The 71,411-nt window shown below is 46.9% G+C and overlaps 1 protein-coding gene and 2 long non-coding RNA genes across 3 annotated transcripts; all 3 read left to right on the top strand.

Annotated features, from left to right (window-relative positions):
• The first annotated feature begins 14,827 nt into the window (after positions 1-14,827).
• On the top strand, positions 14,828-28,525 carry LOC118571324 (acyl-CoA desaturase 1). Its single transcript, XM_036170242.1, has 6 exons — positions 14,828-15,263; positions 15,801-16,083; positions 19,291-19,421; positions 20,562-20,767; positions 22,107-22,339; positions 24,901-28,525. Exons 1-6 carry the CDS (start codon positions 15,240-15,242, stop codon positions 25,098-25,100), a joined length of 1,077 nt encoding a protein of 358 aa, XP_036026135.1. The 5' UTR covers positions 14,828-15,239; the 3' UTR covers positions 25,101-28,525.
• An 8,065-nt stretch (positions 28,526-36,590) lies between these two features.
• On the top strand, positions 36,591-59,022 carry LOC118592744. The gene is made up of 3 exons (XR_004946149.1): positions 36,591-36,730; positions 38,570-38,842; positions 58,746-59,022. It is a non-coding gene; the product is annotated as an uncharacterized LOC118592744 (long non-coding RNA).
• An 849-nt stretch (positions 59,023-59,871) lies between these two features.
• Positions 59,872-61,239, top strand: LOC118586376. Its single transcript, XR_004945298.1, has 3 exons — positions 59,872-59,900; positions 60,448-60,722; positions 61,132-61,239. It is a non-coding gene; the product is annotated as an uncharacterized LOC118586376 (long non-coding RNA).
• The last annotated feature ends 10,172 nt before the right edge of the window (positions 61,240-71,411 follow it).

The raw sequence follows: 71,411 nt of genomic DNA, 5'->3' as shown, positions 1-71,411 counted from the left end.
TCCTGTAGCTGAGATCTGTGGATGTGCCTGGTCTTGTGTTTATGAAGTTGCTTCAACCTGAATCACAATTTAAGAATGATTTGCAGGGCTCAGAAGTTAAGAGCACTGGCTGCTCTTCCAGAGGTCCTGAGTTCAATTCCCAGCAACCACATGGTGGCTCACAACCATCTGTAATGAGATCTGGTGCCCTCTTCTGGCCTGCAAGCATACACGTCAGCAGGATACTGTATGGATAATAAACAAACAAACAAACAAATAAATAAATAGAATTATTTGCTCTACAGCTGTCTCACCCTAAATAAATGTCTATTTAAATTACTAAATGTCATAAGGGGAGGCAAATAGTGGTGGATGGTGGGAGTGAGGAGCCTCAGACTCAGGCTGCCTCTTGACCAGCTAAGCAAGATAAAGCTCAGATATAGTTCATGCCAGCCTCAAGCCCACAGCCGTCCCCCTGCCTGCGTTTCCAGTATTATAGGTATGCAACACATCCCTGACTAAGAGACCCATTTTCTGCCCTACGGAGAAAGTTGTGAAAACATGGGTTTTCCTGAGATTCAGAAATAGTTTTCTGCCAATAAGCAGAGAAGAACAGACCAAGTTCTAAGACCAATGTGAGGGATCCTTACAGCTGTGCCGAAAGGCTGGCTTGAGGCAGCCAGGAATCCTTGTGGTTACAGGAGTGAGCTGTGGTTACGTGAGTGGAGCTGAGCCTGGATGCTGGCATCAGATCTTTCCCCCAGGTCTGCATCCAACCTCATTTCCATTCCCAAACTGGGTTATCTCCTTAGAACCTGGAAAAGAGACAGACATTCATGAAAGAGCAAACAAGCAGGCGGAACCACGTGCTGATCCAGTTTCTGACTGAGAACTGAGAAGCGGTGATGTTTTATCTCTTCATCTCTTTGACCTTCCAATCCCGATCTAGGACTCTGTCAGCATTGTTGGCAACGGCTTCTTTTGAGGTGATAAATTGCAACAACAACAACAGCAACAACAGCAGCAACAAAAAGGTTAAGTAAAGTATGATCTAGTTTCAAAACGAGTGATTATGGAGAATTGTTAACATGTTTTGGAATGATATTCGGTCAGCACCTACTGTATTGTTACATAGACCTACAGTGTAGCACAGTCCAAATTTTATGGGTATTTTATTCTAACAGAGACACATAGAATAAAATGAATTTTAAAATAGCAGTGGCCATTTCTAGGCAATATAAGTCCAGGTTTTTCAGCTTGGTCAATTTTTTTTTCTTGCAACGTTTGGTATTTTCATGTTTGGAAAACCATTAGCTGTGACAGGGAACTGTCTTTCTGAGACTTGATGTTCATTTGATCCTAGTCTCAGAGACCCCTCTGCAGCTCAGCAGGCCACCATGGAGCTGCTTTCTCACCATGGAAGTCCTCCATGCAGTGGGAATGTTGTGTTAATGGCTTCCTCCTTGCAGGTTCCAGCTGGAGAGGGAGGACTATGGAGAGACGTGTGTTAAGTGTGACAAGGGACATGGAGAAAGGGATGGCAGCTCACGGGGGTTCAGAGGAAAAGGACTGTTAATCCCACAGGCCGAGAAGAAGACCAGTACCATAGTTTAAAACCAAATCTGAAGCAAGCTTTAATTAGATACTGGCCAGGTTGATGGACTCTCTGGCCAGGTCCATAATCAGTTTCCCAGAAAATGGCCACTTGTCATACCTTGCAGAGGCTTAAGAGGCCATCGTATTTCCCATCAGGTCTAATCAGGGGCAAGTATATATCCTTACATTTTTCCTGCCTACACACACCTCTCCCACCCCTCAGCCCTTGCCTCTTACATCCAATCAGGGATGAGCATACACCCTGATGTATTTCCTGCCCACATACCTCCTGCCCACATGTGACCTAACGCATCTGGTGCAGGTAAAGATGGGTCAAACAAACATGTTTGGGGGAGTGAAAACATAAACAGCCTCCAGCATTTAACTCTGGTTCTCACGGGACCAGGAAGTGGAAGGTCATGAGGGGAATCTGGAGGGAATGGCTTGAGATAAGCTTTTTAGGTGAAAGAAAGGAAGGAAAGAAGGAAAGAAGGAAGGGAGGGAAAGAGAGCGAGCAAGCAAGCATGACAGCTACTCTGTACTAAGCACCCAGAGGCCAAGTACCTTATAGCATATTGTCTTATTTTAACTCTCATATTATCATGTGTGTGTGTGTGTGCTGTATACAGGGTGTGTATGTATAGATGCAAATGACCATGAAAGACAGAAGTTGGCATAGGCTGTCTTCATACATAGCTTTATACTTGCTTTTCCAGACCGAGTCTCGCTGAACCTGGAGTCCACCTTTTCAGCTGAACTGCTGGGCATTCCTGCCTTGGCTTACCTCAAAGCCAAATAATCCCTTTCCTTCACCAGTTGCTTTTGGTCATGGTCTTTGCCACAGTAAAAGGAGACTAGAACAACCAGTGAGTCCCAGGATCCTCATGTCTCTACTCCCACCCTGCCCCCGTGGTTGGCAAATCATACCTGGCTTCACAGGGATGCTGGGGAGCCAAACTCATGCTAGCCCAGCAAGTGCCTTACACACTGAGCCATCTCTCAAGCTCAACTCTCACACTCACAATGTCTAAGGGGGTCTATTTTCATTATCAGACAAAGAAACTGGGGTTCAGAGCGATGACTTCCCGTGGAATGAAGCTTCAGAACCAGGATTGGGATACAAAGAAAAAAATCCAGTGGATTCACACAGGAAGACCATAATGGTGCTTTGCCCGGCACGACCACCAGGTGGCAGCAGGACCCTGGCCCCATCTGTCCTCATATCTCTCCTCCAAAGGGGTCCTAACTGGCCCATCTCGCTCCCCAGCTCCTCCTGCTACCTCCCTCTTTCCTCTGGGTAGCTGAAGGCTCATGTCTGGCTCTGTCAACAAATCCTAACCCCCAGGGACTGGTCGTTCTAGGGGTCTGGTTGCCCTGTGTGTGGAGCTGGGTCCTCTGAGAAGCATGTAGGGCTTTCTATGAAGAAGAGGTGGGGCTGAGTTCACAGGGCCAGCAGTTCTAATGCTCACACCTGTCCCTGAGTGAGGGATATGCGGGGGTGGGGTGGGGGGTGGGGGGCTAGTGAGTTACTACGGTACGGCCTATAAAAGAGGGGGTTGGTAGAACCTTCAGGGAGTCAAAATAGGCCATCAGAGGAGCCCTGTGTCTCCTGGGACTGGGCTTGCCCCATCCTTGATTGACTTCTCTGTTTCTGGGCCAAGAGCTATCAAGGAGAGTGTGGCCTCGGGTAAACATTCTTGGTCAGTGGCTCTCCCTGTAATTGGAGGTCTGTGATAGAGGTCTTCTCCTTGTAGCCTCCAGGCTCCCCGGCAGCCTCAGCTCTTGGGAGTGTCCACCAAGTGCTATGCCCTGCTCCCACCTCTGAGGGGACAATCCAGTCCTTATCTCCCACTTCCTGAGCTGACCTCAGCACTTCTGGTCAGCTCCTTCCCAGCAGTCAGAGGATAGGCTCCTCCCACCCCTCTCGGAACCGGACTCTGTTGCTGGACATCCAGGCTCCCTCACTCGCCCTGCAGCTAGCTGTCTTTCGACTCCTTGGTTACAGTCCTTAACTGTGAACACCTCTTAGCTTCCGCCCCTCCACTCAGGTCCAGGCACCGGCCTCCTCGGCAAGAGCCTGGTTTACCTGCCTGGCGTCCCATGCCCTTTGTGGACCCTGGCTTCTCAGATCACTCAACCTTGTATCAGAGTCAACAATGAGATCACTGCCCTGAGCAAGACCAAGTAGATGACAGACAGCTTTGCCAGGTGCCCCAGAGGGTGAGCTGATTATCCAGCATCAGGAAGAATAGGCTGGTGCCTGCCTGTTAGGAGAATGTGAGGGGAAGAGAATGATGACCCCCTGGATTGTCTCTCTGGCTTCTGTGGGAGCTCTTCAGGGTGGAAGCACTGTGGTGAGGCTGAGCCTCCCCCGCCCCATGCCCCCAGTAAGGATGCCTCCCCAACTGCTGGTTCTTGGTGAGGGATGAAAGCAGGACCTCCGGGCTGTTGGGTTAATAGCCTAACCTGCAGCATCTTTCTCTCTAGCCTCAGGACTATGGTCAGCCACCCCCGCCCCTCCCAGGGAGCCTGTCTATGAATCTCTAAGCCACTAAAAGCCACTCCCCAGGTGCTTATCATTCTTACTTTCTCAAGAAAGTTTACAGATCTTAGGCTGCCAGTCTCCAGGACATCAGAGAGCTTTAGAGGGTGTCACATCCCCCACCGGATGATGGGAACACATTAAGTCAATGCCATCCTTTGCTCCCCACATCCTTGAAGTTACACATTCCGACACAGGAATTCCCTCCTCATCTCCTAATGCCCAGGGACTGGGGACAGCCTGGCTGCTCAGAGCTATAGGCTCCTCATCAACCACATGATATGAGGCCTCTCCTCTCCCTCCCCTGCGACCTATGAAAAGGGACACATGCTGTGCCACACAAGCCTGAACATAGCCCTTTGATATACGCTCTGTCTACCTGTGGCCTTGGGGCCTAAACTCACACTGGAGCCTCCACCTTGCTGCAGTCTGTCTGTCTGTGGCGTCAGGAACTACTAATGAATCTCTTACCCCAAAGGACAGTTTGCCTCAGTGTCTCCCTTGAACTCCAAACTCAAAACCTCTCACTGCTTTAACAGAAACCAGAGACTGCAAGAGCCTGTCTGGAGCAAACAACATTGCAAATCCAGAGTCCCCCTGGGAAGAGAGCAGGAAGTAACCCAGGGCTTTGAAAGGGGATCCAGCCAGACCCTGGCGGGGGAAACAGCCTGGCAGGCCTGGAAATCCATCAGATTACATTCACTTGTGCCTTGGATTCCAAAGACAAAGCTGAGGGTGCGGGTGACTTTTCCCTTTCCTTATCTTGGGCAAGGAGAGAGAAGAAGGCAGACAGGGTTGGAAAGAAGAGTGGGAGACACCTATGGTTAGCCTTAGGGGGGCTTTCAAACTGTCCTTTATTTAGGGATCTGGACAAGGGTGTCTGCCTGGGGTGCATCCATGGGACCAAGAGAAGCAGGGCCTGGTGATTATTTTCAACTGTACGTAGCAAGTCTGTTCTATGGTTGGAAAGAACCAGGTATTGAGCAAAATGTGCCAAGTCCCTGCATACATTATCAGACTTAGGTTCTTTCTGCCCCAGCATCCCTAACCCCTGTGAATTCTCTGAGGCTTAGAAACATGTAGGTAATTGTTACCAGATTCCCAGAGCCTAGCACAGTCCACAGCTTTAAGATGCTGCTCCATCACTCCACCTCAAGCCTGTTTTCTTGCCCTGTCCAATTTTAGGGGTTCCTCTGTTGAGAAGGCCTCTCTTCCCCTTCCCTAAACTCTTATCCTACTTGAGAGGCTGTTTACACCCTGTATCATCAGGTAGTGGCCTGTGAAGCATTTGTGTGTGTGTGTGTGTGTGTGTGTGTGTGTGTGTGTGTGTGTGTGTGTTTTGTCCCATATCTCTTAGAAATCTGTGTGCTCCCCCAAGGTGGCAGGGAGCTTGGCTCGGTTCCTCTACACAGAGCAGAGCATTGGATTTCTGCTGGGCACAGAGGAGGCTCAGTCGATGCTCAGGCTCCGGATAGTTGGATAGTTACCTTGGCACAGAGAATGGGATAGGAGAATCACGGACTCCTGGCTGGGAAATGCTCAGCAGACGCTGAGGTTAGGTCATGGCCAGCTGCCCTCTTGGACCTCATAGCCCTGCTGTGGCCTGTTCTATGCTGTGTCAGTGCCAACCAGGAGTGACATCAGTAGGTTACTGCAGGATGAGGCAAGGTGGACCCATGGGCTGGCTACCCATACCCATGCTCCTGCAGCAGCTGAGGCTACATGAAAACTGGAAAGGCACCTGAAGGCATATGGGGAGGGAAAGGGGGTAGAGGTGGTAAGAACCGCCTGGTGGGAGGAGGGCAGCAAAGGTCAACATCTCCTTCACTCTGGACTACAAGAAACCAATGGGGACACCTCTCTCTATCCACAAAGACAGAGGGGCACAAACCCCCCTCTTGTGTCTCAGCTTTGTCCCCAAAACTAAGACAGGGCAAGGGCATTTCTTCCCATGGATTGATTTGTCGCTGGAGGCCCAGATCCTGTGTCCACCTGTTCTCTGTGTGTCTGTCCACATGGAAGGCTCACACACAGCTCAGACTGGCTCTGCAGTCAGGGAGGATCTCAGGCAGGTCTGCACAGGAGGGAGGGAGGGAGGGACCTGGGGCCTGGTCAGAGAGGGTGAGGCCACCCCAGAAAACGATACCAGTGGCCCTCTTCTGAGACCTTTGTTCCCAGGTCTCAGCAGCACAGGCTGTCAGCCCTTGATCACACACTCTGCTCCTGAGACATTAGTTGTCCCTGTCACACTCACTGTGGTCTACAGAGCTAGGCCAGAGCCCAGAGATAGGTAGTGACAGCCTAGCAGCCCCCAAACCTATGCTGCAAACATGTCTATGTACAGCACACACACACACACACACACACACACACACACACACACGCTCCAGTTCTGTGCTGAACAGAGGAGAAGCAGAAAGAAGGATGGAAGTGAGGGGGTTTTAGGGACAGCTTCCTTATGCCCTGTAAAAAAACAAATGACTAGCAACCCGGGCTTAGACAAGTTCACAGGCCTCCTCATCACTAGGGTCACAAGGGCCTGTACTCTCTAGCCCAGGGCCTGTGCCGGGGTTCTTTTGTTGTTGCTGTTGTTTTATTTTTATGGCACGTGCATCTGTGTTTTGCCTGCATGTATGTCTGTGGGAGGGTGTCAGGGGTCGAGGGTGCGGTGTGCAGTGTCACATTCAGTCCCTCCCCTGTGCTGGACTCGTCACTTGGTCCTCTCCTGTCTAACTCCAGTGGCTCTTTGGGATTTCACACTGCCATACTCCATAAAGTCTTCCTGCTTCTCCCAGGCTGCTCTGACCTGTGTCGTTACCTGGGAGTCTGTGACACCCACGCTGAGCTCCATCTACTGCAGACACAGAGGTTTCCAACAGATGGGACCTGCTGAAGGTCCCCCAACCTGGGGCATATCCTGAATGGGTGCTCCAGGCATAGGGCCCCCATGGCTTGTTTTATCCCATCTCCTACAGAAGCCCCCTGTCCGTTGCCTGGGCAGAGGGAGATGAAGCCCTCTTACATCTCTCTCAGATGTCTGTTTCTTGGGATTTAGCTTGGACCACTGAACAGGGAAAAGCCCACAGCTCCAGAGGTCTCTGTTCCTTTTTCTGCCCACCCCACCCCCAAATGCCCGGGACTGACCCTGTCAGGAGCAATGCTGGCTTCCATCCCTGCCTCCCCACTGTGCCCTCCACCACAAGAAAGCCTGAGAGGCCCAGGGTGATGAGGGCAGTTTCTACAGCTCTGACCTATTGTCCCAATGCCACGAGGCCATGCTCGGTGTGGATGGGGAGATCCGTGGGGCTGGTTGCATAACAAGTCTCAATGTGCTTGTTTGTTGAACACAGGGACACTTAACCTCAGCATCTGCAGTGGCTAAAGTGACAGGGACTGAAAGGAAGTATTTTAAAGACGCAGTTGCTGCGTGGCATAACTCTATCCATCAAAGGCACACAGCTTCAATGGCATCGAATGTACTCACTAAGTTAATCACAACAGTCAATTTTAAAATGTTTTCATTACCCACCCCGCAAACATGCCCTGCATTTCTTAGTCACCAACCTCCCCACTCCACTACCCTCCAATCACTATTCTGCGTTCTGTCGCTGTACTTTTTTTTTTTTTTTTAGTTCTGAGCCAGTACTTACAATCCAAGTACCGGAGAAGCTGAGGCATGAGGATTGCCATGAGATCAAATTCAGTCCGGGCTACAATAATGAGTTGCAGGCAAGTGTGAGACTCTCTGAAACAAACAAACAAAAGAGTAGAGGGCTGAGTCTGTAGCTCAATTGATAGAGTGCTTGCCCAACATGCACCAAGTCCTCAGTTTGTTTCTTAGCAAGGCACAAACCAGGAATGATGGCCCACACCTGTTATTCCAGCCAGCACTTGGGAGATGGATGAGAGAGAACCGGAAGTTTGAAGTCTTCCTTGGCTATAGAAGGAGTTCAGAGCCAGCCAGGGGTGCATGAGACCCTGTTTCAAAAGTAAAAAGTAGACTTAAAATAATAACAATAACAGGGCCAGTGAGATGACTCAGCAGGTGGCATTTACTGTCAAGCCTGATCTGAGATCTGAGTTCAATCCCTGGGACCTACAAGGTTTGAGAAGAGAACTGACTCCCATGGGTGGGCCTCGAGCCTCCAAGTGTGCCCCAGGACACACATACAAGTAAATAAATGTATGAGCAAATGAGCAAGTAAATGCAATTAAAAATTACACCCACAATAATAAAGATAGAGGTTTAGCTACTTGGGACATTTTACATGAACAGATCATGCAATGTGCAGTGTCTGGCAAATGGCTGTTTCCACATGACATTCTATTTCTGTTTTGATTTATGCTATAGCATGTACTTTTTTCTTTTCCAATAATATTCTATTGTGGGTGTTGGATCAAGGAGGCCACCTGGTAGAGGGGACTGACCACGCCTTACATCTCTAGTACTTTCCCTAAAGTGTTTAAGTCCTAACTCATGCTGCCCTGAGGTAGGCTTGAACAATAGAGTTAGCTTTTTACAGGGTCTCACTCCGTAGTTCGGAGACCAGGCTGGCATTGAACTCTGCCCCCTGAGTGCTGGGATTAAAGGCATGCACCACCATGCCTGGACTAGGATTAGCTTCTTTCATCAAGAACTTGGGGCTGGAAAGATGGCCCCGTGGTTAAGAGCACTTGTATTTGCAAAGGACCTAGGTTTGGTTCTTAGCACCCACAGGGAGGCATACAATAACTTGTAACTCAAGTCTAGGGGACCTGATGCTCTTCTCTGGCTTCTGAGGGCACTGCACACACATCTTGTGCAGATATACATGTAGTCAAAACACCCAATACACATAAAATAACAATAAATACATCCTTAAAAAACAAAACAAAAACAAGTATAGCCTTATACCCTATTTGGTACCTTCAGTAATCTGCTAAGCTCAGAGCTCTCTACCCTCTGAGCTCAAAGATCTCCGGGGAAGTCTATAAATGTATGAGGAATTTTCTTTGTTCTGTGGGCACTGAATCTCTACCATATCCCAGCTCCAACTGCTGTGAGTGACCTGACTACTTGAAAACCATCTCCATACATCTCCCTGGAAATATTTTTTTTTTAATTTTATGTATATGGATATTTTGCTTGCATATACTCTGTGTATCATGTGTATCCTGGTGCCTGAGGAGGCCAGAGAGAGCATTGGATCCCCTGGAACTGGAGTTACAAATGTTTGTGAGTTGCCATGTGGGTTCTGGGAATCCAACCCGGGGTCCTGGGTGCCAGTGCTCTTCACTACTGAGCCATCTCTGCAGCCCATGAAAAGAATCTTCAATGTCAGCTGTGCATAGCAGCCTTTCAGTCCAGCATTCAGACACTTGGGGAGCAGAGGCAGGCAGAACTGAGTTGGAGGATAGTCTGGCATACTAGTGAGTTCCAGGCCAGCCAGAGATATATAGCAAGACCCTATCTCAAAACAAAACCTTCAATCTTTAAAACAGTGTGGAGAGAGCAGCGTGGTCCTTTCCTTACACCTGAGTGGAGAGAGGTTTTTCCTTGTTTCCAGTTTTGACTGCTATGAACATTTATGTACCCATATTCCTCTTGTGTGTATACATAGCAGTGAATGTGTTTTGACAGAGCAGAGTGAGGAAAAGCTGGGAAATTAAAAGACAACTCTTAGACATTAGCAGAAGTCGTTGTGGTTCCACCTGGGGCTAACATCAAGTGCAGACATTGCTATGTGTGTAGCCTGGTAAAGGCAGAAGCCGTGTGGAGCAGGGATGAGAACTGAGGCTGGAGCGTGGCATTCAGTAAACTCACAGTGCTTTGAATCTAGAATTCAGGGGCCTGGATGGAAATGTAACAATGCCAACTCTAACTTTCTCAATGCAGTATCAAATAGCTCAAGCAAGCTTTCCCAATGAATAGTCTCCATCTTCCAGCTGGCAAGAAGGCTCCATCTTCCAGCTGAGGAAATCAAAGTTCACAGAAGAAATTGCCCAAAGTTAGGCTGGAATCTGGTAAATTTCAAAACAGCTTCTTATTTTTCCTTCTTTTCTATAACATGGTTCAACTTTGTTGAGATTAGCTAAAAATATATGTTCCTATCCTGCTCATGAATTCTGTCACGATGTGAACACACTTCAGGGTCACCAGAGGCTTTTGTTTTGTTTGAGATAGGGTCTTCTGTTTGCTGGGCTGGCCTCAAACTCTTCACCTAGCTGAAGTCAACCTTGAAATTCTAATCCTCCTGCCTCTGTTTCCCAAGTGCTGGAATGGTAGGTGTGAACTACCATACCTGGCTGAGATAGATAGTGGGTTTGTTTGTTTTGTTTTTGTTTTTTGTTTTTTATTTCTGTTTTTGTTTTTGTTTTGTGAGACAGGGTTTCTCTGTGTAGCTTTGCACCTTTTCCTGGAACTCACAGAGATCTACCTGCCTCTGCCTCCCCAGTGCTGGGATTAAAGGTTGCCCCGGCCAGCGAGGTCTTCAATGGGGACCTAAAGTGGGGGGAGGCAGCGAATGAGAGGGACAAGAGACACAAAGAACGAGAGCAAGACAGGACGTCTGATCAAGCTCCAAAATTTTATTTTTCTCTCAAGACATATATAGGTAGGCAAAGGGGGTTGTGAGCAGGAAGGGACTTAATTATGGGATGTTCAGCCAGCAGGGAATGTTGCTCTGAAGGTTATCTATCTACTCTTGTCTAACTGCCTAATTGCTTAACTGCAGCTCATTCACCTGATTTCTGAGAAGAGGTTCTGGTATCTGTGGGAAGAGGTTCTGGTGCTATGGAGACTTAAGCAAGGCCTAGATCTAAGAATAGAGGAGAGAAGCCCAAATATGGCAGCATGTATGTCAAGGGTCGCTTAGGCACTGCCCTGTGTGTGTGTGTGTGCTGTCTGCTTTATGTAGTGGTGGGTACTGAGTAACTGAGTACTAAGTGTAGCGCTCTGTGCACGTTAAGCAAATGCTCTGTCAACTGAGGCCCTTCTTTAGTCCTGAGATGAGTATTTTAAAGCTGCTGGTGGCAGAAATAAACTAATTTACAAACACAACATTATTTGTAATGAAAAACAAGCCCTAAATCAATATAAATGACAAATGTAAACTATTTATGATATAGCTAGAGCACATATATTGCATAACTCTGAAATGTTTATTGCATATGTGTGTGTGACAATTCAGTGGACTGGGATGTAGCTCAGTGGTAGAGCACTTGCCTAGGATAGGGAAGGAGACCCTAGATTTGATTCTCTAGTACCATGAAGAAAAATTACTTATGAAACATCTCTCTGGCGGGCTGGCAAGAAGGCTCGGTGGTAATGGCATTTTCTGCTAAACCTAATGACCTGAGTTTGATTCCCAAGCCCCATACGGTGGAAGGAGAGAATCAGCTCCCAGGAGTTGTCTTCTGACCTCCACAGGTGAGCTTGCACACACATGCATGCACAAACTCAACTCAATTAAAACTAACAGCAAATCTTCAAACAAGTGTGGTGGTGCATGCCCTTAATCCAAACATTTGGGAGGCCTGTTATGCCTAGAGCCTCTGAAGGGAGGTGATCTCTGCTCTGAAGGGAACTCATTTCCCAGTTAGAGAAATAGAATGAAATAGTCTCATGTGATGAACTGAAGACAGATCTTTTCCAGCAATGAGGGCCATCCAGGTTTTTTTATGTCAAGAAAGGAGGATGGACTGGTGAGTGAAACAGGAACGCCATTCAGCTCTAGATTATGTACTAGTCCAGTTCACTTCAATAGCAGTGACAATTTTCCAGGGTGTGCATGAGGGATGGATGTCCAACACCATCCTCTTCAAAATTCCCCTCTGGGTCAATCAACTCACCATGTGCTTTGTGGGGCAGGAGCACCCAGAGCAATGGCAGAGACCCAGGAGATGCTTTCCCAGACCTGCCCTGAGTATGTCTGGTCTTGTCTGAATAAATGCACCCAGACCACTTGAGAAGGACCCAGTGAGTGGCCCCCTTTCTATGAATTTTTGTTATTGCCTGCTTGTTTACTGAAGATGGCTAAGTAGGGCCTGATTTTTTTCCCTTGTTCTTTTTCAATTTCTTGGAATTTCAAAACCGCCATGGTACCTACAGGAAAGTTCTAATGCCTGGCTCTTTCAGGCTTATTTTGTACTCCCACTCATCTATATGGAAAAAAAGTATATATATACATATGAATTACATATACATATGTGAAATTATATATATGAAATATATTGTTTGTTTGTTTGTTTATTTGGAGAGAGAGACAGGGTTTCTCTGTACACCCCTGGCTGCCCTGAACTCAGAGATCAGTGCTAGGATTAAAGGCATACACCAGCAACAACCAACAGCTGATTTATTTTATTTTACTTATTTAGAGAAAGGGCCTGACTATGTAACTCTGGCTGGCCTGGAACTCAGAGATCTATCCGCTTCTGCCTCCTGAGTGCTGGGGTTAAAGGAATATGCCATGAACTGCAAGTGTAAGAAGCTGGAGAGTTGATGGCTCACCAGTTAAAAGCCTCTATTGCTCTGGCAGAGGGTCAGAGTTCAGTTCCCAGCACACACGTCGGGCAGCTCACAACCACCTGTAACTCCAGCTTCAGTGGATCCCAGTCCTCTGGGCACACATGTAACCCACACAGAGACAAATATAATTAAACATAAAAATAAACCTAGGCCGGGCGTGGTGGTGTACCATTTAATCCCAGCACTTAGGTGGCAGAGCAGGAGGATCTCTGTGAGTTTGAGGCCAGCCTGGTCTACAGAGGGAGTTCCAGGACAGGCTCCAAAGCTACACAGAGAAACCCTGTCTAAAAAAAAAAAAAAAAAAAAAAAACCAAAAAAATAAAGAAGTAAACCTTTAAAATATATACTATAAATAAATCCTATCTATCTGTACATCCTAACTTATCACTGGCCTGTAATTCCTGATACCTCTCTTATGTTTTCCCACAGTGTCTTTCCTGTCATGCGGTCTTATTTTGTGCTCAATTGGAAGCTCCTGAGATTTGTAGCGGGTGTTAGCAGTTACAGGCATATTATCATTAGCCCAAGGGATAAGTCAGTCCCCACTGTCTTTATCAACATGAGATCAGCTCTCCCTCACCTATCTTTTTCCAAGCTCCCAAAACTTCCTCTCCAGCCTGGTAGCCCGTTTTTGGAGAGAGATATCAGGCTCCTATACTGCACGTTGTCTTGGTGGGCCTGCCCCCGCCTTTTCTGGCAATGAATATCATGGCAGTTTAGTTCAGGTAATATCCCCAGACCTAGGTGATGGGGGTGGGGACAATTCCCAGGGGAGCCTGACTGCTGTTGTCAGGCAGGTCTATGTGATGCTGCCTGGCCTACTACTCACTATATAAACGAGGCTTGGTGGTGTATGTCTATAAACCCAGCACTCAGAAGGCAGAGGCAGTGAATCTCTGAATTTGAGGCCAGTCTAGACTACAAACAGAATTCCAAGGCAGTGAGCTGCGTAGAGAAGCCATGTCTGTAAAAGTGGGGGAAATAGGTTGCCTAGAACTCAGAGATTTGCCTGCCTATGCCCTTGAGTGCTGGGACTAAAAGCGTGCAACCCCTCGACAGGTGGAGCCTGACTTTTAAGGTAGTTTGTAGAGGCAGCCGCTCATTCTCCTCCACTCAATTCGGGGTTCCACAAACTTGCTAAGCGTGGCCACCGGTAACTTCATCTCTGTCTCACTTCCTCTTTTAAAAGACCAAGGAGCTGGGTGTGGTGGTGGCACGCCTTTAATCCCGGCATTCAAAGGCAGACACAAGGCAGATCTCTGTGAGCTGGAGGCCAGCTTGTTCTACATAGTGAGCTCTGGACAGTCAGAGCTACAGAGATCCTGACTAAAAAGAAACCAATCATCATCATCACCAAGGAGTATCCGCTGCTGAGGGTCACAGTGTGAGTTCAACAAAATGAGTCCTGTGGTTAGTTAGGGAATCGCTGAATACCCGTTTGCTGTTCTTACTGCACATACAAGCCCTTTGACTTGTTTCAGAGTGAATATATCTGTGTGAATACACCTAGTTAGTCCATTTCCCTGGAAGATCCCCAAATTCCAACCTGAGGATCAAAGAATCTCTCAAACGTCCCGCTCCGGTAGGTGGGAATAGGATTGGGCTCCGGCTCCCGGCAGAGGCGGTCCCCTGAAGAGCGCGACCAATGAGTGAGCGCAGTGCTGTGTCGCTACGTGTGAGCTCCCAGCACCCAAGACCGCAGCTGTCTGAAGTTAGCATCCCGGGCGGGGTAAACCATTGTTTCCCGGGGTCAGAGCCCTGGGCGCTAGACATCCAGAGGAGGATCGCACTCTCCCGCCCTAGTCGTCTCCCGGGTGGAAGCCAGTTTCCTCTTTGCATGACTGTGGAAGTGGGGGTGGACGTGGAGTTGGGCGGACTTGTAAGTGGCGGTAGCCACCAGGAGTTCCTCACTTCTCCCACGGCAATTTCCCCAGTGACCCATTCGCTAGGCGCCGGGAGACGGTCCTAGGCATGTACACAACCCCTACAGAGGACTAAACTATCCTCCTCTTAAAGAAAAGTCACCCGTCAGCCCACCGCAAAGAGGATAAGGAGAAAAAGAGGGGAGGGGAGAGCGAGGAGCTAGTGGCAGAGGGAACAGCAGATTGCGCCGAGCCAATGGAAAAGGCTGGACGAGGTGGCACCAAATTCTCTTTGGCCAATGACGAGACAGTCTTCGCAGGAGGCGCATTAGCATTTGCCCCGAGGCAGGGGGTTGGAGCTGAGCGGTGTAGATGCCTTTAGCATCTCCGCGCCTTGGAGGTTTACTCCGGAATCTACTTGGCTTTCTTTCCCCCTCCTTAGTCCCTCCCTCCCTCACCTTCTCGCTTGGCTTCCTTGGCTAGCTAGCTCTGCGCACTTTGGCCTTTGCTGGCAGCGGATAAAAGGGGTCTGAGGAAATACTAAACACGGTCATCCCAACGCCTGCTCTACCCTTTAAATTCCCAGCCCGGGAGATCTACGCACAGCCTGGTCGGGCTGAACACCCATCCCGCGGGACAGGAGCGGAGGTTTCCGAGGGCAGTTCCACCAATCGCCGGCACCAGCGGGCTCCGGAACCGAAGTCCACGCTCGGTCTCAGCGCTGGGAAAGTGAGGCCAGCAGCCGACAGCCACGATGCCTGCCCACATGCTCCAAGAGGTGAGCTCGCAGAAGCGGCCCCCGCCCCGCGCGTCGGCCACGCGGACTAGGCGTCTAGGTGACTGGGTCGGCGGAGGAGAGAGAGTTGAGAGTTCTCCGGACTACTTGGCTTTCTTGAATTCTTAGTGCGCCCAGTCGTTTGAGAGGTGTGGATTGTAGTTTGGGCAGTTGAGTCTCAACTTTTCGTATCTTAAGCTTTAAAGCAAAGAAAAGCCAGTCTTGCCGATACTTGTATATTTACACGGGGTTGGTTCCTATTGTGTGTTACTAGGGGTGCGAATGTTCCGCTCCTGTTTCCTACTGGTCCTTCACCTTGAGGTTTTGTCCCCCCCACCCCCCACCCACACTCCCCGCAACAAATCTGTACAGTTTCTGGAAACTTTGCTCTATCTCAGAGTACATCTCGCCCTCATGCAACCTGAGCTCTGCAGCAGGGTCTGTGCCTTTCTGTGCCTTTCGCTGCTCTAGTGTGAGGAAAGTGGTAGCATCCCCTGCAGTCCTCCACAGATCTGCCCCTGACTGCACTCTTCCTGGCAGATCTCCAGCTCCTATACCACCACCACCACCATCACAGCGCCTCCCTCCGGAAGCCTGCAGAATGGACGAGAGAAGCAGAAGACGATGCCTCTGTACCTGGAAGAAGACATCCGTCCTGAAATGAAAGAAGACATACATGACCCCAGCTACCAGGATGAGGAGGGGCCCCCACCCAAGCTGGAGTACGTCTGGAGAAACATCATCCTCATGGCCCTGCTGCACTTGGGGGCCCTGTATGGGATCACACTGGTTCCCTCCTGCAAGGTCTACACCTGGATCTTCGGTGAGCAGCTCCCCTTGTCTTGGGCCAGTACCTTAGGTTTTTCTTTGCTCTTTAATGAGGTAGCCTCTGACCCAAGGAAGTGGCCCCTCTGTCCAGATTTTTCCGGCCTTTTCTCTGGGTTCCTGGGAGCAGAGCCTTGTGGGACTGGGCGTCCCTTAACATGAATTCTGGGGTCCCTGTGCAGGGGGCTTGGAGGGGTCCACCTGAGGCAGAGAAGCAACTTTCTCTAAACAAGCTTTTCTGTGTGAGTCACTTGCTTGGCTGCTTATCCTAGCTCCATCTGACTCAGGAGAAACGCCCCTACCTGGGAGGCATGGGATTCAGGGCTAGACCCTGGGGCCTTGTGAGCCACTGGTCTGCCAGAGCAGGGAACAGAGCCTCTGTGCTGGAGAGGCCCTTGAAAAGAAAAAAAGACTAAAGGAGGTAATTTACACAACTATTCTGACCTCAACCCCTGACCAGACCGAGCTGGTTTGCCCTAGAGGACAGAGCTGTAGGTTTCTATGACCCCCAAGTGTACAGGTGTGTGGCTCAGCTGCTCCAGGTCATTCTCCTGGGAGCAGCACGTGCCAATCAACAAGATACTGAAAGAATGGAGTAAGGTCCACATTCACTCCCTCATCTAGCCTGCTCCTGCCCTGTCCGCTGAGACCATAAGTGCCAAGGACCCAAAACACCAGTCCTCCAGCCCTGTTGACCCCTCCATGGCAGAGAATAGACCCTCCATCAGCCCCAGGCCTCAATTAGCCCCTCAGGAATTCCCTGGGTGTAAGCTGATGGCAAGGCCACCTCTAGGATACATACCTGTGTACTTTACATGTGTTTTCATTTATGAAACCTGAATCAGGAAGGGGACCGGGGCTGACTGCTCAGGGACAGTGAGGCAAGGGTCCTTCTCTGGAAGACACGGGAGGTTTCTCTGGAGTAGGTCAGGTGTGGGTACTTTGTGGCAGCTCACTCAGAGGGTAAGGGTATGAAAGGGATGGCTAGCCAGGTTTTGGCTCCCGCTGCCCTGGAATCCTTAGGTCCTTTGAACACTTAGATCTGGTCTTGGGTGCTTTGTCTTACATCTTCTCCAGATGGCCTACATCTGAGAGGATCCGCTTTCTCGGAACCACAGTTTTTCCAAGTACCAAGTAGGGCAGCAATGCCTTGCCAGGATTGGGAAGGTCACGTCCTGTGTGTTAGCTGTACCGCTTCCCAGTCTTTCTCTTGAGGCAGGGGTTTCTAGAGCCTCTCTATCCTCTTCACAAACTCTGCAAGAAGACACAGTTCTGAAGAGACCTCTGCTAACACTCACTCAGGAGTGAAGAGTCTGCTTCTCCCCCTCACCTCCATTTTTGGGAGTGGGGGTCAGAGCATCGCTGTAGCCCAGGCTGGCCTTGGGCCTTGAACTCACAGAGATCCACCAGCCTCTGCCTCCCAAGTGCTGGGGTTAAACGTGTGCGCCACCACTTCCAGCTCTAGCCCGACACTCCCCGCCAATACAGAGGCCCTGGCTGTCCTGGAACCTGCTCTGTAGACCAGGCTGGCCTCAAACTCAGAGATCTGCCTGTCTCTGCCTCCCTAGTTGCTAAAGGCGTGAGCCACCACTGCCCCGGCTTCATCCCTCTTAAGACAACTTTCTTTCTCTTTTCTTTCTTTCTTTCTTTCTTTCTTTCTTTCTTTCTTTCTTTTTTGTTTTTTGTTTGTTTGTTTTTTGTTTTTTGAGACAAGGTTTTTTCTGTAGTTTTAGTGCCTGTCTTGGATCTCGCTCTGTAGCCCAGGCTGGCCTTGAACTCACAGAGATCCACCTGCCTCTGCCTCCTGAGTGCTGGGATTACAGGCATGCGCCACCACTGCCTAGAGCACTAAGACAACTCTTAAACTGTTCATGTATCACTGGGTGGACACAGTAGTCCCATGGGGGAGGGGTTCTAAGTGCCTTAAGCCATTTCCCTGGACGCATTGAGAAGTTTGGGTAGAATGTTTCAGAGTGCCTGGGTTCTTGTCCCAGTTCCCTTCTTTAGATGGGATATGTGGTCTAGGCTGGGCCTGGGCCATCTATCGCACGAAACCAACATGGATGCTTCCTTGAGGGCTTCTGTGTTGCCACACACCTTTTCTCTCCTCCCATTGATTGCCAGTGGTTCTCCGGGGCTCTCTGCTACAGTGTGGTCAGATCTGTACACAAGACAGTCAAATTGCCACATGACCATGAGTAGCAAGCATCTGGTGCTCCAATCCCAGCTCTGAGAGAATGTGGCTAGAGCTTTACTTTGGACGGACTCTAAGGCTTGCGAGTATTTTGTAAGAGGAAAATGGGAGTGGGCAGGAAGCTGCTTAGGAAATTGCTATCTCTGCTGCAGAAGGACGTGGGACAGTTTGTACAGTGTGTAGTCTCTCTTCACTGCAGCTAAGGTCGGTGGCCTCTGAGGACCCAATGTTGCTGCTGCTCCCTAGGATGATATCTACCAAGGACTCTGCCCCAGCATGCTAGCACTGGCCAGGGAAGAGCTGGGCACATGTAGTATCTCTTTCCCCATTGGAGATCAAATTTAGCACCTTCTAAGCCTGCAGGCCTAGAAGATGATGAAACAGAAAAATGTTCTGATGTCAGGCTCCTGTTTTACTAACTGGGTGACCCCGCTTATACCTAACCTCTCTTGGGATCTTATTTCTTCAATTATAAAGTATGGGGGCTTTGTGGGAGTCTGTTTTGTTTGTTTTTGAGACAGAGTTTCTCTGTGTAGCCTTGGGTGTTCTGGAATCTGTAGACAAGGCTGGCCTTGAACTTGGATCTACTGGAGTGCTGGGTTTCAAGGTGTGCACCACCACACCACACCCAGATAAGGACAGTATTCATGACACCCACTCTGTTCAAAGTGTGTAGTGACTATGAAAATCTTGCCACTGGCAAAGCTTAGGATACTGCAAACATGGCTTTTCGGGGCTGTCTTATGAGGCTACATTCCTTCTCATTCTAATGTGACTGTATCAGCTATGTCACTTGATTCCCCTACAACTTGAGGATTCGGTAACTGTGCTCATGGTCCTGAGCTCTGCTGGAAGAGTTTTGCAGCCCCACCCATTTAAGGGGCAAAAGCTACCAGCATCAGAGACCAGGGGATTCTTGGGGTCCAGTGGAAAACATCCTTATCCAAAACCCAGAGACAGACACTGGCATCAGGGAAGCCTCCTTGACTTCTTCCACTGTCTTGTCTTCAGGGGTTATGTACTATGTCATCAGTGCCTTGGGCATCACAGCAGGGGCTCATCGCCTGTGGAGCCACCGAACTTACAAGGCTCGGCTGCCCCTGAGGGTCTTCCTCATCATTGCCAACACCATGGCTTTCCAGGTGAGAAGCTGTGCTGTTACTGAGTCTCCACCCCAAGGGTGATCTGGGTGGGCAATGGGGGATCAGCATCTAGAGAAGAGTTATTAGGACCCACCACTGGTTGCCATTTCCAGGGCTCACAGGTCCGGTGCTTCAGTTCTTGGGAAGGTAAGTGAGAGGCAAATAGGAAAGGCAGTCCAGGTTGGGTCTCTTTCGATCTCAGGGCCACTGTGCTATTACACACAGTGCATTTGTTGTGGGCTGTCTGCCTAAGGGCCACTGCATAGGCCGTGTGCCAGGCACTGCTAAGCACTTGGCATTAGTTCAGCCATGAGACCCTCACAGGCATATTGGTGGATATTATTATTACCACACTGGTTTTGGGGTTTTTTTGTTTTTTGAGATAGGATCTCACTGTGTAGCAATGGCTGGCCTTTGCCTTCCCTGTACTGGGATTAAAGGTGTGTGCTAACACTCCCGGCCAATTATTACACTTTAACAGCTGAGGAACTGAGTCTGGAAGGTTGAACTGACCAACCTAGTTCTAGCTGAGACTGCTGGGTTAGCTAGACCAGGTACTGAAGTTGGTTTATAGCAGATGAGGAGGTTCCAGGAGAAACAGTGAGCACTGGGTGACTTACAGTATGGGGCTTACAGGAGAAAAACAGGGAATTACGTGAGATGTTTCCCACGTGTCTGAGGCAAAACTTAGAGGTCCTAGGGAGATGTGCTCGCGCTCATTAGTCACATGCTGGCTTCTCACTAGGTTAGGGGACTGTCACTTGTGAAAGCATCAGGGTGGTGTTCCCTGCATCTTTTCCCCAGAGGGACTCCCTGGGATCCAAGGCCACCTGCCTCCTGATCTCTGCCCCCACATCCCCACATTGCTTTCTTCAAGAACTACAGTGTTCTTTGTGAGCATTGTGACTGGCTTTCCTTCTCCCCCACGCACAACCTTCAGTGTGCTCTGGGGCTTTGCCAAATAAGCTTCAGGGACAAGCATACAAAAGAACAGCCCCCCAAGGCTTCCTTTGGAGCTAGAGCCTTACGGGCTTTGTGAGTTGGACTGAGAGTCCTGGGCCCTTGAAGATATCTGAGCACTGGATTCCCCCAGGGGGGCATCTCTTCTCAGTACTGGGGTCCTCTTTCCCGTCCCTCCAGAATGATGTGTATGAATGGGCCCGAGATCACCGCGCCCACCACAAGTTCTCAGAAACACACGCTGACCCTCACAATTCTCGACGTGGCTTTTTCTTCTCTCACGTGGGCTGGCTGCTCGTGCGCAAACACCCGGCTGTCAAAGAGAAGGGTGGAAAACTGGACATGTCTGACCTCAAAGCTGAGAAGCTGGTCATGTTCCAGAGGAGGTGAGTGTGTGGGGCGGGGGGAGGTAGGGATGGAGCTGGAAGGACCTGGAACTTGGGGACCCCACCTTTTCTCTTAGGGTTTATAAAATAATAACTGGGTGAATGACTGGAAGTTTAAAATCATTTCATCTCCAACTCAGCATCCAACAGACTCAGCCATAATTTGTTTCTCTGTTTCTGCCCAACCCATCTTAATAAACCAAGAACTATAACATCAGTCTTAGTGTGGTACACACATCTGAGTGTTTACCTTCAAGGAATATTCAGCCTATTTGGAGTTGAAGGAATGAGCCTCAATTATCAGCACATAAGGCAGAACGATACTGTGTTTACCATGGCTAAGTACAGCTTGGTGGATATACAGTGGAGGGCCCCTTAGCATCAGCATCCGGCCAAAGATAGAGGCTCTGTCAGTGTGGTGGGAAGGGACAGTGTAATAGAATGCTACAGCATGCTCCTGAAGGAGTCCTCTGTGAAATGTAGCATCTGACCGCAACGGGACAAAGACAGGTGCAGAATGAATATTAATTCAGCCGGTTTGGGGGATCCACCAAAGCATTCTCTGGCAGCATGGGGCACAGTCAGGTGGGCTTTGGAGAAGCCACTTTCAAGATGGGTAAAATAATCCTGGATTCAGGGAGGTGATGGGCAGGGTCACAGGTTAGACAGCAGGGAGGTCTTGAGCTAGGGAAGTGGTGACCAGAATGGAAAGAAACTAGGCTGAGGTAATGTCAGTGGCGCAGGAGTGATAGACACAGCTGCTGAGGGCAGACTGTCTGCTTGGATGTCGGTGGCATGCTTTTTGGGGAATGAAGACTGGGACAGGGCTTCCAGAGGGACAGAGACCGGCAGATGATCGAGGATGCTGTGACCTGGAGGGAAAGCAGAGCAAAGACCTACAGGGTGATAGCAGGGAATGAATGCATGACACTTGCTGTAAGCTGCCAAAGACCACCACAGGCCAGAAAAAGGACCTCAGAGGCTGATGACAGCAGCCTGGACAACGGAACTGGCTGGTGAGATCGTGATTGACTCTGATCAGTTTGGTCAGCGTGACCTTATGCTCCTATGAAAAAGTAATGGATTTGTAGTCAGGAAAAGATATGATAGGAGACATACTGTACCCAGTAAGATGATCCTACAATATTGGCATATCCCTGGATCCTTAATCTAAACAAAAAGATAACCCTGTGCTCAAGACTTTATGCCTCCTCCTCTTGCTGTTAATCTGTCCCATCCTCAGGCATAAAAATGACACAACCCTGCCTAATTGGAAAGGACGCTTTGTGTAGGTGTGAGAGTCCTCTCTCCATACACTCAGTGTGTGATCTCCACATAGGTACTACAAGCCTGGCCTCCTGCTGATGTGCTTCATCCTGCCCACGCTGGTGCCCTGGTATTACTGGGGTGAAACTTTCGTGAACAGCTTGTTTGTCAGCACCTTCCTGCGATACACTTTGGTGCTCAATGCCACCTGGCTGGTGAACAGTGCCGCCCACCTCTATGGATATCGGCCCTACGACAAGAACATTGAATCTCGAGAGAATATCCTGGTTTCCCTGGGTGCCGTGGGTAAGTCACTAATCCTCAGCATGACCATATCTAGGGGCCTGCTGCTTGGGGTATTTGTCTAGGAGCCAGGGGAACCAGAATGACTTGTTTTATGAGTACTGTGTAGTTCGGTTTTTCCACTATAAAACTGGAGGTTGAGGAGGAGCATATCGGGAAACCCTATGAGAGTTGAGCAAGCAACAACTCTTATGTAAAAATAACTCTGCTTTTATTTAGAGGTTGTAAAACAATTTCTAAGTACTGCCTAAATGAGCCTCTGAGTTTCCCTCTTCTAGTCCCCGGGGAAGGTCTGTGGCTCTTTGTAGCCCAGGATGTGCATAAAGACGCCACAGTCACTGGGATAGCCCATTGCCTAGTGGTTCATGTGTGACCTTGCTGTGTACAGTGTAGGAGGATTGTGACGTAGTTCAGTGATCTTCAGGTTGTCACACTTGTATTTCTCTTGCCACTGCGGACCCTGCATTGTCATGTGGTGATGTCAACTGCATGACAGATAGTTTCTCCTCTTCCCACCACCGGCTCTCCCCCTTGTTCTCTTTCCCCTGGCTGTCCGTACTGAGGACTTCCCTTCAGTGTCCCTGGTGGAGCGGGGGTTTTAGGAGAAGTTCCGTGTGCATGAGCTGATGGATGTTGACTGTCCTGAATGCATTCCTCCTGACCCCAGTCCCGACTGCAGATCAGAGAGAGCAGTTCTGTCTCCCCTGCCCTGCTTTCCCAGGGACTAAAGCCAGAAGCTAGTTTTCCCCCGTGAGGACCCATACCCTCCTCATCCGTGGGCAGAGTTACTGCTCATCTGTTGACCACTTTGCTCACAGATCTGTGCCTATCACTCCCTAGTGCCTTTCACTTGATTTAAAGCTTTTATCCCTGCTTCTTTTTGGATTCTATGTATCTCCATCCTCCTTAGGCACCTGTTAGAATTCTGTATGCTGCTCCCAACTTTGAAATAAACCCTAGTCTATCCAAATCTGATGTTTCCATAGAAAAGAAGCATCTGCACTGAGTCAGTCAGGTCTGTCCTGTGCTCTGACAGCAATCCTTCCTTGTGACCATCAGCTCCAAATGGCTGCCAACATCTCCCTTTGTCCAGCTGCTATTCACTGCTCCAAACCCAGTCTCATCTTACAGCGGCTCTCCACCAGCTCCTTCTTGTCACTCTCATCTCTCCTTGAATTACTTCCCTCAGGTCACATGCGGGTGTTCTCTGCTCAGGCCCCGGAGCATTTCTGGGCTATCTCTTGGTGCTTTGGTTGCTACCTGTTCATCTCTATTCTCCCCCTGGTCACTACGGGATTTCATGTTAAATCTCAAGACAAGGATGCCTGGGAAGTATGCACTCGGAACTTCCTGTGAAAATATGTAAAAACTAGCAATCTTTAAATTGGGGATTTAGCTCAGTGGTAGAGCACTTGGCTAGCAAGCGCAAGGCCCTGGGTTCGATCCTCAGCTCAAAAAAATATTTTTTTCTTGAGAGAGAAAGAAAGGAAGGAAGGAAGGAAGAAAAGAAAGAAAGAAAGAAAGAAAGAAAGAAAAGAAACTGTATTTTTATTTTATGTGTGTGGGTGGTTTGCCTGTGTGTGTGGCTATGCACCACCTGCATGCAGTGCCTGATGTGGCCAGAAGAGGATGTTTGGATCTTCTGGGTTCTGTATTTTTGGAATCCATTGAGAAGGAAGAGTTCTGACAAAAACAGATAAACACATCAGCCTCTGCAGAAGCCCTCCTGAGTCCAGATTTTTTTTTCCTTCTAACAAAATGTTATTCTCAGGAATGGTCAGAATCTTTTATCAAAGTGTTTATTTTCTCAGCACCTCCTTGACTCAGACAGCAGCCCACTATGAGCCAGCAGTCTGGGGGTGAAGGGATGGTTGGAGGGCTAGGCTTTCAATTTTTTTCCTTTTGGCAGCAGCTGCCCCTCCTGTTAGGATACACTGTTCTTACAGAGATCAACACTGTGTGGGGAAGGTGTGCTATGTGCTTAGCTTTGGAGGAATGTGTCTGAGAGCAGGGCCCTTTGCCTCCTCTTTTTCCCTCCTAAACACGCACTTATGTACAGACCCTGTAAGTTCTTGGGCCTGGATCTCTTCCTTGGTGCTCTGATACTTCACATTGTAAAATCTGTTCCCACAGACCCAACTTCTCTCTTGACTTCTTTTTGGTTTTTCGAGACAGGGTTTCTCTGTGTAGCTTTGTGCCTGTCCTGGAACTTGCTTTGTAGACCAGGCTGGCCTCGAACTCACAGAGATCCGCCTGCCTCTGCCTCCCGAGTGCTGGGATTAAAGGCCTGCGCCACCACTGCCTGGCTCTCTTGACTTCTTATGTTATGATAGAAACTTGCTCTGACAAAGGCTGTGATAGGCATGTGTGAGCAGAGCCTGTCAGCTGCTTTCCTGAGATGTCTCTGAGGGTACCTGTTCACTTTAGAATACAAGACTATGGGTTCGTCTGTTCACTCAACAGCAGGATTCTTCAAGGTTCGAAGTGAACAACAGGTAAGAGTTCTGTAAAGAGGAAGCAGCAATCACCGAGTCCTCTAACTGCTCTCCACGCTTCTGTTCCAGGCGAGGGCTTCCACAACTACCACCACGCCTTCCCCTACGACTACTCTGCCAGTGAGTACCGCTGGCACATCAACTTCACCACATTCTTCATCGACTGCATGGCTGCCCTGGGCCTGGCTTATGACCGGAAGAAAGTGTCCAAGGCCGCTGTCTTGGCCAGGATCAAAAGAACTGGAGATGGGAGCCACAAGAGTAGCTGAATTTGGGGCTCCTGAGTTCCTGTTCCAAGAGTGATATGGGCAGAGATATAATATTCTGTTGATTAACTACAGGATAATGCTACCAGAATGCTAATGATGCATTTAACCTATTCCAGTACAGTATTCTTTTAAGATGAGAAAGCTTTGATCACATTTTGAGGTAATACACATTTTAATTAGCTAGGATTAACCATGCCACAATATATATACTTCTAAACATATACACAATAAATGCATATATAACTTTACGCATCCATTTAAATAATAACAATAAATTTGAACTTTCTATACAAAGAGTATTAAAAGCCATCAGACATGCTGATTTGATGCTGAGGTGATGAGCAGCGTGTTCATTCCCTGTTTGTTTGCATTGCATTTTGCTAGGTTTCTTCTCTCTCTCTACCTCCCAGGCAAATAGCTGGCCAACCACTGGTCTTGTGCACCTTCCAAAGCCTAGACAACCTGGTATCTGAAATTCTGCTCTCCTTCCTCCTAGATCTTTATTTCCTTGTTCTGAGCTTCGAGATTGCTGCCTCACTAGAAACATAACAAAAACCTTCCTGGAAGTTCCCTACCTGCTAATGAACTCCATTACAGCCTTTGCTAGATAAGATGGGAAATTTTTCTTGATTTCATACATAGCAAGTAGATCATCTGGAGACAAGAGTTAGCATACATGGTATGGTTCATAAGTAAGGCTGGGAGAGAGATGGGAAAAGGTAACCATATCTAGTGGCCTACTTAGCAGAGACACTAGGCTCCTCTCTACAGCATATCAGACTATACTCTGAACTGCAGAGCTTAGTGAGACTGGAATAATGAAATCGGGGTCTGAGTGAAGGGAAGTGATGCTCGGTCTGTGCTCAGAGGGGGAGGGCTACCTCTTAGCAACATAAAGATTTCTTCATAGAAAAAGTCTTCACGTGAAGTGTGTCTAAAACTGATAACTAAATAGCTGACAGTGTTGAGGCTATGGTAGAAAACTATGTAGATACAAACAAAATCTTCGCTTGGAACATAAATATTTCACTTGGAAAAACTGAAGGACAAGAGGAGTTGGCTTGGTTGCTGGTTTCTTTCATGGCTGGACAGGCAGTGGAGAGGCTGAGGGTCGTCATCTGTAGGTAGCTGCTAAGAGGTAGATTTCTAAATGAAGCCCTTGGGGAACACTGCCAGGGATGTGGAAGTGGTAGTTCCATCCAGTACTCTCATTTTATCCTCGGTTTGAGTAGAGATGAGTTTCTCGTGGTGTTGAACCTTCCCTGCGTTCTTTGCTTTGTGGCCATGCAGCCTGGGAGGCTATTACCAGTTCTCTGTTCTTTGGCATTTTCTTCTTTCCCTGGGCAGGCAGCAAGTTTCCTGAGTGTATTCAGAACACTCAGGACTTGCTGCCCAGGCACATTCCTCTCCACAGCCGCAAGCAAGCAGAGACAGGTGCCACTTTTCTGTGGCCTCCAGATCCTCTCTACCTCTACCCCTATGTGCCTCTGCCACAGTGATTTCAGAAAAGCTTGGTAGGCCCTCTGGCTTGTGAGTTAACTGCTCAGCCAAACGCTCATGTTGTCTCAGTGGGGCAACTGCTGCACGAGATGGTTGGTTGTTGGTGTCTCTGTGTGAGTCAGAGGAGACGAACACACTTGCTTCTCCCTGCAGGTTGGCTCCGGCTGATCAGTGTAGGCAGGTACAATGCTTGTGAAAGGGTAAGGTTCCCCATTTGTATCCCTGTAAAAACACCAGAAGCATGGGCAACCACCCAGGACCTCACTTCAGGAAGAGGTCCTGCTTCCTGAAGCCAAGGTGTGATGCAAAACCTCAACTGAAATGTGGTAACAAAGGTGCCATGAGCTAACAAACATCCCCTACCACACAGCCCATGGCAGACAATGGTACAGAAAAGTCTAGAAGAAAACCTCAGTATTTTGGATCCATCAACCTCTCCTATCCTGTAGCCTGACCCAGAAGCCTGGTTTGCTGTTAGGACTGTCTGTGTATAGTACCAAATGCTTTGTTCACTTGGGATCAGATCAGAGCCTTTCTTGTTAATTGAACACATGCTTTGAGCTGTCTGAAGTAGAAACTTGTGTAGAAAATTGCTGTAGATCTGCTCACCTAACCCTCTGGAAATGCCTTTGGGTGGTTTGGTTTGGTTTGGTTTGGTTTGGTTTGGTTTTTTTGCCAGGTCATCAGATCCCTAATTTATAATAACATGAACAACAACAGAAATCAGGCTTCTTTCTCTTCTAATCTTATTCCATGGATCTGATTCAGGTCATGTCACAACACAAGGCTACATAGGGACCTCAGGCTGAGGTCCCAGTGCCTGTGGATGTTTAGGTAGGATGTAATAGAATGTTTAGGAAAGGGACTGGATTTTTCAGATCCTCTCAAAGGTGGATTTCTAACAGTTCCCACATAATATGCTAACAGCTTTGGCTGCCTTACCTTTCCTAATCTTTAGTGCATGTGAGCCTCACCTCTCCCTTAACCCTGAGACCCTGAAGGAGAGTGGTGTAAACATAAGGCTGGCTGGAAGACCATCACTGAGCTATTGAAGAAATCTTGTATGGGCTTCATTTTGGAAAACTTGTGCTGGAGCTGTTTTTAGTAGAGGCCCAAATTTGATATGAAATGAAAGTAATCTGAGTGTATTTGGTTGCATTGGCATCCTCATTACTACTGTTAAACACGTGATAAGGGCCGTGGCACTCAGGGAAGTTTTCTCCTTGGGTTGCTAGTTTATGGATGTATTGTCTGAGAGTGTAGCTCAGGTGAGTGGGTGTGAAAGGTTAGCAAAGTAAAGCAGCCTCCTGCTGGTAGTTTAAGCCAAGGCCTCTCTTAGCCACCGACTTCCTACTTTATAACAAACCCATCCCAGAGATAAGGTTTTTAATGTCTTCCAACCCTCCTCTGCTAAGTACCTGATGGTCTCACTTCCCAGATATCGTGATGTGTCCAGCACATCCACTCTGGAGGACACGCTGAAACTCACTCAGCAATTCCTTCTGATGAAAGGGGCTACCAATACTCACCTACCTCAAAGGGCAGTTTTGAGGTGACTAGAGCTTTATTATTAAGTATTTGGGGGTCCTTGGCAGAGATTCTCATACAGACTTCTAAAGAAGTATACCATGAGCTCACACATCCATGTGTTCTAGATACTATCTTTAGTTTACGTTGCTCTCCCCAGGGATTGACAGAACTCACAGGGGAAGTGGGATATGACCAGTCAGAGAAAGAATGCCTACTCACTGCCACAAAAATGGTGCAGGAAACCCTTCCCTGAATCAGATTTCCTCCTTTTTATGGCAGATAATTATTTGTGACCCAAGCATAATTTTAGATGATTTCCATTCATATAAACTCTTGAGTCTAATTGTACTAATTAGGATTGTATTTGTTTCTAATAAAAGTGGATCTGGCTATAATGTCTGGGAGATTTTTGGCTGTGATAGTCATAATACCCATTTCCTTCACACACAATGCTAGGGATGGGACCCAGGGATCTCTACATGTTGGACAAGCATTCTACAAATGAGGCGCATCCACAGCCTCTGTCTTGAACTTGTGTATTTGAAACCGAGTCTCACTATGTGACCTTAGCTGGCCTTGGAAGTCCCAGAAATCTGCCTGCCTTTGCTGGAATTACAGAAAAGATTGAAATTAGGAGAAAAAAAATATAAGAGATTACAAGAGTTGAGTCATACCCCAGTAACCTGCCTGCCCTTTCTAAGGGTAACTTGAGGTTAAACTCTGGCAGTAGGAAACCAAGAGTCTACTGGCAAAGAGTCAAACAGCATCAGCTGACACCCAGCCTGGGCACATGCCAGGTCTCTGTGTCACATGGCCACGTGGATAAATACAGCCCTGGGAAGTCATGCTTGTTCCTCTTCCTGAAATGTCCTGCCTCCAGGGAACAGAAAGATGAGAATGTTGAGTGTCAACTGGAGGGAAGCAAACAGCCCAGAGAGGTTTGCAAGTCCCCACAGGAGACAGGGCCTCATGACAAGATGGATGGTAAGGGTCTTTGCCTCTGTGGAGCCCTGGCAGTCCTGGAACTCGCTTTGTAGACCTGCTGGCTTCGAACTCATAGAGACCCACCTGCCTCCCTGGGTGCTGGGATTAAAGGTGTGCCACCACTGCCCAACTGCTTTGCTATTTCTTAAATTGCCCCCCCCCCCAAGCTGAGGACCGAACCCAGGGCCTTGCGCTTGCTAGACAAGCGCTCTACCACTGAGCTAAATCCCCAAACCCTGCTTTGCTATTTCTTAAACTTTCAGCTTTTACTACTTGAAAATTCCCCTGTGGGAAAAAGGGGGCTGGAGTTTTAGAATGTCTATGAACGCCATATTCCAGCAAGAGTCTCCACCAACACCAAGGCTTTTGAGAAGCTGATTCTGCCAGTTCATTTATCTGTCTGAAGTTCTTACCTAGAACAAGAAGCATGATCCTCTAGAGACATTGGAGAGTGTGAGTCTCATGCACTACAGTAGTTCAGAATATCCTCAAACTCCATGTCTACCTGAAACTGGCCTTGAACTCTTGATCTTGCCTCTACCTCCTGAATGCTGCTGAGATTAAAATTATTATGCTTTGAGCCAGTCATGGTGGCACATGCCTTTAATCCCAGCACTGAGGAGGCAGAAGCAGGTGGATATCTTAAACTCAAGGCAAGCCTGGACTACAAAGCAGGTTCCAGGACAGCCAGAACTGCTATAAAGAGAAACCCTGTCTTGAAAAAACTGGGGGAAAAATTGCTATCATACCTGGGCTTTCTCAGATTAATTTTCTGAGTATCTAGAATCAAAGGTTTGTATACATTGAGCTTTGCCAGACCTTAATAATTTAAGTTGATGGTGATGACATTTTCTTTATTAATATAATTGCACATATATAGACAACATTAATATATATATGTATTTAAATCACACCAAAATAGCTTTTCTTTTTTTTTTTTCTAGACTGGGTTTTTTGTTTTATTTTGTTTTAGATTTATTTCTTTAATGTATATGAGTACTTTAGCTGCATACAGAGACTACATGCCAGAAGAGGGCATCAGATCCTATTATAGATGACAGATAATTATGAGGTACCATGTGGTTGCTGGGAATTGAACCCAGGTCCTCTGGAAGAGCAGGCAGTGCTCTTAACCTCTGAGCCATCTCTTGAGTCCCCAGAATAGCTTTTCAATTGCTCTAGAATAGCAGTTATCCCCCTGTGGGGGTGAAGGACCCTTTCACAGGGGTGCCTAAGACCATCAGAAAACAGATATTTACATTGATTCATACCAGGAGCAAAACTGCAGTTCTGAAGTAGCAACAAGAATAATTCTGAGTGGGGTCACCACAGCGTACGGAACGGTACTGCAGGGTCTTGTCAGCAGGGAGGTTGAGAAGCAGTGCTTTAGATCGGTTTCCTTGAACGGGCATTAAATCAACAATGTGCTCTCCCCATGTCCGTCTCTCTTTCCCTCCTGCTCACACCCCGCTGCCTTCCCTGTTAAACACTCCTGTATGCCTCCCTAGGAAGCATCATGCGTCTTCCATGACTGGGTTCTTACTCTTGTTTGTACAAGTTCCAAAGAGAAAGAGGGAAGGGTGAAATCTTCCAACTGCAGGAGCCTAAGGAGAGAGTGATGACTCTCCTCTGAGGGTATAAGCCCAGTGGGAGTCTCCAGAGGGAAAACAGTGAATACTGCTTTTGAGATATCCTATGGAAAGGGACAGGGAGCCCACAGGTCCTGTTCAGACAGCAAGATTTAACCAAAAAGTGGTTGAAAATAATGGAGAAACTAAAAAGTGAATTCCATTGAAGCCAATAGTCATCCCCTCAAGAATCAGGATAGTCCCGAAAAATGTCTGCCAGAGCAGGAAAAGAAGTACCCAAACCAGGTAGAACAAACTATCACATGTAGCTATGACATGTGTATATATAGAACTCTACACACTACATATACATCTATATAGAGAACTCTACACACTACATACACATCTACATATAGAACTCTACACACTACATACACATCTATATATAGAACTCTACACACTACATACATATCTATATATAGAACTCTACACACTACATACACATCTATATATAGAACTCTACACACTACATATCTAATAAGAACACTACACACTACATACACATCTTTGGGGAGGAGAAAAGAGGGTCAGTCTTACCTTGACGGTCTCTTGGCAGTTCTCAACATTATCCCGACTGACAATGATGGCAAGTGTCAGTCATCCCAGTTTTCATGAGGTAGAGATTAAAAAAATCTGAAGTTCAAGTGTGTTTGATTGAGAGCAACCTGGAGTGCAGGTATGTTTGAGGGCAACCTGGAATTCGTGAGACTCTGCCTCAAAGGAAGAAAACCAAAAGAAAGAAACAAACTAATGTCCTTTTATGCTTCAGAATACTGTGTTTTTCCACTTTGCTTCAAAAAGAACCAAAAAGCCAGGGCTGAAATGTAGCTCTTGGTAAAATGCCTAGCATGCTGGGTACCCTGGTTTTGATCTGCAACACCACATAAATCAGGTGTGGTTGTTTATATCTGTAATCCTAGCACTCTGGAGGTGGAGGCAGGAGGACTGGCATTTCAAGATAATCCTTACCTACATAAAGAGTTCAAGGCCAGCCTGGGATACATGAGACTATCAAAACTTCAATTGTTTCAAGTATCTCTATATCTATTCTGGACATTTCATGTAAATGGAAGCATGTCTTATCATTTGGGTTCAAAATAATGTCAAGATCCACATATGTCATATATCTGAATTTCCTTGGGGTGTGTGTGTGTGTGTGTGTGTGTGTGTGTGTGTGTGTGTGTGAGAGAGAGAGAGAGGGGGGGCGGAGAGGGAGAGAGAGAGAGAGAGAGAGAGAGAGAGAGAGAAGAAGGGGGAGGGAGAGGGAGAGAGGGAGAGAGAGAGAGAGAGAAGGAGGGGGAGAGGGAGAGAGAGAGAGAGGGAGAAGGAGGGGGGAGAGGGAGAGAGAGAGAGAGAGAGAGAGAGAGAGAAGGAGGGGGGAGAGGGAGAGAGAGAGAAGGAGGGGGAGGGGGAGAGGGAGAGAGAGAGAGAGAGAGAGAGAGAGAGAGAGAGAGAGAATGGTTTGAGATAGGGTCTTACTGTATAGCCCTGGCCTGGGACTCACAGATCCACCTGACTCTGCTATTTGAGTGCTGGAATCAAAGGCATGTGCCATCACACTTAGCTGCGTGGTTTTTTTTGTTTTTGTTTTATAAATGAATGCCATTCTATTTTACAACTACATTATATCTACTAACTTATTGACGGAAATGGGTGTTTTCCTACTTTTCGACTATTTTATAACACAACTATGAGCATTCACATACAGATTTTTGTGTGAACATGTGTCCTGTTTCTCTTGGGTACATTACTAGAAGCCGAATTGTTGGATCATACAGTATTTCTGCTTTTGCACTTTGCTACACTCTTTTCCAAAGCAGTGGGGCCATCTCACTTTCCCAGCTCCATGCACAGGTTCCAAACACTGCACGTTCTCCTTTTTTTTTTTGTTTTTTTGTTTGTTTGTTTGGTTTGGTTTTTTTCGTGATAGGGTTTCTCTGTGTAGCTTTGTGCCTTTCCTGGAACTCACCTGGTAGCCCAGGCTGGCCTCGAACTCACAGAGATCCACCTGGCTCTGCCTCCCAAGTGCTGGGATTAAAGGCGTGCGCCACCACCAGCCCGGCTATACGTTCTCCTTTTTTTTTTTTTTTTTTTTTTTATTTATTTGTTTATTATGTATACAGTGTTCTTCTGTCTGCATGTATGCATCATTACAGCTGGTTGTGAGCCACCATGTGGTTGCTGGGAATTGAACTCGGAACCTCTGGATGAGCTGCCAGTGCTCTTAACCTCTGAGCCATCTCTCCAGCCCCATGTTCTTCTTCTTAACTTTCACTGTTGTTAATAGCGTGGCTGCCAGAAGCTGAGGGGAGGGGGGCCTGAGTTTTGTGGCATGAAGACATGTGAAGGTTATATTGTAGTATTGTTTGTGCAACACTAAATATACTAAAATAGGTGTAGCTTACAACATCAAGAGTGAATCCTGTACACTTTACATTCATTTTGTAGTTTATGTAAAGGGTGATATTGGTATAGTAGTTGTATTACAATTCAAATTATATGAGAAAAAAATCTATTGTCTTATCTATCAGTTGTACTTGAAACTCAAATGAATTAAAGAAGCACTGATTATGTCAGGAGCTACATTCATAAAGTCTCACCAGCATGGCTGCCTAAATGTGAGCTGGGCAAGGGCAACACACATGCTAACATGGATGGGGAAGCCCGTGAGGCCTCAGCCCCAAATCAAGAACTAAATAGACAACAAAGAAATGCTGCTTGCAGGAGAAACAGTGGTCGTCCCCAGGGAAGAGCACCCCATTACCAAATGGTCGTCCCCAGGGAAGAGCACCCCATTACCAAATGGTCGTCCCCAGGGAAGAGCACCCCATTACCAAATGGTCAGCCCTGAAAACAGACATACAAGTAACATTGCACTGAGCAGGATGTGTTTTAGGAATATATATGTGTGTGTGTGTGTATATATATAGATGTGTGTGTGTATATATATATACATATATATGTATATATATATATGTATGTATGTATAGGAATTAATTAAAGAGGGCAAAGGTCACCAATTTGAAAGAGAACAAGGAGGGGTATATGGGAAAGTTTGGAAGGAGGAAAGGGAAGGGAGAAATGATGTAATGATATTACAATCTCAAAAAGAAAAGAAAAAAAGCACTGTTAAACTAGTTGATTAAGGGCAATAGTCGGTATTCCATTTAATTACACACTCCATACAGCCTCCAGATTCAAACTTCAAATGACAAAAGGTAGCTGCTACATAAACTGTAGTCTTGCCACACCAGAGTACACTAGTTGTAGAATCCAAATAGTATGTGCTAGCCTAGTTAAAAAGGGCTTGGGTCACTGTACAAGCACAAATCTAACTTTCTGAAGAACGAGGAAGCCAAGTTCTAAGTCTAGAAAAAGCTAAATCTGATCCACGCCAGAGCTCCCCTGGAGAGAAGAATGTGAATATTAGTGCAGTGGTCTGCCCACAGACCCAGTCTCCCTACCTCCTGGCTATTTGGGGTATGGAAGAGAGGATAGTGCAGGCACGCATGGATTTCTCTTATGCCTAAGAGCCTGTTGGTGAGACCCAGTTATTAAACTGAGCCCGGTGATGCGGCCCTCCAGCCCGGTGATGCGGCCCTCTGCCCCGGCTGGCAGCGGTGGGAAGCTAAAATCATGTCCAGCCACCCACCCAGCAAACACTTTTGTTTTTCTGGAATGAACGCAATTCGTCTCCTTAACATTCAACCACATGGCAACTTGAACCCCTTTTCTCCACAGGAACTTTTCTAACCATGCTCTCCTCTCCAGTCTAGTTGTGAGACCTTCAAGACTACTTTCCTCAAGCCGAGCAGTGTTAGAGTACACCTTTAATTCCGGCTCTTGGAAGGCAAAGGCAGGCAGATCTCTGTGAGTTTGAAGCCAGTCTGGTCTACAGAGTGAGTTCCAGGACAGCTAGGGTGGTTACACAAGAGAAACCCTGTCTTGAAAATCAAAACAAAAAAATTAGAAAAGACTACTTCCTGCATTAGAAATGTCTCCCTGCATCTAATGCAGACAGTTCTGGCTAAAATCATGGAAAGATCTCTCATCTTCTTTTAAATTCTAACTCTGCCACCAACTGTGGGAAATGTCACAGGGAAGGGAAGTTCTGTGACCTATAGTTAACTTTCTATGTTAGGACAAGTACTGATTCTTGAGCGTTGACCTTAGGGCAAATGCCACAAGCCCTAATTACAGGCTGTTAGGACTCTATCCTGAGGTTCCTGGAAGCACAACACTCCCCTTCTGATGATCCAGCTCTGCCCTTCCCCACTGTCCTGCCCAACCTGCTACACTCAAGCCACAGATGGTGTATGTACTGTGTGATTCAGTGAGCTGAGTGCAAATGAGACCCTGCTCAGAGAGACCAAAGTGAACCCTCTGTCCTGACCATGTCCCACCCAGTTGACTTGAGAAAATGAGGGGAGTGAGTGGAAAAGGCCACAGATGGCCCAAGCTTGCTCATGGCTTTATTCTCAGTACTTTTTAGAGAATCCAGACCAAAAGAAGATCCCCTTTAATTCATGTATGTGTGTGCATAAAAATATGCAAATGCACACACACACACACACACACACACACACACACACACACACACACACTTTGAAGAGGAATCAAGAGTACTTCATACAAGGAACCATTCATGGGCTAGGGAGATGGTTCAATGGGTAAAATAGAGGATCTGAGAGTTTGGACTCCCTGAACCCATGTCCAAGTCCACTGGGGTAGCCTTCTGTGTCTCTTACCCCAGTGCGGGCAGCTAGACAGGTAGATCTTGGGGAGAGGAAAAGCGCGGCTTATCTGCCAGCCAGTCTATGTATGTGAAAAGGAGTTCCAGGTTCAGTGAAAGACCTTGTCTCAAAAGCATAAGGTGGAGAAGCAATGGGAGATATCCGTACGCCAACCTCTGGCCTCCACACGTGCCTGAAGGCACAAGCCCGTCTACACACGCATGCACATGGACATAGACCACAACAGGTGTGTACGCGCGCGCACAAACACAGTTACCATTCAGTTATATGGCACTAACTCTAGCTCCAGAACGTTTTAGGCTGCTCCACCGATTCATCTGCTGACTATCCCAGTTCCCTCCATCTTTCGGTAAGTGTGAATGGTTCTGCTGTAGACACGTGGGTAAAAATTCTTAAGAACCTTGCAGATGTTTGCAGCTGATTTGGGCTCACTAGGAGTGGAGTTGCTCACTCACTACGCTTTTCCACAGCGGGGCAACCATTTTAAATGTTCACTACCCATGTCTGCATGATTCTTCGTTCTTCAAGCGAGTTCGTTTCTCTTCTCTCCCCAGTCTTGCACAAAAGCCTGTCCCCACCGACCCCCGTCCCTCCGGCCCTTTTCTCGTGGAGTACACGGTGAGAGAAGCAGCACCAGTACGTGGCCGTCTCCGCCAGCCAAAGCTTCCTGCCATGCCTTTCCTACCAGGGTTAGGACAGTGCGGGGAGGAGCCACCTCATGGGGTCAGTAGAGCACAGGGCCACTGCAGCCGTTCATTAACCCCATGAACCACCCTCCCAGGGACCCGCCGCACTCCTATGCACAGCCGAGGGCCTGGAGCAGTGGGAAGCCGCGCTCTGCAGAGGCTCCGCCCGCTCATCTGGGGTGGGCATTGGACCATCAGCCCCCAGCCTTGCCTCCTCCGGCCCCGGGCGGGTCAGGGGCCCCAGCGAGGGTGAGGCCCGCCCTCGGGGGTTACTCTCGGTCAGCACCGCCCCCGGGGTTACTCGCGTTCACTCGGCCCACAGCGCCTGACTCCGCGCAGCCAATCAGCAGCCGCGCCCGCCCCCTCTGGAAGCGCCGTCCCGCCTGCCTGGGCCCACAGGTGCGCGCGCACTTTGCGGCCTGGGGCCGTTGGAGATCTTCCTAGAGAAGTCCGGTTTAGGACACTGGGCTCCTTCTCTGCTGGGGAGAAAGCCAGAGAACTCGTGGGCTCCGATCCACAGCTGCCTTCTAGGTAGCTACGCTGTGCAGGTAATAGACAGGATGCATTCGTACTTATTTGCATAGCGCCGGTCAAGGAGGGAGCTAAGTTCCTAAGTCAACACAGACGAAGGACCGGGTCGTGGAGGGGGAGAGAGCAGACCGGGAAAGCACAGCATCTCAGTCAGTGTTCAGAATCCAGACTGATGAAGGAGCAGAGTGGGGTGTAGGGTGTGAAAAGTGCAGGCGAGAGGCTGAGACTACCTGCCTGAAAAACCATAGTCTCTCTTTTTTTTTTTTTCCTCGCTGTTTCTTACAAAAAAAAGAGAGAGCAGTATGGAATTGGAGAGAAGGTCCTTGAGACGAGTTTGGGAGCAGAGTCAATAGCACCCCGTTGCAGAGAAGTGGAACGTGGTGGGCTTTTATAACTGACTGCAAAGACAGCGCTCACGCCAGGTGAAATTGGTGTCTGAAAAAAACACATTTGGAAAGGGAATAGGAATTCAGTTTCTGACATGAGAGTTTTGAGTTGCAAGAAAATTTACATGCGTGTGGAAATACTACCCAGGAGGCTCCCGGAAATCAGGATATGAGATTTGAAAGAGAAGTAGAAAAGATCTAGAGAGGTTGTAGCAAATTTAGGGAGATAACAGATGCCAGACCGTGGTCCGCACGCATCAATCTCAGCACTCAGGAGGCAGAGGCAGGTGGATCTCTGAGTTTGAGGCCAGCCTAGTGCAAAGTGAGTTCCAGGACAGCCAAGGCTGTTACACAGAGAAACCTCGTCTCCAGAAACCAAAAAATAAAAGAATATTCAATGACAGTGTGTTGGAGAATGGTAACACAACATGTACAGAGCATACAGTAACAACAGAGAAAAAAGGCAGAAAAACACCAAACCCCTCCCAAGCAAAACCAGACAAGCAACAAAACAAGCTAACCGCACATACAAAGCTACAATGGTATCATGGAATTGAAAATTAATTCCACCAAGTAACAGCAAGAAAAGGTCTGGTGATTTTTTTTTTTTTTTTTTTTGCCTAATTTTTTTTCCTAAATAAGTTAACATTTAAAGAAATACTATGCAATCATTAAAATAAGATTTTTAGGATTTGTGGTGCAGCCCACTTAATGGTTATGTCTTTAGCATATGCAAGGCCCTGGATTCAAATCCTACCAACAACAATCTCCCTGTGGTGGTGTAAAACCATATTAATTACCTTTTTTGTTTTTTATTTATTTTGGGGGGGGGGATGAGACAGGGTTTCTCTGTAGCTTTGCACCTTTCCTGGAACTCACTCTGTAGACCAGGCTGGCCTGGAACTCACAGAGATCCACCTGCCTCTCTGCCTTCTGAGTGCTGGGATTACAGGTGCGCCAACACTGCCCAGCTGAAGTTGCATTTTTAAAAATGCTTAGTGATGGCTGGGAGATGGCCTTGAGTTAGAATTCCTGCGACATGGAAAGTTGGGATGCAGCAAGTCTGTAGTTGTAGTGCACCCCTAGCAGAAAACAGAGAAGGCCTGCTCTAGCTGGTCCCCTCCTCCCCCAACTGTTATCTCACCTGAACTCCCAGCCCTCTTGTCCAGATTCTGAGTGGATCTTCCTCTTTGTGAACGGCTTTGGAAATGCCATCACAGACCCACCCAGCATTGGGCTTTCCTAGTACCATAGGTACTCTCCACCTAGTCAAGCTGGCTGTCAGGATGAACGTCACAAGCACGAAGTGTGCAGCTACCCACTGAAAAATGTCGCATACGGGAGCTGAAGGTCATGGAGGGAACTTTAAGGTAGCCCATGTCTTGTTGGGACGTTGGTTAAGCAACTGTATATACTGACCCTAAATCTGCAAAATTATAATGCAGCTGTTGATGGTGCCTACTTCTATAGCAATTCAGTGCCCATAGAGGGCATGGTATCTGGAACCTACCGTGACCAAGGACCCCTGTATGGAAGTGCAGCCTGGAACCAGGCTGACGATAATCTAAAGAGATTCCAGCGGCTGTCAGCACTTTGAAACAAGGTCCGACAAGGAATTGGAATTTCCCCAGGCATCTCCTGGTGCCGGCCAGAAGGGGAACTTGACTCCAGGGAAGAGATTTTCCACTTGTCAGACCACCTGGAGGACAGACAGACAGGAGCTGAGATAAAGCTAAGTGGATGGTAGGTGGAACCACACCTTGGTGGGGAAGAGAGGTTGCCTATTTATGCATATTTCATCCCTCTTTTTGTTTTGGTTTTGTTTTTTTTTTGAGACAAGGATTATTTGTAATAACAGCCCTAGCTGTCCTGGAACTTGCTTTATAGACGAGGCTGGCCTTGAACTCACAGAGATCCTCCTGCCTTTGTCTCCCTGGTGCTGGGAGTGTGTACCCACCACTGCCCTGCTTTGTATCTTCTATTTAAACCTCATGTCAAGACCCTGGAGATGGACTAGTTGGGAGCAGGGGACCGGAGGGTTGGCGGTGGGTCATTGGACCTCTTGGTTTCCTTTTCCCAATGCATCCCTATTGAATAAATCTCCTTTCTCTACTTCTCTTTCACTGGTCCATTTGACTGGCCTATTGAGGACAGTAGCCCAGCCTACCTTGTTAGGGCAGCCAAGGCCCTGCTTCTGACCCTGACAACCCAGTTACAAAGTCTAACCCTCCAAAACAAAACTACACACATAATAAAGAAGCTGCAGGGGTCTCGAGCAGCGCTTCTCACCCTTCCTAATGCTGAAAATACAGCTCTTCATGCTGTGCTGACCCCAGCCATCAAAGTATTTTTGTTGCTACTTCATAACTGTAATTTTGCTACTGTTATGGATCATAATGTAAATATTTTTGGAGATAGAGGGTTGCCAAAGGGGTCATGACCCACATGTTGAGAACTGCTGATCTAAATTTAAAAAAAAAAATAAAATAAAATAAGGGGAATAGGCTAAATTATTTTAGACTGAAAAGGGAACCATCTATTTGTGAGGAGACTTGTTGACTGATTTAGAATATTCCACAGAGGAGAATGCATCTTTTCTCCAGCTGCACTGTCAGGAATGACAATATTCTAAAAAGACACTTGTGCCTCCCCTCAGCTACCAGGCTGTTGGAAAGATGGCAGCAGAGACGAGTAGATCTCTATGAATCAAAGCCATCCTGATCTTACACTTCCCAAGGGCTGGAACTATAGGTATTCGCCATCAACCTGACCATATGACTAATTTTATTTTCTGTGCTATGTTTAGAGCCCAGGTGCTTGCCCAGGGTCTACTACTCTGTGCTATATCACAGCCTAACCTGCCCTGATTATTTGATTTTAATGTGAGTTCTCATTTTATGTCATATCTGTGTCACTGGCTCTACATATTAAGGCATAGTAATGCACCCTTTGCATATGTGTAACAGGATACAAGTCAGTATAACCTAGTTTTAAGTATTAAATCCAGTGCTCAGTAGATGCAAACTTTGGGAGAGCCATTATATACACACTGGACACTGAGAGCACCTAAGTACTTTCAGGGGATTCAGGAAGCCAAAATAACTAAAACGTATTGCTGAATGCTAAAAATAAATAAAATCTCATTATGTAGCCCTGGCTGGTCTGGAACTCATGATCTGAGCCATTTCCCCAGCCTTTGTCCCTGTTTTTGTTTGCTTTTGAGACAGGGACTCAAGTAGCTCAGGCTACATGAACTCATGATCCTTCTGCCTCTACTTCCAACGCACTGGATTACAGCCATGGCCACCATAACCCGTCTTCTCTGTATTTCTAAGTGAAGTGCTTATACGGCCAGATGTTATATATATTATTTTATTCACATCTAACCATCACAAATTAGGCTTTTTTTTCTCTTTCTTCTTTCCTTGCAAAACCCAGAGCTTTGTATGTGCTACATAAGTGCTCTACCACATTGTCCATCCTCTCTTTTTCTTTTTATTATTATTTATTAATGTGTATGGGTGTTTTGCCCACATGTATTGTCTGTGTACCATGTGTATTCAGTGCCACAGAGGCCAGAAAAGGGTGCCGGATCCCCTGGAACTGGAGTTACAGGTGGTTGTTGGCCACCAGGTGGGTGCTGGGGACATAACCTGAGTCCTCTGGAAGAGCAGCCAGTGAGCCATCTCCTCAGTCTGGAGCATCCTTTCTTTTTTACCATTACTACGGTAAATTATTATGATTTGATGCCTGCAAGGTTCACTTTCTCCTCCCTCCCAATAGAGTCATGTTCTAACTTGGCTGTGTCCATAGTCGGTGTTTGTATAATCCCATGTAAATATTGTTCACACTGGAGTCATGCAATAGCCCCGTGATTTCTCTCTTACAAAACCTTTACTTCCTTTGGCTGTAGTAACAGTGTGTTTTCTGATTGTTTTTTGTGTTTTTTGTTGGTTTTTTTGCCCCCTTTGGGTTCTCTCTCTCTATTTAACTGCTGTGGGCCACAGGAATACATCATAAGAACTCAGCTGGTTATGGCAAAGTCACTACCTGGAGGGATCAAGGATTTCCTCCAGAGGAAGCCGAATTCCAAGGAGCTTTTGGTGTTACTTGGTTTGTTACATATCAGCTGTCTTCTGTTATGAAAATCATGTGTGCCTTCATAGTTTTTCCCAATTGACTTTTCCCTAAGAAGGGCTAACAGTGTGGACTGATCACTCTGGACATACACATTCCAGATAATTGGAGAACAGCCTCAGGAAAGGCTTTCTCTGCAATCAGATATCTCCCTTAGCCACTCTCAAAGACTAACAGAAATAACAAGTCTCCTGATTTAAGGTAAATTCCACAAGGAGATACCGCCTAGGTCAGGTGGACCTTAAGTAATAGCTTTACACAGTTTAGCTCGGACCCTCCTTTCTTACAGCCTTACTAACTTTACAGACTTTAACTCCTTACCTAACCACTTCTAGGAATATACCTTCTGTGCTGACAGCTGTGCTCAGCCAGAACCCCAGTTCAAGCCTCCCTGTAATTATCATCATTGGCAGTATCCGGCCAGGTCCATCCCCAGATGGAGGAAAGTACCTTATCAGAGATACCTCTGTATTCTCTAAGAACAGACTTAAGCATCCAGGCTACCTGTTTGAGATGTGCTAATTAAGCTTAACTTCCTCCTTTCCCAAACCTTACCTCCAGTTCCAGATCTCCCTTTAACTATTACCAGAGACATCTACCTGTACACAGGTTGTCTAGCAACTGAGTACACTTTCTCCCACCCTGCAGAAAAAACAGCAAATAGCTTGGACAGATAGGAGCCACAGGAAAAAAAGGAAGGCAGTTTTATTTTCTCCCATTGACCTAGCAGCTCATAGATTCTTAACATTTTCTACTAATCACATTTAAGACTATAGTTGAGCATATAAGATCTCTCTTCTTAGATATTACCCGAATTTAGCCTTTAGTTAATTCATTTCCCCATTGGTCACTTCCCTTTGGGGTTACAAATGATAATTAACAATTACTGCCTTTCTATGTGATTCTTATCACCCCTCCGTTTCACCCTGGAAGCCTTGCTTTGCACTGCCAAGGGATTACTGTTTGTAAGTGTATATATACTGGGACTTCCAGGGCACTGGGGGACGGAGAAGAGAAAAGAGAATGGAGGAACCAGATGGGTTAGAACTTGAGAGGAACAAACTGAGATGGGAGAGGAGCTGATATGGGAAAGAACAAGATGGATGAGAACATAGAAGGGGCAGAACTAAGATGAAGGAATTTAGATAGAACCTAGAGGGACCGCAGGTAAATGTAGAGAGAAATCAGGCAAGGAAGGAGCTAGGCATGAGAGCAGAATAGAAGCTATGTAGAGAGAGAACTGACACAGAATAATAAAGTGTATGGACTAAGGAGTTTCATGTACATAGATTCATTTCCTTTCATCAAAGATTAATTATCAGCTGGTTGTAGATTCTTCCTGAACCCTGGGAGGGGACTATCAAGGGGCTGGACCCCCTTAGTCCCAATATTTAACAATAATTCAACCCAACCTCTCCATCAGTAGTCAGCATCTCTTCATTACACATCTGGCCACATCAGGAACTCTGTCCATCTCAGCGTCTTTGAGTGTTCCCTCCTCCAGCCTTCTCTGCTCTGACTCGCCAGGTTCCTCCATTCGCCTTTTCTTTGGTATCTCAGGCTTCTTCCCTGAATCTTTATGCTCCTTTTTCTTGCAGATACTCTGGAGCAAGCTTTATTAAGAAGTGTGCATTCTCTGTTAATCTCTTAGAAATAGAGTGGTTTTTTGTTTTGTTTTGTTTATTGGTTTTTTCGAGACAGGGTTTCTCTCTGTAGTTTTGGTGCCTGTCCTGGATCTCGCTCTGTAGACCAGGCTGGTCTTGAACCATAGAGTGTTTTTTTAAGACATTCTCTAGATCTTCTGTTTTTCCAAAGTTTATGATGTCATGCCTTGTTTTAGAACAATTTTCATTATCAAGAGGAGTTGTTAGAGCTTTGTGCCAAGAAATGTTCCTTCTTTGGCTGGGGAGATTGCCCAGCAGGAAAAGGCACCAGCCACACAGGCCTGATGACCTAAGTTTGATCCCTGAAGCCCAGGCAAAAGACCAGATGTGGCAGCACACATCTGTAGTCCAGGCACTCCAACTGTGAGACGGAAAGCTGAGACCAGAGAATAGCCTGGAAGCTTGTAGGCCAGCTTACCTGGAGTAGGAGGCATAGCAGCAGAAATAGGGGAGACTGTCTCAGCAAGGAGGAAGATAAGAACCAAGTCTCGAAAGTTACCCTGTTATCCTCTGACCTCTACCATGTACTGTGGCATGCATGTTCACAAGTGCATGCATGCACACACTATTGATAAATTAACAAAAAAATTGAACAGTGGGTGGCACACGCCTTTAATCCCAGCACTCTGGAGTAAGAGGCAAGCTGATCTCTGTGAGTTCCAGGTCAGCCTGGTCTACAGAGCGAGTTCCAGGACAGGCTCCAAAGCTACACAGAGAAACCCTGTCTCAAAAGAACCAATAATAATAATTAGGGTTGGGGATTTAGCTCAGTGGTAGAGTGCTTGCCTAGCAAGCACAAGGCTGTGGGTTCGATCTTCAGCTCTAATAATAATAATTAATAATAATAATAATAATAATAATAATAATAGAAAAGGGAAAATGCATGTTCTTCACCCATAGAGAGTATTTTGTGATTCATTCAGTGATGATCTCTTTCATCCACTTCTGTCTTTGCTTCTCTCTTCTGAGTCTTTAGAATTGAAATGGATTCCCTCCATTTTTAAAAGTTTATTTATTTATGTATTTTATGTATATGAGTGCTCTGTCTGCATGTATGTGTACACAACAGGAAAGGGCATCAGATCCCATTATAGATGGTTGTGAGACACCATGTAGTTGCTGGAATTGAACTCAGGACCTCTGGGAGAGTAGTTAGTGTTCTTAACTGCTGAGCCATCTCTCCAGCCTCCCTCCCTGGTTTTGTTTTTTTGTTTTTGTTTTTGGTTTGTTTTGTTATTGTTGTTTTAACTGGAAAGACAGTTCAGCAGTTAAGATAAGAGCACATGTTGCTCCCAACTCATACAGGAGCAAGGAGGCAAATTCTGCCCTGGGTTTTGTGAGATACATATGCCTCCCCCACAACCCCCAACACCTTTTCCAAGATAGGGTTTTTCTGTTGTAACAATTCTGGCTGTCCTGGATCTCACTCTGTAAACCATGCTGACCTGGAACTCATAGAGATCTGCCTGCCTCTGCCTCCTGAGTGCTGGGATTAAAGGCGTGTGCCCTCGCTGCCGCCACCACCACCCGGCTGCATATGCCTACTCTTTTTTTTTTTTTTACATATGATTTTTTTTTCTATCATCAGCTTGATATAGTACAAATTCTTATCCTAATAGTGAAATGTTTCACTAAAGCTTGCCCAGTGATTGAGTAAAACAAAACTTATTATAAGCCACAGTCATCCTAGGGTCCCCCTTGCTATATAGCCTCCCTGGTTCTGTGGGTTGCAGTCTGATTGTCCTTTGCTTTACATCTAGTATCCACTTGTGAGTGAGTACATACCATGTTTGTTCTTCTGGGTTTAGGTGACCTCACTCAGGATGATATTTTCTAGTTCCATCCATTTGCCTGCAAACCTCATGATGTCATTGTTTTTCTCTGCTGAGTAGTACTCCATTGTGTATATGTGCCACATTTTCTTAATCCATTCTTCAGTTGGAGGGGCATCTAGGTTGTTTCCAGGTTCTGGCTATTACAAATAATGCTCCTGAGTGCTGGGATTAAAGGCATGCACCACCACCACCTGGCTACATTTGCCCACTCTTAATTCCAGCTCTACACAGTTGTATTCCCATGACATTGTGTAGAGATCCAACTAATGTCATCATCTATATGGGCAATACCAGAAAGCTATGGAAACTTCAATGGAAATCTCTCCAGATTGGCTTGTCCATGCCCTATATAATGCCCCCCATTGCTCCCAGGTTCAAGGTTAGCATGGGATAGACACAAAGACATGTCAGAGTCTCTCTTGTCCCCTGAGTCACCAGGTCACCTGGACACAAGTGTGCAAGCTGGGTTTGTAGTCAACATCTACTGGCAAGTGGACATGCAGAGCCCCTCAGAGTGATGCTCCTTCCCTGAGGAGAAGCAGAGGCCAGGATTTGCATTCCTGCAAGGATGCCTTGACCTCCTTCAGGAGGAAATTCATCTGCATTCAGTTTAGGCCAGGGTGTGAAACAGGAAGAAGAAGTCCCTGTGAATACATTTGCATAGCAACAGCAGTGTTTCTCCTTCCCTTCCCAGAATTCACAGGGCATTCCTCTACAGCCCTGGATTTAGTTTCCAGGAGAGCTAGAGGAAACAGACAGGAGGCCTTTCTCTCTCAGCATGAGGACAGTGCTGAAGGTGAGGCAGACACTTTGCTCAGCCACTGGACCAAGATGGAGAGAGTGAAGTTCCTCTGGGCACTGTGGAATGCCAAGGGTGAGGGTCCCTTCAGCTGTGCAGTTCTGAGCCTCTGTGGGGACAGGCTGGTCCTGGCAGGGCAGAAGAGCAGGGCTGAGGGAACCGCCTCCCCACAGTTCCTGGGGGTCCTGTTTCTGCCAGAGATCTTTGTGTTCACTGCACCCTGCTCTCCTGCTGCTGTGAGGAAAGAGACCCTGGAGCCTGGCCCTGTCAGCCCCCTTGCCCAGCTAACCCTCTGAAGCGTCTCTTCAGTTATCTTTGGCCTCGGGTGTCCATGGTGTCTCTTTCCCCCAGCCTGGTATTAAATGAGTCACTGAGAATGTTGGTCCATCCTCTTCCTCGGCCTGTGAAGCTCACACTTGTCTGCAGCCAGAGAGAACAGCTTTGAAAGAGGCTGTGTGATCATTATGTAGGCTGCACACAGCCATGAAGGCTGCACACGGTCATGTAGGCTGCACATCATCATCATATAGGCTGCACACAACCATGAAGGCTGCACATGGTCATGTAGGCTGTACTCACAGGGTTGAGACTAGCATTTGATGGATGGTTTTGGTACTCCTTTGCTTTATGTCACAATAACATATTTCTTTTTATTAATAAACTGCTCTGCTAATCCTACTTTTTGAATATTGAAACTGTCTTTAAAAAGAAGTATTCTCCAAAGCTAAGAAGGTTGTTTATTTAAACATATTGCATGTCACAATTTCTTGGTTTTGGTTACTGTGTCCTTGCCTCATCTGTGGAGTCTTCTTGATTCTGCCTGTTCTAAATCAGGCCTCAGATTTGCAACAATAAAATTATTGAAGTTACCTTTAAAAGCAAAAAATAAAAAACAAAAAAAGAAAGAGACTGTGTGGTAGGAGCTAACATAAGCCCAAGTTACGACAACATGTCCAGTGAAACCTCAACCAGATTCATGTGTCAAAGGGTCTTCCTTCCTTCCTTCCTTCCTTCCTTCCTTCCTTCCTTCCTTCCTTCCTCCTCCCTCCCCCTCCCTCCCTCCCTCCCTCCTTCCCTCCCTCCTTCCTCCTTTTGTAAGTGTTGAAATTCTAGAATCTGGGCTTGAGTGATGGTAAAAGACTCCTGCCTCCACACCCAATGTCCTGAATCCCATCTGCAATATGCCTTCCTCTCTAAACACTCACAGAATATGTAAATACAAATGAAAAATAAGAAAATAAATCCTAGACTCTTTCAACCAGAAGGAACTTTTGTCTTATGACTGCCTCTCGGTCTTGCTTCCAATGAGACCTGGCCCCCAAATTTCCCTTTTATATGAAGTAGTCTCTGGGGCCCAATTCCTTCTGTGTTGCTTCTCTGTAATCAGAGAGGCTACAACTGCCTGGGGTCGGTGTGAGGTCTTGGGGTGCTGGGGAACGCCCTCTAGGATCTGTAGGTTTTGTTTTCTTCTTCACAGTGGGCTCCTTTCATGCTGTTGTCCACGAATAAAATGTTTTCACGTGACATTTTGTACTTTTCCATCGTATTTAGCTTATTCAAATAGCCACTTCCTTTGCCCCAAGAAGCTGCTGTCCCTTGTGGCTATCTGTATGAAAAGAGGCATAAAGCAACTCCTGGCCCGGAGGTTGGACCCTCTTAACAACGAGGCTACAAACAAAAGTGCTGGACCTCTGGGTGCCCAACCCAGTCAGTTTCTTTCCTAAAGAGCTCCTTTACTTCCCAAGACAAAAGAAACCCTGTTGGATTCCTACCACCCAGCTCCCAAATAAGTTACACACAGAGGCTCATTAATTATGACTGCCCAGCCTTAGCTTACCTTGTTTCTTACCAGCTGTCCTTAAATTATCCTGTCTGTCTTTTGCCTCTGGGCTTTTCCCTTCTCTATTTTTGTATACTTTCCTTGCTTTCTCCGTTGCTGGTTGTGTACCTGGATGGCTGACCCCTGATGTCCTCCTCCTCCTCTTTCTCCTTCCTCTTCCCAGATTTCTCTCTGCCTGCCAGCCCCGCCTATCCTTTCTCCTGCCTCACTATTGGCCACTCAGCTCTTTATTAGACCATCAGGTGTTTTAGGCAGTCACAGTAACACAGCTTCATAGAGTAACAAAAGTAATACATCTTAAAATAATATTCCCTAACAAAACCCCACCTCCACCTCCATACCACTCCCTCTCCAGTGAACAAATGTCTGTGTACCCTGCAAAGAAGGGACAAGGTCCCAGCACTGGAGAGATAAGTAGCAGAGCAGAAAGGGCATGTGTTTAAGGCTAGCCTGGGCTAAGTAGTATAATCTTGTGAAAGGGAAGGAGGAGGAGGGAAGGAAAGGGAGGGAGGGAGGGAGAGAGGGAATGGAGACAGAGGAGAGTGGTTTCACATTCCCTTTTTAGAAAAACACAAACTTTGGCCAATTTGAAAATATAAGCTGCCAGTAAACTGTACCCACTTCCTGGATTTCTGTTGAGAAAGGTGAATCAAGTGGATCACATACAAAAGCAGTGAGGGTCAGTCTGCATAGAACTGAGTCAGTGATGTGATCATCTTGAAACTGGGATAGGCATGTGGCACTCAAGCCAGGTCAGGTTTCTCCAGTCATGACCTTTGGCCCTAGCATGACTGCATGGTATATGCTGGTTGGACTGAAAGCCGAATCAACCCTGTGCCAACTGAGCTTTTGAAATGTTTCCCAGCAATTTATACTAATGTGTTGAAAGGCAGAGCCAGGCCCAAGGGCCTTTTCAACTTGGCCTACCTAATTCCTGCCCTTAGCATAACAAGGTGGAAACCACATCAAAGTGGATTTTCAACAAGCTCACCTGCCATTTCATCTGTGCCCCCTCAGCCAGGAACAAAGGAAGGCTTACATAAGACATGCTAGCAGACTGTTACATAAAGCAAATAAACATACATCCTTTCCTCTCCTGACATTTTATGTAACCCTAAACTTGAAGGCTATGCATGATTCTGACCTCTCAAACTGATCAGCATTCCACAGTAGAAGGTTTGGGTGGGCAGAGCTGCCCCCAGCTCTGGGCTCCACTGGCTCTTCTTCTCCAGCACTGTCCTTGGTGGCAGGGTCCTTGCATGCCTTTCTGGGAAGGCTGTAGTTCCCATCATATGTCCTCAAAACGGTCACCTTCTAATGGGTGGTGAGACGTGTGTGAGAAAGGCACACGGGGACATTCGGGTAAGGCATTCAGGAGTTCCAACCTCTGGTCTAAAAGGGATCTGTCCCAAGACAGAAGTAGGAGCCAGGGCATTAAAAGTTGGGGGTGGAGTGTCAAAGCAGGGCCTACTTTCCCTGAGTCTGTGTTCACATGGATGGAGCATGAATCTTAACAGGTCTTAATAAAAACTAACCCGGGAGCCAGGTATCGGGGTGAACGCTGAAAGATCAGAGTAGCAGAACAAGCCACAGCCACCTCACCTTGCCAATTCCTCAGCTGATCTTGTTTCCTCAAACTGGAAGCCTCTGAGTCCTCATCCAAATGGATCTCAGCTGAACTGCTGCTAAAAGCCGAAAAGCTTAACAGGCCCAAGTTCCTGGTCCTCATGCCTTATATACCTTCCTGCTTCCTGCCATCATTTCCTGGGATTAAAGGTGTGTGTCATCATGCCTGGTGGTTTCCAGTATGGCCTTGAACTCAACAGAGATCCAGATGGATCTCTGCCTCCCAAGTGATAAGATTAAGGGTTTGTGTGCCACCATTTTCTGGCCTCTATGTCTGTCTAGTCCTAGGGGATCTGACACCCTCTTTTGGCCTCTGTGGCGGCACCAGGCATGCACATAAGGCACAGACATACATGCAGGCAAATCACCCATACACATAAATAAATTTTAATAATAATAATTCTTCAGGAAGCATCTTCAAGATTCCTGAAGCATTCCTTTCTTCACTAAATATTCTCTTTCCCCACTGCACTCGAGGCCCCCACTAGCACACACAGGCTGCTCCTCTATAAGGGAGCTCTGCTCACCCACCCTGGCCCCATCCCATAGTTCTAGGCAGGCCCCTGCCGTACGTGAAGATCTGCTCATCTAACCTGCTCCATGAACCCTTTGCTTTCTAACAGCTTTGGATAGACATTGTTCATAAATAATTATGGAGGGAAGAACAGAGGAGGAAAGGAAACAGAGAGAGGGAGGAGGGGGCGGGAGGAAGGCGGAGGAAGGAAGGGAGATCAACACTGACTTATTATGGAGATTATTGGTAATCATAGGGAGTTCATCTTAATGTATTGGAAGATGAAGTGCATATAAACCACACTAACTTTTAAGTCTAATTCTTTTGCCCTTGGTTTAGAAATGACAGATGGGCTTCTGCCTTCACAGGGTGAGCTGAGGCTTACCGAGAGGTTCCAAACAGCCCCGGGACAGAATCTTCCCAATTGATCTGTCATATTGTAACTGTCCCACTGCGAAATTCCCGACTTATGACCTTGGAAGTAAGTGAATAAACAAAACACACCACTGGGTTTACTGTCTCCACTGAGGTCTCTGTTACAATGCATATTTATTGTCTGAAATTTGGAAGGGTTTAAAAAGAGAATTCTTTGAGCCTCTCCCATGATATGATATATGTATAAGGCCAAGGAATAAATACCCAGTGGAAGCCTGCCTTGGTCCATGTACTGTTAGGAAGACGCAATCACAAATATGACGAAAGCAGCAACTACTGGAGGCTTGGAGGGGATCTGATATGGGAGGTAGCCTGGTAATCCAGAAACCTGGAGAAAGCAGAAACTAGCTAAGTCAGCGTAACCGGGTGAAGGGTCAGGGGAGGTAGTGTGCTCTGGGTAGAGGGAAAGAGTATTCTCAGGTTCCACCAGGGAATGGAGGGAGGGTGCTCAGAGACAGAGAAAGGCTTCATGAGGAAGGCACCTCATCCCAGAGGGCCAACAAGGACAAACCAGACTTTACCCCAAGCACAGTAGAAACCAACGAAGAGTTTTCCATAGGGAGTCTGAATGCAGATTGTTATTTTGCAGACTCCCTCTGGATGCGGTGTGGTCAGTGGACAGTGCACTATACCAGGAGGATGCTGCTCCTGTGGTCCCAGTGACAGATTCAGAGGGCCCTCACCAGTCACTTTAAAACTTTCATTCAGAGAAGAAAATGAACAGCTTGAGGTCTGAAAAGGAAGAGAGGGCCTGGTGTGTAGCTCAGGTGACTGGGTGCCTGCCTAGTATGACTAAGACCTTGAGTTTGATCCTCTGCCCTGCCTAAACCCACAGGAGCACACACACCTGTAATCCCAGCACCTGGAAGGAAGGAGGAGCAGCTAAAATTCAAGGTTGTCCTTGGCTACATAGCAGCATATTCAAGGCCAGCCTGGGCTACATGACACCCTACCCCTCCCCAAACCCCTGAGAAACAAAACAAAACAAAACAAAACACAGGAAGAAAGGTCTTATGAGCCCTTGACAGGAAGACCGTATGGAGAGTCGGAGCAAGAAGCCTCTGAAGAGGGAGGTGTGTGGAGGAACGGAGTAGGAGGGATGCATGGAGGGAACATTGGTTACACCATTTCGCTTAGGTCAGCCTAATCCTCACCTTCAACAGAGATCAGATTTACTGTCAAGACTGAGAACATCAATGGAGTTCACCTCTCATAGGCAGATTCTGTAAGGCCCTTACCCAAACATCAAGACACAGCCCTCTTGAGACATCTCTGCACCCCATAAGCTGCTCAAGTTGTGTCTGCCAAGAGGGCAGCCAGCAGAGAGATGAAAGAATATTTAATTAAGAGGACCCAGGCTCAATTTCCAGCACCTACATGGTAGCCCGTATATATTACCTGTTAATCTGGTCCCAGGAGACATGAGGCTCTCCACAGTTATCGGGCACGCACAAGGTATACAGATATACATGCAGAAAACACGTTAAAATACATTAAATAATTAAATATATTTTTAAAAGGAAGAAATGTGTCTTTTCAAGATAATATAACAGAAAACTAGGCCCCCAAAACACCCCTGCCTTCTGAGTCTCAGACTGACCTGTAAGTGTCCCTGGATCCTAAAAGCCTGTAGTTGGGAACCTGTGCACTGCACTACTTCACCCCATGCACTGCACTACTTCACTCCTCACACTGCACTACTTCACCCCATGCACTGCACCACTTCACCCCTTACACTGCTCTACTTCATCCCTCACACTGCTCTACTTCACCCCTCACACTGCTCTACTTCACCCCATGCACTGCACTATTTCACCCCATGCACTGCTCTACTTCATCCCTCACACTGCTCTACTTCATCCCTCACACTGCACTACTTCATCCCTCACACTGCACTACTTCACCCCTCACACTGCTCTACTTCATCCCTCACACTGCTCTACTTCATCCCTCACACTGCTCTACTTCATCCCTCACACTGCACTACTTCACCCCTCACACTGCACTACTTCACCCCTCACACTGCTCTACTTCACCCCTCACACTGCACTACTTCACCCCTCACACTGCTCTACTTCATCCCTCACACTGCTCTACTTCATCCCTCACACTGCTCTACTTCATCCCTCACACTGCACTACTTCATCCCTCACACTGCACTACTTCACCCCTCACACTGCACTACTTCACCCCTCACACTGCACTACTTCACCTGGCAGCCAGTTCTTGGTGCCTTTACTCCTGGGAGGCTCTTCCAGTCTAAGGGGACTCAGGAGAGCCCCCTCTTCTGCACATTCTATATCCAGTCATCTCGCCACCTTGTCATCCCCTCAACTCCAACAGTGCTGGCTCAGGAGAGGGTAGAGTGCATTGGGTGGACATCTGAGTTCAAGAGCACAGAAAGCCCAATCCTTTCCCAGAGGGCAGACTGTCCAGGGTGCAAGGCAAGCTACTATTAGGTGTGTTCAGAAACCAGCTGGCATCAAGGAATAAGGAAATGATAGCAATGATGTTTTCAGTGGAATTTGGCATCTGGGAACACTGTTTTGTGTGGTCATTTTCACAAAGCCATGTTTATAGTGGACAGCTGAGATAATGAGGATTAAGAGGTTTAAGCCTGTCTGTGGTGGTGCTCGCCTTTAATTCCAGCACTTGAGGCAGAGGCAAGCGGATCTCTGTGAGTTTGAGGCCAGCCGGGTCTACAAAGGGAGTTCCAGGACAGCCAGACTATTATGCAGAGAAACCCTGTCTTGAAAACAGCAACAACAACAATAACAAAAAAAAAAATAAAATAAAAATGAAAAACAAAAACTGAAGCTATTATTGTTCTTTTATTAAATAAAACTTGGTAGTCAGATATTGGGGTGAAAACCTGACAGACCCAAAGAATGACAGAGGAACAAAGAGCTGACCCTGCCTCTCCATAGCCCAGATTGAAAAGGCCTGCAAATCTTTCTAAGTCCCTCCCTATTCCTTCCTTTGTTTCTCTGTCCCAATCTGGGTCCACCAAAAACTCTATGATTAATACTGGCCAGCTGAATGTTGACTCTGCCCTCTGATTCAAGGTTTAACTTTATCGGCAGTCTCGGGAGTGTCAGAGTGAGATCAAAATACCCCACAAAAAACAAAACAAAACAAACAAAAAAACAAAAAGAGAGATATTTAGAGGTGTGCTCAAATCATCCAAGCCTGGAACTTAATTAAAAACAAGTGTTGGGCCAGGGAGATGACTCAGAGGATAAAGGCGTTCACTGCCAAGCCTGATGGCCTACGTTTGATCCTGGAACCCACTTAGTGGAAGGAGAGAATGGCAAGTTGTCCCTTGGCCTCAAATGAATGCCATTGCATACAGATATCTGCCCCGGCCAGTGGGGTCCTCAATGGGGACCTAAGAATGAGAGGGACAAGAGACACAAAGAACGAGAGCAAGACAGGACGTCTGATCAAGCTCCAAAATTTTATTTTCCTCTCAGGGCATATATAGGTAGGCAAAGGGGGTTGTGAGCAGGAAGGGACTTAATTATGGGATGTTCGGCCAGCAGGGAATGTTGCTCTGGGAGTTATCTATCTACTCTTGTCTAACTGCCGAATTGCTTAACTGTGGCTCATTCACCTGATATCTGAGAAGAGATTCTGGTATCTGTGAGAAGAGGTTCTAGTGGAGACTTAAGCAAGGCCTAGATCTAAGAATAGAGGAGAGAAACCCAAATATGGCAGCATGTATGTCAAGTGTTGCTTAGGCTTATGGCTCCCGTCAACATCCACATACAATGAATACGTTTTAAAAAAAAATAGCTCATTTCCATATTCTTACCCATCTCTTCCACTAAGGAATGGCTTTCTAAATGCCACACACTCGTCATTTTAAATTTCCACAGATCATTCCAGACAGCAGAGGGCCCTTCAGTGGGTCCCTGAAATACACACAGTCAACAGAACTCAAAGAATTTATGGGTTAGTGATGATGACGGGAAATGAAATTCAAAAGATTGTGGAAGCCCGAGGCATTTTCTAGAATAGAAAGGTGATTGCATCTCTGTAGGGAAGTGCCATCTTTGGTCTGTATTATCAAAACCAAGAGTGTGTCCAAATACAGCAGCTGTACAACCTTAGATGCCTGCACTCATCGATGGTAGACTGGACCTTTCGGGAAGTGCTTTGCAGGCCCCTCCTTCTGGGTTTGTGTCTGAGGTGTTTCCTCAGATGAAGTCGCTCTAAGCACACTCCCCAATCCTGAGAGTCAAGGACCCTGGGTACAGCATCAGCATTTTTCTGTTTCCATGTTTTGTTTTGTTGTTTTTTTTGAGACAGAGTTTCTCTGTGTAATTTTGGTGCCTGTCCTGGATCTTGCTCTGTAGACCAGGCTAGCCTCGAACTCACAAAGATCCGCCTGCTTCTGCCTCCCTAGTGCTGGGATTAAAGGCATGTGCCACCACCGCCGCCCGGTGTGTTTCTATGTTTTGATGGCTCTGTTGGCATTATTTAAAGGAACATGTGTTAATTCATATGAAATAGCTCCCTAAGTGGAATTCTTACATTTTCTGTTTGCTCAGATCATTTGACTCTCAGTGAAAGGTTGCTTTGTTATCTAAGTTGTCTGAGGTGTGACACATATTCTGCCAGTCTTAATGCATATCAAATAGATTCATGTCTCTGCTTTCTAACCTTTAGTGTACTGTGTTCATCTATTGGATTAAATGTTACATGCCACAAAATCAAGTTATCTTATGCATAATAAATATCCATCTCCATTTCATCTGTCATTCAGCCAGCATGTGTTGGAAAACTTCTACAAGCTGAGGCCACTTTGTGTATTGAGAATATAACAGTGAACAGAACAGACCTGACTTCTACAAGCTGAGGCCACTTTGTGTATTGAGAATATAACAGTGAACAGAACAGACCCGGCTTCTACAAGCTGAGGCCACTTTGTGTATTGAGAATATAACAGTGAACAGAACAGACCCAGCTCTCCCCCCTTCCCCTTTCTTGGCTCTGACATTTCAATTGAATTTCACCAAAATTCTCAAATAAGCAATTTCAAGAATGAAGTCCACTTTTTGGTGGGGAGAGCGAGGCAGGTTGGAGAGTCACAGTATTGCACAGCCGTGGCCCCAGCTTGGGGACAGACCCTGTGGATGCACAGTCAGCAGACACTGGTGTCCTCTGTCTACACCCTCCTTCCTCCCTTTTATTTAATTTTCCTCTGCTGTTATGCAGCATCATTATATTTCACAATCTCAAAATGTCCTTCTGGACCAAAGGATCAGATTCATTCTATGGCATACAACAGGCACTTGTGTAACTGAGGTAAACTTACCTACAATGAACATACAGATCGTAAGTGCTTTTTTTGGTTTTTCGAGACAGGGTTTCTCTGTAGTTTTGGTGCCTGTCCTGGATCTTATTCTGTACTCCTGGCTCTGCTTCCCAAGTGCTGGGATTAAAGGTTGCGCCACCACCACCACACCCAGCAAGTAATTTTTTTTGTTTTTTAAGTAAGGAAATGTGTAGGCGCCACCCATAATGCTAGTACCTTCTGCAGCTATAGTGCAGGACTGAATTACATATTGTGTTCAGAGCGATGATCCTGACACTCTGCAGGATGCTGAATCGGTAAGAGGAGATTTAATTATGTTCATTAGGCTACTTATTACAGCAAGGCAATGGACTGAGGCGATTTAGAGAGATTTCAGACAAAAAGCGTCTTCTCATTAACCCATAGTTAATCAGAAACCCAATTAACCAACGTGCTCTGCTCCAGGATTTCACTCCTTCCAGACTTACTTATTCTTCTTTACAGCCGTGACCGAATCACTGGTCCTGACCCCACTATCTCACATTTACACCACGAAATCAATGGCTTCTTTCATCCTCCAGCAGGACAAAATGCTTCCAGAGACAAATGGGAACCTCTGAGAGACAATTGTTCCCGCTGAGTAACGGACAGGGATGAAATAGAGAAGCCTCAGTTTTTCCTCATTCTCTTGAATATGTGTAGAGTTGGAGAGCCCAGAAAAATGAGGAAGTGAAGCCGGCATAGTGGCCTATGTCTATAGTAATAGCACTCAGGAGTCTGAAGCAGGGGGCTGGCACGTTTGAGAAAAGGCTGGTCTACACAGGAAAATCCTGTCACAAAACAAAGCAACGCTAAGGTATGGCTTTCTCTCACAGATGCCTTGGGCCCGTTTATTTCATAAATTAGTGGACAAGTCATTTGTTTTGGCCACAATGCACCCTTTCACAGAAGTTCCACTCTGTGAAAACACTAGACCAGCATCCTCCCTTTGTGCTGCCTGAAGGTTAGACTTTCCCCCATCTTCCTGTCTCACCACATCTTTTTCTTGCTTACGTGCCTCTGTGCTTTGGAGGCACTAGTTCTCACTTCTCCTTTTCCCCTGATTTCTCTTTATTTTTCTCCTAAAATATTTTGGCTCCAGGCGTGATGGTACATGCCTTTAATTTCAGTCCTAGGGAGGCAGAGGCAGGTAGCTCTTTGTGAGTCTGGGGCCAGCCTGAGTTCCAGGCCAGCCACAGTTATATGATGAGACCCCATCTCAAAAACCCAGAAAAGGTAAACAACAACAACAAACTCCCCCAAACAACAAACCAAAGACCTTTTCCTTGGGGCTGGAAAGGAGGCTCAGCAGTTACAAGTATGTATAGCTCATGCCGAGGACCTGACTTTGGTTCTGAGTACCCATATCAAGGGGTTCACAACTGCTTGTAACTCCAGCTCCGGGGGTATCCAATGCTTCTGGTCTCCACGGGCACCTACACTCAGGTGCACACATACACGCACGTACATGAATATGTAATTTAAAATAAAATAAATAAGAAAAAAGTCAAAATGAATCTTGAGGAAAACAAGGGGCTCAGATGTAGTTCAGTAACAAGTTCACACTCACATGCACATGTTAGACATTAATGTCATTCCTGGTGAGAATGCAAACTAGTAGAGACATTACAGAAGACAAGAGAAGTACTGAGAGATCCGGCAATACTATGACTGGCTTTCTATCTAAGATTTGTATATTTTATGTATACAGTGTTCTATCTGCATGTATTGGCTTTCTATCTAAAGATTTGTGTATTTTATGTATACAGTGTTCTATCTGCATGTATTGGCTATCTATCTAAAGTAGACGAAACGAGACTATCAGAGACACCTGTACTCCTGTGTTTACTGCAGCCTACTCCGAGTAGAGAGATAAGATCCAGAGTCAACGCAGAGGATATCAGAGGACCACCGGCTAAGGAATCCACAGTGTGCTATTCAGTCATAAATGCCATTCAGGGGCTGGAGAGATGGCTCAGAGGTTAAGAACACTGGCTGTTCTTCCAGAGATCCTGAGTTCAATTCCCAGCACCCACATGGTGGCTCATTACCATCTGTAATGAGATCTGGCACCCTGTCCTGGCCTGTGAGGATACATGAAAACAGAACATTGTATACATAATAAATAAATAAATCAGCTGGGCGGTGGTGGCGCACGCCTGTAATCCCAGCACTCGGGAGGCAGAGGCAGGTGAATCTCTGTGAGTTCGAGGCCAGCCTGGTCTTCAAAGCAAGTTCCAGAACAGACTCCAAAGTTACAGAGAAACCCCGTCTTGAAAAAACAAACAAACAAACAAACAAATAAATCTTTTTTTAAAAATGCCATTCAACCATAAAAGGAAGAAAATCTTGTCATTTGGCATGGGTGGACTTGGACGTCTTTATATTAAGTAAAAGAAGGCAGACACGAAAAGACAAACACTGTGATTTCACTTGTATGTGCAATATAAAAAAGAGTGAACCTATTTGGGGAGTTGAGAATTGTCGTACGTACGTAGGGGCTGCGCAGAGCAGGAGGAATGAGGGATAGGGAGAGACTGGTCAGCGGGTTAATGTGGCAGTCAGATAGCAATAAGTTTTGATGTTCTGTGGCTCACTAGGATGAAGAAAACCTAAGAGTATACGTCTCATAATAAGCAGGACGGAGGACTTCGATGTAGTCAACATAAAGCAATAGTAACGGTTGATTGTGCTGGCACAGTGGCTTGGCAGGTAAAGGCACTTGCCACCAAATCTGGTGACCTGAGCTCAGCCCTAGTACCTACATGGTAGAAACGAACTGACCACTGAAAGCAGTCCCCTGCTATGTGTGTCTGGTGGCACACACCCACACAAACATACATAAATACATGTAACTTAAAATTTTAAAACATAGTTGAAGGTGACGGATCTGCTAATTATTCTGATATAATCAGTACACCATGTGTACATTAGCCATAACATGACATCGTACTCCATAAATGTGTCTAATCACTATGTCAGTAAAAGTAAATTGTGCTTAATAAGAAAAGAGAAAGCAATCTACTGGATAGGTGGACTTATGTATACTTTAGTAATATTATTTCTAGCTGTGTTAGTTTAGTTACCTTGTTCACTGTAAGAGTTATGTCTACAGAAAAGTCAGAACTTTTGGATGCATGTATCTGTGTGAGATGGGGAGGCAGAGAGTGAGGCAGACAGCTAGGATGACTGTGTCAGAAGTTAAGGCAAATGATGCACAGTTAGGAGAAACGGTCACACAGCCCTGTTACACCAACACCAACCCATGTGTCATCAGGCCAAAATGTCACCAGACAGGAACTAATGCCTGACTTATGTGCAGCACAAACATTTAACTGTCCCCAAGACTTGCCTCACAGCCCGTGAACATGTCAATGTGTTCTTTGCTGTTGTTTATCATTGATTGTATCTGTGTTTTAACTACATGTATGGATGTGAACCACATGCTTGCCTGGCAGACTCGGTAGGATTGGAGTTGCAGACCGATGTGAGCAGCCATGTGATTCGGGGAATCGGACGAGTCCTCTACGAGAGCAAAGAGCAGCAAATGCTATTAACCGCTGAGCCATCTCTCCAGCTTCCAGTATTTGTTCTTAAAGTCACACAGGAGGTTGGGGAAGCCCATACTTTACCCCGGGAAGGTTACAGACATTGGTTTTGTCAAGTTTCTCCTCTTCGTTTCATCTGACGCTTTCTAGTTTCAAACCGTGGTGGTCTGGGTTTCTGAAATGGCACAGCGGGTGCACCCATGGGGTGGGGTGGGGTGAGTGGGAGGCGGGGGGGGGGGGGGGGGGGGGATCATCTACCCGGAAGGCCAACAAGGTTAGCGCGTAAGCACGGAGGGGCGCGCTGCCCCCTGCAGGACACTGGTCACCCGCAGCCCCCGCTCTTACAGCGCAGTCCTGCGAAGTGCGTAGCGCTGTAGTATTTTTTTCTTTCCACTGTGCCGCGCTGCCAAGTGTCGCTGTCCTGTCCGCGAAGGGCAGGAAAAACTTCATGACTAAGGAATCAGGCATAAAAGGAGATGCCAGGGAGGTAGGGAAAGGGGGGAGGTCCGGGAAGAAAGCTAGTGAGTTTTCTGCCCACGGGCTTCCCCACCCGACCCTTTCAATGAGGAAAGTTTTTCCAACTCTTGAGATGCATCCAACAGTTCCCAAAACTGGCTCCCCAAACAATTACAGACACCTAGATTGCATCCTAATGAACTCTGGCTCCTAAATTTGGGGAGACACCTGGTCACCTCTGTGGTGATAGTATGTTCCCCAATATATTGTGCACCCTAATAAACTTGCCTGGGACCAGAGAACAGAACAGCCACTAGACAGACATAGAGGCCAGAAAATGGTGGCACACACGCCTTTAATTCAGGAGGCAGAGATCCATCCAGATCTCTGTGAGTTCAAAGCCACACTGGAAACCACCAGTCATGGTGATATACACCTTTAATCTCAGGAACTGATGGCAGGAAGCCGAAAGGTATATAAGACATGAGGATCAGGAACTAAGTTTTGTTAAGCTTTTCAGCTTTTAGCAGCAGTTTAGCTGAGATCCATTCGGATGAGGACTCAGAGGCTTCCAGTTTGAGGAAACAAGATCAGCTGAGGATTGGCAAGGTGAGGTTGGCTGGCTTGTTCTTTTTCTCTGATCTTCCAGCATTCACCCCAATATCTGACTCCCTGGTTTGTTTGAATTAATAAGACCTTTTAAGATTCACCTCTCCCTAAAATTTTTCTGCATGATCTTGATGTGTGGTTTATAAAGAAATTCGAGAGCAGAGGCCATCTTAAGGGGCTTGGTCCTTGTGGGACTCTGTGAACACGTAACAACCAACAGAATTGCTATGTGCAGACGCATTCTCCAGAAGACAGGCGCACAGCTGTGGAGGACGCCCACCATGTCCCCTAGGGATCGGCTTGCTGAGCATAGACTGTTCAGTTTCCTGAAGCCCATGTAGTTAGTGCAGTGGCCCTGTGACCCATTATGTCACTGACTCCAGGAACCAGCCCTCACTGCCCCCTCTGTGCTTCCTTGGGAGGGAACCAGGACAGGGCCTGGCTGTCCTCAGCATCATTCGGACCTGGGTTTGAGTCCTGACTCCACACTCGACTACTTGTGGGATGATTTTAAATGTCCACTAACATTTCCTAATCCTGCCTGCAGCAGGAGACACCTGCCTCAGTAAGCCTCAACTGTGATCCCGGGGTGTCCTGATCATCCTGGCTGCCTGTGGTGTCCAGGGTTAGCTCTTCCCAGCAGTGGGGACAGCCGTGCTGCTCTTGTGACGCCTGATCTCTGCAGTGTCCCCACCCATGTGACCAGAACTCACTATGCACGTGGATTTTATGCCCTGCATTGAGGACAGCTGCTTAGTCTCAGCGCCGACATCCTGTGAAGAAAAGAAAGCCAAGTGTCCATCCTCCTGAGAACCAAGACAGGTAGGTGCTATCAATTTGTCCATCCATCCTTCTCCCTCCAGAATGATGTCTTTGTAGCTTACTCCCACAGAGGCTTTCAAATATTGGTTCTCAGCAGAACATGCATCAAAGTATTGTTTCCTCAATGTGTCTGCAAGTTTCTCCTGGTGTGGAGCCAGGCATCCACATTTAACAACCACTCAGCTCACAGTCGGAGAAATGCCACTCTAAGATTTTCCTAGTCCTTAGCAGAGCAGTGGTGGTGCATGCCTTTAATTCCAGCACTCGGGAGGCAGAGGCAAAGGCAGGCAGATCTCTGAGTTTGAGGCTAGCCTGGTCTACATTGTAAGTTCCAGGACAGCCAAGGCTACACAGAGAAACCTTGTTTCAAACCCGTCCCTCACCCCAACTCACCGAAACATTTTCCTAGTCCCAGGGTATGCCCACCGGTTTTCAGGAGCCAAGCAACAATGCACATGCGTGAAGGAGCAGGAAAGAGAAAGGGGAAGAATGTACGTGCTAAATAAAGCTCATCACAGTTTCCTCTCCCACTTGACACCACATTCATAATGCATTTTAAAACAAGTTCTTGGGTAAGTGAAAAAATTTTATAAGTCCATGAAGAGAAAAGACCAGCTCAATGACTCACATGGTAGAGCAAAGAAGCCTGAGACCCTTGCAGAGGTCACCTGGGGACCTGCTCTGTCCCAGCTTCATAGGATTGGGGTGGTGCTAACAGTCCCTTTCTGTGGCTCCAAACTAAAACCAACAACTCACTGAGGAGAAGGTGTGTGTGTGTGTGTGTGTGTGTGTGTGTGTGTGTGTGTGTGTGTCAGGGCATAGGTGTGGAGGTCAGAGGACAACTGGCAAGAGTCAGTTCTCTCCTCCCACATGTGGGTCCAGGACTCGACGGCCAGTGCGTTTACTCTCTGAGTTATCTTACTACACAACCCCACCTCTTCTTTTGAAGCAAGGTTTCACTCTGGTCTCAAATTGGCAGGAACCTTCCTGCTGCGCCCTCCCAAGTACTAAGATCGTAGGCATGAAACAAAATCTAGCCCCAGCTGGGCTAGAACCAACGGTTTTTCTGCCTTAGCTTTGAAAGCTCTGAGACTATGCATCTGCATCACCACGCCTGGCTAAAACAATCTGGTATAAAATATGAAGAAAAGATTTGAGTTGGAAACCTACCAAAAGATTGTAGTAACAGTAAGTGAAACATACAAAAGACTCCAGCATCGTGAGTGGATAGTTGAAACTCAAACACAATAAAGAGCAGAACATCCAGCAACCTGCCAGACCCATGGCATGTGTTGGCAAGGATGGAAGTCACTAGAACTTTCACCCACTGCTGGTAAAGATGTGAAGGGTTGGGCTGGGCGTGTGACTCAGTTGGTATGTTTGCCTGCTGTGTGCAAGGCCTACCTAGCACTGTGGGGGTGCACACCAGTAATCCTAGTGCTTGAGGGGTAGAGACAGAAGGATCAGAAGTGAGTTTATAGCCAGCCTGGGAACCACTACATGGAACCACTACTTTAAAAAGAGAGAGAGAGAGAGAGAGAGAGAGAGAGAGAGAGAGAGAGAGAGAACTGGAAATAGTTCAGTGACCATCCACAGATGAATGAAAAATAGTCCAACACTCAGTGGAAAAGTTATCCACCATGAGAAGAAATGAATTCGCGGTTAATGCAATAGCACTGAAGGATCTCAAGGGTTGAGACTTTTTGAGACACACAGAGAAAAATCCAAGCAAAAACCTACCACAAACTTATATAAATGTGATTCCATGTATATAAGATTATAAAAATTAGAGACTGGAGAGATGGCTCAGCAGTTAAGAGCACTGGCTGCCCTTCCAAGAGGACCTGGGTTCAATTCCCAGCACCCACTTGGCAGCTCACAATTGTCTGTAACTCCAGTTCCAGGGGACCCAGCACCCTCACGCAGACATACATACAGGGCAAACACCAATCAATACTCATAAAATGAAAATAAATAATTTAAAAGATTATAAAAATTAAACATTTGGGGCTGGAGAGATGGCTCAGAGGTTAAGAGCACTGACTGTTCTTCCAGAGGTCCCGAGTTCAATTCCCAGTAATCACATGGTGGCTCACAACCATCTGTAATGAGATCTGGCGCCCTCTTCTGACATGCAGGCATATGTGTAGACAGAACACTGCACACATAATAAATAAATCTTTTTTAAAAATTAAACATTAGTATGTAGCAACACAAAGTACATCAAGAATGCTAATATATGCGTGAAATCCCAGCACTCTCAAGGGCAGAGCAGGCAGATTGCATTAGGGTAAAGGTTAGCCTGGGCTACACAGTGAGTTGAGAGCCAATCTGGGCTACAGAGTGAGAACCCCATCTCAAAAAAAAAAAAAAAAAAAAAAAAAGTAGGAAAAGAAAGGAAAAGAAATCTGGAGGAGAGGGTGACACGGCACCACAGTCTGCTAGAATCTCAGAACGGCTCTCAGAAGAGGTGATCCATGCCTGAACATCTCTAACCTTAACAGCACAGTGCAGCAGGTAACTTGACAAAGCGTGGGGTGGGGTGAGGGAGCTCCGAGTCGGATCCGCCCTGGAAGGGTTGGCTCACTTTGGGGAGGTGTCCACGGTCAGTGAGAGGGAGACCAACAGCAGAACCAGAGTTTCAGTTGAAGACAGAGGCTGAGAAAACCTTCATTGTACTTCAGTAACGAACACGGTCCCGAGCGGAAGTCAGAGCGGGATCTGGACAGACGATGTTTGACCCAGCATATGCAGAAGAAAAGGCCTGGAAGCCCTCTCTTCTTGGCACTGCGGTGAAGCCGAGCGGCAGTGAGGTATCATTTTGAGAGGATCCTTGCTGTACCGATAGCTGACAGCCAGCGACTCTATGAACTGTATTCTGGGGAAATTCAGAGCAACAGTCGCAAGACAATACCTTGTTATGCTGGAAGCCGGCCAACAGAATCCCTTTAGACCACAGGGAAGGGACCATACCACAGGGAAGGGACCATACCACAGGGAAGGGACCATGAGTCAGAGCTGCACAATATGACTCGAATCTCCAGCTAAATGAACAGTCCATAGATTGTGGACTTCAGGCTATTACCACATGGCTTCCCTCCAGGTGCTGCTTCTGTCTCTCTTGGGGGGGGGGGAGATTAACCACTATATTGTTGTGTGTGCTGGGAATCAAACCCAAGGCCTTGGGCATGGTAGGTAAGTGTTCAGCCAATAAACATCCCCAGCTGGTGCTACATTCCCAGTGTAGCTTACGCCCAACGATGAGTCTGTCTGATACTAGTGTTTAACCTACCCCCTGCTAGTTCCTGATGGTGGGACCTACCCTCACCCATGTAACAAACAGGTCAGCAGGATTCCAGCCCCAAGTCTTGTATCTACAAAGTGTTGGTTATATCTTCAGTGCTTTTATCCTTCTGCTTCTAAAGTTAGGAAGTTCCCCTTCAAGAAGACCAGAAAGATTAATATTCCACTCTGGGAGCAGTGTGGAGACCATACGAGTCCATTAACTGAGTGTTGACTTCTAATTATTCAGCTCTCCCACAACCTAGCCCCAATGGACTATTGTAAAGACTTCACGTGAAAGGATACAGTTAGTGAAGGGGCCATGAGACAGCTCAGCAGCTTAAAACTCCTGCTCTGCAAGCCTGATGGCCTGAGTCCGACCCCTGGATCTCACAATGGAAGGAGAGAACCAACAAGTTATCTTCTGACCTCTGCTAGTGCATCGTGGCACACAGCTAGCTGCCCGCACTCACACGCACCGCACACATGCATGTGACACAAGGCTGTTTTAAAGAATACAGCCGGTTTTAAAAATCCAGTCAGTGAAATGCTCCCAGAAGTCTCACAGCAGTCATATGAGAACTGTAAAAATCAAAACAGGAGGACCCCACCTCAGCATAAAAAGTACTAATTCTACGCCGATGACTTCCTGTGGGGTAAACTAGATGAAATCCCAGACAAGGAATGTATAAGAACGATCATAAGGACATACTTTTGAGACAGGGCTTCTCTGTGCGGCTCTGGTTGCCTGGAATTTGCTCTGTAGACCAGGCTGGCCTCAAACTCAGAGATCCACCTGCCTCTACCTCCCAAGTGCTGGGAGGGGTGCACCACCACACCTGGCTCATACAAATATTTAAGAGTATACAAATAGACCCTAAATAAATTAAAACAGAAAATAGATAAAGGGCTGAATGAAATAAGTAAGTAAACCTAGGGTTTGAGATAGAAATCAATAAAGATAGAAATACTGAAAAATTTAAAATTTTAGAGATGAAAGATTCAGTAATCCAAAAACAAAATAAAACAGCCAGGAGTGGTGGCACACACCTGTAATCCCAGCACTTGGGAGGCAGAGGCAGGGGGATCTCTGAGAGTGAGAGGCCAGCTAAACCAGTCTCAAAACAAAACAAACAAACAAACAAACAAACAAACAAACAAAACCTCAATAGAAAGCCTCACCAATAGAATGGGCCAAGTGGAAGAAAGACTCTCGGGCATGGAATTCAGACAGCGACAAACACAAAATGATAAGAAAACGTGAAAGAATAAGCCGGCTGTTTAATTGAAACAATCCAATTTCTGAGTCACAGGGATAACAAAACAAGGGGATGTTGCAGCTGAGGGTGTGAACAACAGGGGCTGTGGTCCTCCGGTACAGCAGGAGAGGAAGTGCAGGTGCCTCAGGAATGCCTGGCTGTCAGTCACAGCAGGGAGGAACAAGGGCTGGGTGCATCCTCCATCTGCTCCCATTGGCCTGACTGTGTGGCAAGGTCAGCCTTGTTGCTCTGCATGACTATGACGCTGTTAAGTCAAAACAGAGTAAATAAAGAGGGGTAATAGGCTGGAGAGATGGCTCAGCAGTTAAGTGTTCATTGTTCTTTGCTGAGGCCCTGAGTTCAATTCCCAGGCTGAGTTCTAGAGGTTCACAGCCACCTGTACCTGTAACCTGACATCTCTGGCCCTGTGAGCACTGCATGCTTGTGCACAGGTACACACACACATTTTTCCTTCTCTCTCTCTCTCTTCCTTCCTTCCTTCCTTTCTTTTTTCTTTCTTTCCTCCCTTCTTTCTTGCCTTCCTTTATTACTTTTTTTGTAAAGAGAGAAGGATAGTTCAGGCAAGAGGAAATAGGCTAGGGCTGGAGAGGTGGCTCAGAGGTTAGGAGCAGTGGCTGCTCTTTCCAGAGGTCCTGAGTTCCATTCTCAGCAACCACATGGTGGCTCACAACCACCTGTAATGAGATCTGGTGTGAAGGTACACACGCAGGCAGAGCACTGTATACATAATAAATAAATAAATCTTTTTTTTTTTTTTTTTTTTTTTTTTAAAGAGGAAATAGGCTAGATCTGTTTCACAACAACATGGACATATTTAACAACACTTAACATATTATGTGTTTTTTATCACAATAAGTAAATGGAAGCCTGGGCATGCAGCTCAGAACCTATCACGAACAAGGCCCTGGGTTTAATTTCCAACACTGTGCAAAAGTGGAGAGAAGGAAAGGCAACCTGTTGTGTGTCAGCAGCAGCTCAAGATGAGGCTAGAACGGTGAAGACCACCATGCTTGTGATTTGTCCAGACAAGGAGAGAGCAGCCATTAAGCCCACATGCTGTTAACACGAATCCCGATGTCTAGTGACCACGTGAACTTGCCCCAAACCCAGTTAATTCTCCCAGAAGCCCCTTGGGTTTTTCTCCTCCAGACTCCAGAAGAAACATGTTTCATGCCTATGTTTTTAAGTCAATACCAGGTGATACAGAAATATGGTCCTCTTCCCCAGGCTCTGTTTCTATTTCTATCAGAGAGGCCGAGGAGAATTCATATGGCTGAGGGAGTCAGAGCCGGACAGCTTTTCTTAGGTTAAATCTTTTTTCTGAAAAAGGATTTTTTTTTGATTTTTTTTTGTTTTGTTTTGTTTTTAAATGAAGGATCAGGCTGGGTAGCCCTGTTGCCCCCATTTGAAATATAGCTAGACTCAGAGGCATTAGGAAAGAAATGGCCATCCACTGTGGATGGACCTGCGGTCTCATGAGCCACACTTTTATGGTTTGTTTTTCTCAATCTTTTCAGCAAGCCCTTGGTATTGATCATGTCATTTCTGTCCAGGCTTCAGAGCTTTGCACTTTCTCCAGATGGAGAGAAATTCAGACCATGAGGGGGCATTTAAGCTCATCATTATCAAATTAGTCCAAAGTCTCTTTTTAAATAGCTTGTATTTCCAGTGTTGACTTTTTCTGTTGCGCTTAGAGGGTCAGTAGGTCCATCTTTCTATCCAACTCCGAGAACAACATTCTTCTCTTGCATAAGGAGACATTTCTCCTTTCTTTAATATTTCATCCTCTTTTTCTGCACCAAGTCTCAGCCCTTCCCTTGTGCTCGGACCCTTCTGGTTCACTATGGTGATGTTTTATTTGTGCTGAAATGTGATTTTATTTGTATGTTAATAAATAAAGTTGCCTGGGGGTCAGAGCTAATAGCAAGCCATAGCCAGGTGGTGGTGGCACACACCCTTAATCCTGATGACATGGCAGGCAGTGTCTGTGTGTTCAAGGACACAGCCAGCATGGAGACACACACCTTTAATCTCAATACCAACCATAGAAGACCTGTAGGTCCGTACAGACAAGCAGTTACAAGGAAGTCATGTGGTTGGGTTTACAACCAATGAGAAGGCAGAACAGAAAGTCAATAAAAAGGCAGACACACAGGAAGTAGGGCTCTTGCTCAGAGGAAGTCTGCAGTGGCAGCTTGTGGTAAGAAGGTAGTTTTAAGTCTCAGCTCTTAGCTGCTGCTCTGACCTCTTGGGCTTTTAACTCTGCATTTGGCTCTGTGTTTCTTATTTAATAAGACCGTTACATCTACAGTTCACCCTATCAGTCTCTGGGAGTTTTATTCCATGCCAACAGCCTGGGCAACAAAAGCCTGGTGGTTGTTCACACCATCCTATCCAGAGTTTCTTCATTTTAATTCAAGGAGTCTGTGGAGCCCAGGTCATTGCTCCGGGACTACCCTGCTTGGTTTAAAATGATATCTTATGCAGAGTTTTGTGTTTTTATTTTTATTTTTACAAAGGTAATCTGAAGAGATTTACAGTGATCCCCTATCACCTGCCCTCATCCTTTATGAACCACTGCTGATCATATTCCATCTACTTTCTGCAGCATTTTAGTGGTGTGTATCTCTATTAGTCCAAATATCCCATCACTGCTGTCTTAGGATTTCTATTGCTGTGAAGAAACACCAGGCCTTATTCATTCATTCATTCATTCGTTCGTTCATTCATTCATTCATTCATTCATTCATTCATGTATTTTATGTATATGAGTGCTCTGTCTTATGTACACCAGAAGAAGGAATCTGAGCCCATTACAGATGGTTGTGAGTCACCATGTGGTTGCTGGGAATTGAACTCAGGACCTCAGGGAGAGCTGTCAGTGCTCTTAACCACTGAGCTGTCTCTTCTTCAGCCCTGACCACAGCAACTCTTATGAAGGAAAACATTTACTTGGGGCTGGCTTATCCTTTCAGAAGTATAATCCATTATCATCATGGAGGGAAGATGGTGGTGTGCAGGCAGATGTGGAACTGGAGGAGGAACTGACAGTTCTACCTATGGATTGGCAGCGGGAAGTGAACTGTGAGCCACTGGGACTGGTTTTGAGCTTCTGGGACCTCACCCCCCCCCCCCCAGTGACACACTTCCTCCAACAAAGCCACGCCCACTCCAAGGCCACACCTCCTAATAGTGCCACTCTCTATGGGCCAAGCATTCAAACACAAGTCTATGGGGGCCATACCTATTCAAACCACAATTACCATAGCAAAGACACGAGAAGGAGGAAAGGCAGTGTCCCCTGACCCACCTCTGAGAGGTCTAGATCTGCTAAGTTGAAGACACTAGGGAACAGTGGACGGATATGCTTGCTCTAGGGGAAACACAGAGCACAAGCTAACAAAAGGCCGAATGCTATTCAGATATAGGTTTGAGTTTAACTCTGCTTATCCGAGACAACAGACATGAGTGGATGAGACAGACTGCGAAGAGAAATGTAGTGATAACACCCGCGCTACCACCACCCATTCACCATATCCCAGCGCGAGGGGCTGTGGATGGAAAAACAGAGACAAAAGACAGCAGGTCTCAGCAGAATGCCCAATGCCATTTATTGAAGGCGGGAGGAAACCTTAAATACAGGCTTACAGCACAATGGAGGAACCCCAGAGGGCAGAAGTTCGCTACCAAATGTTCTTCATTCTTGCATCTAAGCTATTTACACCAAATGCAGGACACACAAAGAACCTCTGGTGAGCATTCAGGAGGAAGGAAACCACAGGGAATCGGCAAGCAGTCAACAGTTACCCAAATTGGGGGTTCCAGGGCCCTACCAAGAAATACTTCACTGGAAACTAGTCCGAAAAGCCCAAAACCTGTGGAGGTAGCCCCCCTGACTGGTTCACTGGCTGTTTCCAGGGTGCTTCCGAGGGCTTCAGGGTCACCCTTCGTGGTAACTGCTGTTGCATCGCTGGGGGAGGAAAGGATGACTTTGGCTCACTGAGGCTTTCAGTCTGTCGAGGCAGGGAAGTCAAGTGGAAGTGCTCAGTTGAGGGTGGTGGGAGCACGTGGCAGAGGTGTATGTGTGCATGCTCACACACCCGTGTGGGTGCCCCACAGAGGCCAGAAGAGGGAGTTGGATCCCTGGAGCTGGAGTTACAGGCAGTTGTGAGAGGCCTGTATAGTTATAAGAGGTTATAAGACAGTTCCTGACCCCTGCAGCCCCAGAGAGGCGGTTCCTTTGTCACATGGCCTTGCAAGCAGAGAATGGTACAGGAAAGGAGTGCTGGGTATAATTTTTTTGAAGTCCTGCCCTGAATGAACCACTAATGCAAGCCAGTATCCACCTCCCAGAGTCCAGAGTCTGACCCCCTCCTACAAAATATTGCCACCACCTGGGGAACCAGAGTTCAGAACATGAGTCTGTGGGGATTCATTCCAGATTCAAATTATAACCCACCTTCTTGTTTTGAAAAATCAAAACTGGGTTTGTATCTGCCAGTGCACAGAGCGCATGAGTATTTCAAATCTAGACCACAGAGGTCAGCGACTAGATCAGAGAGCAACACAAACCTCTCTGCCTGCTCAGTGACTGGGCAAGAAGCTGCCACAATGCCAGACTTCCGGGGCAGCGGCCTGGACTGTCCCTCAGTGACCTTTACTTAGAGGCCAGGGAAAAGGCAGCAGGTTGCCCTTCCCATCCTCATTTGAATGCCAAGTGCCAAGGCTTTCAAGCAGCTCACTTTCTCAGCAGGGCTTGCTGCAGCACACAGAGAAGGATGGAAATGGGCAGGAAGGAGGAGAGCCAGAGGGCTCTGCAAGATCCCCTGGAGTACAGACAGCACATCCCTGTTGGGGGGGGGGGGGGGGGGGGGGAGGACGACACGACTATTCCTTGCAGACTTCAGGTTTTCTTGGGAAGGGCTCTTCTGCCTGAGTTTGCCTTTGCACAGCTCCATAATGTCCAGCTGCCCCGGGGCTGGTTCCTGGGCCTTTGCCAAGAGCTATTTGGCAAAGGTTAGATTTATGCTAATGTGGGATTTTGCTATGTAGTTAACATAAGGATTGTCTTTAAAATGGACACACCCTTTTTTCTTTGTTGTTTGCAGTGTTGAAGATTGAACCAGGACCTTATGAATGCCAAACAAACACTCCACCCCTGAGCTGCATCTCTAGAAAGATCTTGCTAGACATCATCTGTGCGTATGTATGAATATGTGTGTGGAGACGGGGTGCCTATGTTTGTGTGTGCATGTAGAAGCCAGAAGAGGACATCAGCTCTTCTCCTCAGTTACATACACATTCCTTTCTAGGCAGGGTCTCTCCCTGAACCTGGGCCTAGCATCTTCTTGGCTAGGCTGGAAGCCAGGAAGCCCCAGTGATCCTCCTGCAAAGCCTGGGGAGGGGGAGCCCCCGGTGGGCAGGGAGCACCTGTCCTGGGAATTCATATAGTCACCCTGCACAAAGCAATCTTCGTTTCTCCTAACCTACTCCCCCTTGTGACCACCCTTGTGGTCAAGCACACCTGATTTTAGGCTTTCCTCTCAAGCTCTGGAAGGCCATCTGGCATTTGCTCTGCTTTTCCAACCATAGTCTACACTCTTGTAAAGTTCTTAGCTCCTCCATGGTGTCTTCCCTTACTGGAAATGTCTACCTGTGTCTAAACAGGACTGAGTAAAAGGTTACAATCTGTGGGAAATGGCCTAAGGAGGTAAGAGCATTGTCTGTAAGCTGTGACTAAAATGCTGATTCTTCATCACCGACTTTGGGAAAATGCTTAAGGCAAAATGATCCTAGACTACGCTATATGATAAGTTGTCACTTTATACTGAGGTTGCTAGTGGCTAAATCACCATTTTCCTTATTTAACCAGATCTGTTCTCCACCCACTGTCCTCTTCCACATGTTAATTCCAGACCACAGAGGGCTCAAATGGGGGCAGTATGTTAGAATTCTGCCCTCCCTCACTCCAGCTGCGCGACCGCACATGCGAGGTTCAGGAGTTAAGCAAAGGGTCTTGCGTCTTATGTCATCAGTGTGCACTAGTACAGCATGGTAGCATGATGTGTGCATGTGTGGCACAGCTCAGTTCTCTTGTCTCCCTCCCCCCACATAAAGTTCTCTGCTC

This window comes from Onychomys torridus, chromosome 1, assembly GCF_903995425.1.
Source record: "Onychomys torridus chromosome 1, mOncTor1.1, whole genome shotgun sequence".
Taxonomy (NCBI): Eukaryota; Metazoa; Chordata; class Mammalia; order Rodentia; family Cricetidae; genus Onychomys; species Onychomys torridus.
Note: the sequence above shows the minus strand (reverse complement) of the source record. Positions and strands in the feature narration are given on the sequence as shown.

Bases quoted from the DNA above. Each gene is read 5' to 3' on its own strand.
- LOC118571324 (XM_036170242.1), top strand. From the start codon at position 15,240: ATGCCTGCCCACATGCTCCAAGAG. The intron at 16,084-19,290 runs GTGAGCAGCTCC...TCTTGTCTTCAG, and splicing joins GGTCTACACCTGGATCTTCG to GGGTTATGTACTATGTCATC. The intron at 19,422-20,561 runs GTGAGAAGCTGT...CCGTCCCTCCAG, and splicing joins CCAACACCATGGCTTTCCAG to AATGATGTGTATGAATGGGC.